Here is a 72,089-nt window from a genome sequence, read left to right on the forward strand (position 1 = left end):
TGCTATCTTATTTGTATACAACTGCAACTTAAATATATCTAAATTCTTAGACATATACTATCTCATAGAAAATCACCAACAAACTTTGAATTTATTAAAAGGCCATCTAAAAATGTCTATTCTATAGATATTTTATTATGTTGATAACGATCACCTATTCCGGATGGTATCGTACGATCTTTAGTATCGTCTTTTTCATCAATGTAATCCAAAAGTAAAATGTTTTAACTTATGTAAAAACGATCAAAATGTCTTTGAGTATTTTGAATTTGCTCGTTCTATGTTTATAGATGACTTATATTTTTATTTTCAGCTTGAAGGCTAATAGTATAGTATGTCTTTACTTTTTATTGTTATACCCATGTAAGTTTATCTATTTTAGAGTTAGCTGCAAATAGTTGGCTTGTATTTATTTATTTCAGTTCTGTTAGCTTCAATTTTGTTTATTGAGGTTACCAAAATAGTTTCACCATTATTTTTTTCTTGTTTTAGAACATTTTATAAAATTACCTTTGCACCTCAATCAAGTAACACATTACAAACATGCCTTGGTCCATTGTCGGTCGTCTGGATCGTTACACAGAAGGGCCTATACCCCCCCCCCTCCCCCTGGAAGGATGGCCCAATCATTGCCTCGATAAAAGCTATCGTAAATCTCTCAGCATTAGCCACGTCTGCCGCAGAAAACAATAAAATAAATACGACTTAGCTCACCCTGACTCATCCCTCCGGTCTAAAATCCGCACTTGGTCTAAGGGGTGTGTCATTGAGGACGGGGGTTCAAAGAACAGCAGGGTTCGGTACCAACCTTTTAAACTACTTTTATACATAAGTTTTGCTTTACAGATACATTGCTTATGAGAAAAGAGAAGACTTTTTAGGGTAGTTAAGAGAGTTTGGTGACTTTTGTGTTTTTCGATGACTTTTGCTTTTCTCAGGTCCATTACGGTCTCGTTACGATAGTACGTCCACTTCCACTAGGAGTACTGTTTAACTCTAACATACTTTTACACTTTTGTACGCGCTTCTAAGTATTTCTAATCAACCAAAGTGATGGTTTACGAACACACAAAGTCCAGTGATTACTGCACAACAAAGCTAGGCTAGATCAATAGGTGCAGCAAAGAGAGTAATGTATGCAGGTGCAGGCTTTCAACATAGACTCCTGTACAAGTTGTTAACTAATTAAAACTTTGGTTTGAATGACTTGTAGTTTGGTTGGGAGCGGAATTAAATTAAGTTATGTAAAATAATTTGTATTTCCCATTTAATTAGTTATAGCTTTGACTATTAATGCAACTAGACATTCCATCCCCATGTTAAATTTGTTGCTAGATTTCTCTTTCAAAATCGTCGAAGTTGGTGAGAGCTAATAGTCAATGTTTATAGTTAATTGTCCTTTTTTACTTATATATAATACAGCAATCATCTAGATAAACAAATTTGCAAACAATATAAATAAAGAGAACTAAAATTTAAAATACTTAATATAACCTAGGAAAACATTAACATAGGCTAGGTCTGTGCTTGACTCGAGTGGCGATATAACTTAATATGGAATGTCAAAAAGTGTAAGGTAAATAAATAAAAAAAATCTAATGTCGTACGCCAGTCAAGTTGTTTTGAATTAATTTTAAAGACTTTACAAGTTTCATGGACACACAGGATACAACCATAGATAAAACATACTCCCTTAGATACAACTAACTACAGTATGTTCTTATCAATACTAATCATTACAAGCTTGGAATGCATACCAATATGACATTCTATAAGGGAGAGGTAAAATACTTTCAACACTTTTTTTCTCGCAAAGATAGAACATTGATCTCAAAACAAAGACACCTGAATTATTAGATGTTCATCAATTATCAAGCCTAAAAACTTGGTTGATTTCCCTTTAATGGTTTGATATTTAGAGTAATTTTAGGGGGCCAGATATTTTTTCTATTTTATTTGTAAGAAAAGCAATTAGATTTTTCGGGCGCCATATGCAAAGTAGAAATTATACCGACTTTGGTTTTTAACTTTGGCAAGGACACCATGTCATCCATTGATTCATTATTTTTTAATAATCTGCATATGTTAAAAATATAGTATGCAAAAAACCATTTACAAAGGTTTTTTCTAGAACCTTCAAAACCTGCGAATATAAAACCCATAAAACAATTTAATTTTGAAAGAAAATTCGTAAGCAGTGAATTTTATCTTTATGTTTGTATTACTTAACTTTTATCTATCACTTTACAACATGGAAGGATCTGTTTATACCAAAAGAATTTAGCATCTTATTTTCCTGCAAAATCTCACAGGTTTCCCTAGTAACTAATTACTAGTGTTTAAAAAATCATAGAAAAAGTTGATAGCATTCTACCTTTTGGCCGTTTGAGGTAATTTTTGAAGAATTGTGTATTATGTATGAGACAACCATAGGAAAAGTATTCTGCTTCATGGTGAGTCCTCTCACATTGAATGCTTTCAAGATACCCATCTTGTTGACCTTGGCCATGCGTGGTTTGGCCTGGACATGTGGCAGAGATGCTTGGATACGTCAAATAGAAATGGTGATCTACAACGTCATCAACCTCGATGATTTCTGATTTTAAACCCATGTATGTTTATAAATTGAATATACGGTTTGTATCCGAAAATGTCTTAACTTTTGTTCATTTAGCCTACTATGCAAGTAGGCTACATGTAGTGAGGCTGTGTTATTGTCAGTAACTCCTTGTAGTAACTATAATGGGTTTAGACGTTTCTATTGTGTGGAAATCAGAATTTGTATTGCATTGATCAAATTGATTGCGATGGGCTTAGTCTGCTGCAAGATTGCCTGAAAATGCTGCGTCCGTAAGTAATTACCGTAGTTACTTTATCCTGAAAAGTTTTATCTGTACACATGGTTTGTAGCACACTGACTGAGGGGTGTAGTAATTTGTAAAAAGTTCTACAGTTTGGTGGTAGTTAACAGGATGGATATATTTGTTTTGAGTTGCGGCTTAAATCATGCATTTAACCTCACCTTTCCTGATTATGAGAGAGTCCACTTACTTATTGAGAAATTATTTGAATTTTTGTGTTACTAAGTACTTTAGTCTAATCAATAAATAATTCTTCTTCTCATTCTTATCCACAACATTCTTTTGTCGTATGCAATCAATAAGCGTGACTATAATCAAAAAGGTACATTTTTTATCTATTGGTAGTTTATCTCGTACCTTCTACGATTGAAATTCTATTATTCGTATTGCTAATTTAAGACAAGGGACCGTCCTTCCTCCAAAAAATGTTTGAAATCTCCAATGACAATAGAAATACAATTACTTCTTAAACTGTAAAGAGTTCAAACATTTTCATAACTTATTGTCAAGGTTTTGTTTATTCCGTATTGTTTTAATCCCTTACAAAGAGCGCTGGCTGCAATGATGATGGCGCTAGCAATGGTCGTTTAACAGTTCACCAACCTGGCGTGAGTTAACCGACCAGAATGTGGAGGGAACGGAGAGGATATTGGCGGGAACAATCGGTGAAACTGCGGTAATGACAGTGGAGAACGAACCTCAGTCAGCTGAGAATGCCTCCACCAGTCAATGACGTCATGATTACATCATCGTCCAATATTAACTCCATACTTTGATTATACAGACTAAGTATTTCTTTTTCTTTTGCAATGCACATATTAATAGACTATGAATATATTTTTTTATTGTTATTTTGTTATGAATGTTTAAGACAATTTTTTAGCACAAATGGTGTGTATAAGTATAATTGACGAAGATACAACGGTTAGGAAGTATCTTGGTCACCGTAAACGTTGTTTGATTTGTATGGCCTTAAGTACAAAACACATGTCTATGACCGCATCCTCCAAAGGTATTAAGCAACACGTATGCTTGTTTTGAACGCTTTGTTGTTATTTCCATTGTTCTGTTGAATACCTTCTTTACAATGCTCACACCTGTCATATTAATGCCTGCTCAATAGAGTTGAAGCCTTCTAGTGGTATTATAGAGTCTAAAAGTTAAACGTACAATACGTACGTTACAAAATAATATTTTTAAACATACTTGCGTTGTATAGCTGATCCTTGAATTAAGTTACAATGGAGGTTTACCTGCAGCAATATTGATGAGTCTATAATACCTGGAAAAGATTCTTATAAGGAGAACAATGTTATTGAAATAGAGAACCCTTAATGATTAAAAATGTATGTTTTTTAATAATGTATACTAGATGACCCGTGCTGCTCCGCAGCATTGAAATTAATAATAAAAAAATCAAATACTAAACTTAATAAGGGCGGTACAACTTTAATTAAACTCTTATAGGGCTGCTGGATTAATTTCGCCTTATGACCAAATTAAAGTATAACACATTCCATATAACACAGAGAAAATCGTCCCGATGTATTTTTTTCCGTTTTGAAAATCAATTAATCCAGAACAATATCCACACACTTCCTAAAAGCACCTACAGAGAAAGCACGTACATTTGTTAACTCATATGTAACACAGCGTGAATGAGGCTTTATTAAGAATGTTTTATTAACAACAATATTTCTTGTAAAATAGACATCTCTGTCGGTAGAATTGCATGTACGCATATTCTCAGGAGTAGTTCCCTCCATCTGGTAATCTTTATTAATATTACGACTTTTATAATACTTCCTTCCAAACAATGTTTGCTGTTCGTCCACCTTTTGATTTAGTTTCTACTTTTACAGTATCGAAAGATTTCCCTCTCAGTATCGAAGGCGACGTACAACTGACCGTGACTAAATACTGGTTCAGGCAAGTACACACCAACTCGATCAATCGTTTGGCCCTGCGCCTTGTTGATGGTCATGCAGAACGCAACCTTTATGGGGAATTGTCTTCGTTTGAAAGAAAATGGTACTGTAGGATCTGATGGAGAGAGATCAATGCGGGGTAATAGTGCACGTTGTCCAATATTTGTGCCAGTTATGATTTCTAAGTCTAAACTGTTTTCATACATTTTCTTGACAATAAGTCTTGTTCCGTTTAGAAGACCTGCTGTGTAGTTTATTTATTTTCATATAAGAACCTTCGGTAAAATTCCGGCATCATTTGTGTAATTAATTATGATTATTAAGATTGGCATAGTGCTGAATCACAAACAAACCAAATGGTTCCAAAATAGAATTACCTCAACAGTACCTGTTGATTTTGACGGGTTTAACCTTGTATTTTTTATTTTTTTTTGTATTTTGTATATTGTATCTTAAACCGATGCTTGTTGTGAAATCTGGACATGCATAACTTCAATTTGAAAATTCAACCATGAAAATTGGTCGAGTAGAAGAGCCAAACGAACTGGGAAATGAAAAACTAAATTTAACTACCAATAGAGCAAATTTATTTTACGTATAATCCGGGTTTGGACTGTAGCTACATATATTCCAATGCTTGATGGGACATCTGTGCGTACATACCCTCAATTTGAGACCTCAATCTTGAAAATCGGTCGGTTAGAAGAGCCAAACGAACTCGGAAAAGAGAAACAAAATTTAACTTCTATAAGAAATACATGGAGAGGAAATTTTTTGGTACTTACGTATTAAACGGAGGCCACATATTTTACAGCGCGCTGCAGCGGTTATGTTAGGTTGGGTTATCATAAATATATGTTTTTTTATCAAATTAAACTATCTTAACCTAACCTAACCAACCAAACTTGCTGATGGTGAAGGTTTACTAATCGAATCGAATCTGTAGGTTAGGTGGCCTCCGTTTAATACGTAAGTACCAAATTTTTTTACGTATAAACCAAGTGGTGTTATAGATAAATATTTGCCGATGCTTGATGGAAAATCTGTGCGTGCATTCCTTCAATTCGAGACCTCAATCATGAAAATCGGTCGGGTAGATGAGCCAAACGAACTCGGCAAAGAGAAACAAAATTTAACTCCCATAAGAAATACACGGGGAGCAAATTTCGTTTACGCAGAAATCGCGTGGAATTATAGATACATTGATGCCGATGCTTGATGGCAAATCTGTACGTGCATACCTTCAATTCGAGACCTCAATCATGAAAATCGGTCGGGTAGAAGAGCCAAACGAACTCGGCAAAGAAACCCCAAATTTAACTCCCATAAGAAATACATGGGGAGCAAATTTCGTTTACGTATAATCCGCGTGGGATTATAGATACATTTATGCCGATGCTTGATGGCAAATCTGTGCGTGCATAACTTCAATTTGAGACCTCAATCATGAAAATCGGTCGGGTAGAAGAGCCAATCGAACTCGGCAAAGATAAACCAAATTTAACTCCCATAAGAATAACATGGGGAGCAAATTTCTTTTACTTATAAGCCGAGTAGGATTATAGATAAATATATCCCGATGCTTGATGGCAAATCTGTGCGTGCATACCTTCAATTTGAGACCTCAATCATGAAAATCGGTCGGGTAGAAGAGCCAATCGAACTCGGCAAAGATAAACCAAATTTAACACTCATAAGAATAACATGGGGAGCAAATTTCTTTTACTTATAAGCCGAGTAGGATTATAGATAACGATATTCCGATGCTTGATGGCAAATCTGTGCGTGCATACCTTCAATTTGAGACCTCAATCATGAAAATCGGTCTGGTAGAAGAGCCAATCGAACTCGGCAAAGATAAACCAAATTTACCTCCCATAAGAATAACATGGGGAGCAAATTTCTTTTACGTATAAGCCGAGTAGGATTATAGATAAATATATGCCGATGCTTGATGGCAAATCTGAGCGTGCATACCTTCAATTTGAGACCTCAATCATGAAAATCGGTCGGGTAGAAGAGCCAAACGAACTCGGAAAAGAAAAACCAAATTTTTTTAATATATAAGATATTACGTAAATATATTGGTTGTGAATAGTTGAATACTTGACGATAAAAATTTGTTATACAAACAAAGTTATTTTGCTTCTTCCTCTTGAAAAACAGTTGCTGTAAGTATTAAAACCCCACTACGTAAAAAAATTTATGGAATCTCCTAAACAAAGTCTAATAAATTAACTAAGTTTCGAAAGTATTTAATTTTAGTATTTCGAATTTGCTATTTAAATTGCTATCTTAAACGTTTGAAAACGTAAAATAATACAATTTATTATTTATATGTTTTCAAACATAAAACAACAATATGTTTATATTTGTACATCAAATAAAAAAAAAACATATTCCTACAGTAGTCCCTATGCTTTGTAAAAGCTCGGAGTCAGAGAACTAGGTTGATATAAAATCAAATCAATTCAGAAATACATAGATTATATTCATAAAATAAATAGATATCGAAAATTAAATTAACTTAAAAGTAAACTAGAGCTAGTATATTATTTTTTTTTTTTACACCTTATTTTATTCTTAGTAAGTGATTGATGATGAGGTAAAAAACACACCAATATTAACTAATAATATAAATCAAAGGCACAAGTATTTGACTGACACATTCAATTAACAATGAAACATTTTCAGTAAATCTTACAGATACCAACAAACCAAAGACTGGACAGATAGCCCGAGCATAACCGGGTAACTGCAGTGACGGTTAATTAAACCATTAAATTTTCATGGTGGACTGAAACTAATTGAGGCTTGAGTCCAGTGCTACCCACAATCCTCCACTCTTAATATGTAAACACTCTTTTGACCACATATTCATTCAAACTCTCCACCATATAAAGCTGTGTCCTTCTGTCGGTTGATTTTCTATAAAAGATCTCTTAAAAATATTTGTTGTTAATGATATTATTTTAGTAACATTTTATTGTTAGTTATCTGATTGAGAAAAATAAGAAATTTGATACAGAAATGGTAAAAATAAAATTTTGATATTCCACATAAGACACTCGTCAAAGTGTGTTTCAGTACCAAGTGGTATCATTCTAAGGCTGTGTTTGGAGAACGTTCCAAAGTCCAATATTTATTCAAAATCTGGAGGCTATAAATGCCGTAACTGTGTGTTTAATTTTGAGTTCTAAGCGCATGACTAACAAATAGGATGCACTTAGAATAATACGAGTGTATTCAATTTTTAATAAAAAAATATTAAAATAGCATTTTAATCACGCTGCCACTCATACTGCGTATAATATTTTCACGTTATCATCTACAGAAAGGAACGTAAAGTGCGTATTTTTAGCTGAATATTATTTCCGATTTAGTGTAAAAGGGAAAGAGAAGATCTTATACAATTCGTTGAATATAAAACTACCTACCAGTTATAAGTATATTGACAGATAGAAGAGAGGTGAAATGTTTCTTTTGTGTGGGGATTTTCAAATATAAAGGTAGGGGATTGGTACAACTCCATGAGGGAGGAGAGAGGTCATCCACCATCCAACACTACCCGGGCGCTGTCAGTTCGAGGCGCGCTGTAGAGAAATTAATAAACTTTTCTCAGCCCCTCCATAAATCATTGCTGATCGGACAACTGTACTTTTCGAAAACTAATTCTCAGTTGCTAAGAATACATAAAACATCGGGGTTTTGAAATTGAATAGAACACTCTTCACTTATGCAATAAGAAAATTAATCTTGAATCTATATCAATGAATCTTGGCGTATAGTAAACAGTTTAAAGTTTACGATTAAAATGGCGATATAAATTTGCTCGAACTAATATTTGATAAAAAAATACGTCTTTCTACTGAACAAGTTTATTCTTTTATTGGGATTAAAGGTAAGATGTGTTATGTAAACATTTTCCAACTAATTAATTTACAATTTCTTTGACAAATAATTACTTTTAGAAAGACAATTGTTTAGAGTTATTCTGAATTACCACAACTTTCAAAATAATTGTTTTAAACTACAATGAATACTAAGTAAGAATTGGATTAACCCACATAAAAATTTAAAAATAATACCTTGCAAAGTTTAAATGTCGATTTAACTCTAGCAATTTTCATAGATTATTTAGTTCATAGTGCTGTTTAAATCGAACCCATGCATATTTTATAAACTACAAATGGAAAGAATAATTTGAAAACTAAGTTCATTGAATCTCTACTCCTTGCTCATAAACATCTTTATGAATAAAATCTGTAATTTGTCCCTCTTAGTTTTAAACGCATTCGTTTTGTATTTATTTTTTCAGGTGGGTGCTATTTAACAACAAATTAAAAGTAAGGTTAATGAACTGTGGTTTCATTACCAAGTGGCATTGATATAGCCATCATAAACGGGTCAAACAGCAGGATTCGTCAAATCAATTCGAAAATATGAAATATCCTTAAATATGAAATATTGTAGATTTTTCGAGGTCTTATACGTCATTTAAAGTAGTTTAGCTTCAATTGCATGCTTCACTCCATGTTTAGTCCCTTAATTTACACAACAAATTCACAAACCTAAGGCTTAGTTTAGGTGTTTGACATTTCTAATAGCCATTGGTGTTTTAACCGTTAGATCAGCTCGCTACATTATTCCCGACAAAAATCACAAACTGCAACTTAAGCGGATAGAAACACATTCTAAATTAATTATTTTGCTCCAAATGTCACATACAAATTCACAATTTACTTGGGAAATTTAAAACTAAATAGATACAGGTTGAGTGTGATAGAAATATGAAACTTCTGCTCCCTAGAGAAATAATCGAGCCAGAACTTGATAGGTCCCAAAAGTAGTTATGAATGTAGAGAAGATTGTGTAGTGCTGCAATATTGAACAGTGTTGGGACCTGGACAGGGAGAAATTAGTTTCTAGGTGCCATCAAAGGATAACGGTCCAATTAACCCAACAAACTATGTCCAAGTGATATTATACGCGTTGTACCCTACACTGATGAACATATATAAAGTAAAACTAAATTAAAAGCCAAGCTAGTATATAATCATAGATAAAACGGTTAGTCTATGATAAAACATACTCAGTTAGTAGATTTCCCATCATTTTGGAACAGCTAAAGCCAATGTTATCGTTAGTTCCGGTGCACTGTAGATGTCGTGTATTGTTTACAATTTGTTTCTTGTTATTTCAGTCATTTAAAACCCCGTTTAAACAAATTAAACGATATAATCATAAACAATAACCCATCCTCTAGTGATATAACAATACAGCAAAGCACAAATATCATTAAATTAACTCTAAAATAAAATAAACACAATTTCGTCGACACTAGCCACCAGTGTCACCGAACATGAACTAGACCGTAAAACGAGTTTCAAAATGTATAATGGGATGGTAAGTTTACTTGTGTTGGTTAGTCTATAATATAGGTTATGAATTCGTACCTTTAAATTCAACCACTATCCTGAAATGTAATGTGTAATAATATTTAGCTAAGTTTGAAACCGATTTGAGTTTAAATAAATGTCAAAGAAATCTGGCTAAAAGATTTTACTTCAGATGTGTCTACGATTGTACTGCATACTTGTAGCATTGAATCTATCGCAACGAGGTATAATCGAAGAATAAAAAGGCTAGCTTTTTAAAGTTTCTTCAGAAATTTACTATCGATAGTTATAACAGGCCTATCACCACTGATACAATTATACCTGTAGAATAAAGCTTAACGTCAATAATTGGAGGTTGGAAAAGTCTCAAATTGAACTCATTTTACTTCTTTAATTGCTGTGTAGAAAATATCATCGCTATTGCAAGTCTAAAACAATTGTAATTTTTCTTAAAATGGTCATGACCAAGAATAAATATTTTCCTAATCCTCCCATTCAGAACATTGAAAGCTTGGTGAACAGATGTATATGAGATCTTAAGATAAAGAATAAAGAAATCCCTTTCAAACATTAAGAACTATTTCAACAACTTTCACTGCGATCAAATGGACAAATCGGTTAAAGAAAACCCGATACACATTCAATTTTGATAAAATGTGTATGTTCAAAATATCAGTTGACAAAAGTTCTAATAGCAAATTTAATTACAAAAGCACGACCAAACCGTGGCTCTTTAGAGATAGTTACGAGTGAAGACTTACTGTAAACAACGAACAAAGTGAAACAGAACAAAAAAGGCTCAACAAAGAGTACAATGAGGTAGACACACGCACTTTCCATGAGTAGCTATATGGGGAGTATACAGACTAGTGGCATGATTAAACGGAGAGGCTTCATAGAAAACTATGTAGAGCTTTATGCGTTTATTGAATCTGTAAGCATTTTATTTTATTGTAATAAAGAATGCAAAACTCAGAAACTATGAAAAATAATACTGTATTAACAACACAAGTACCAATAGTTTAACTTCAAACAGTGTAAATTAAACAATGGCTATGGCAAGGGGTCGAAAATGCTATTAAACAGGATATGCAAGTTGTCAGTGTAAATTAACTTTAATCAGCGTAAATAAAAAATACCCCCGTCGCAGCAAACCTGCATACTAAGCGAATTTCCATTTACCCGGCTTGATTTCTACTAAAATATTCCCTATAAATTTTCAGATTTATTTCCTATTTAAATAACATTAATTTTAGTGAGTAGTTAGGTTTGCTGCTACGGGGAAGATGTTGAGGTGTGTTTTTTTGAATTGAAATATTGATAGCTTAGTATGAAATAAGCCAAATTGCCAAATTTGATTAAAATATATCCATAAACAAGCAAACTAGAACAGTTTATTTATTCTCCATAAGAATAACATGGGAATTTTAAATTTACAATTTTTTAAATTTTCTCCGTAGTCAATGAACATTAAAAAAAAACTTCAATATACTAAATTATTTGTTTTTTTAAGCTCTTCAAAATGGTTTAGAGAGAAATTTAGAAATTTAAAGTTTTATGGGGTAAAAAATGAGAAAAACCCATTTTTACCCCATAAAACCCCCCATAAACCCCTGATCCCATGGTCCGATTATGCTGGTTCGCGAACTCGTTCGAATAAATGTAGGTTTACACGTTTGTACCAAATTTCATCAAAATCGGATCAATTTTGCTCGAGTTATCGCGCTAACGGACACATATATAAATATCTATCTAATCTTCTAATATATAAAATTCTCGTGTCACAGTGTTTGTCTGCAAACTCCTCCGGAACGACTTCACCGATCGTTATGAAATTTGGTGTGTAAATTCTGTAGGTATGCGAATAGGAAGTAAACTATTTCCCGTTTCGAAATTCTTAAAAGGGCTCAGCCCCAGTGGCTCTGGAGTTTCCCATGTTAACCTTATGAGAAATGGAATTAATGAATCTTAACAGCTGTTTCAATTAAACAAGTTGGTTCTGTTCTATGATGTTCAATAGCATTAAAGTTACAAGGATTACCAACAGGGTGCAGCACTATTATTTCTTTTACAATTTATGACAACAGCTAATTTGCAACCAAAATGTGAGTGGGCGTAGCGAACGAACTTCAGCCTGGAGGCGAGTGAGCGTAGCGAACGAGCTAACCTGAAGGCAAGTGAGCGCAGCGAACGAGCTCCAACCTAAAGGTGAGTGAGCGTAGCGAACGAGCTCCAACCCAAAGGTGAGTGAGCGTAGCGAACGAACTTCAACCAGGACGTGATTGAGCGATGCGAACGAGATCATCTTGAAAATTAAACGTAACGGTACTTTCTTTCCATCGGTGTGTCTTAGGGGAAACCTATAACTTAGGCGATACGAAGTTCGCCGGGTCAGCTAGTATATATATATAAATATATATATATAAATATATATATATATATATGAATTTGAACGGATGGTGTTTTTGGCCTCTGGGGACTTCAAAACAAAAAAGTAAATCGGTCCCGGGTCTAGGTCTTACCATGAGACCTACGGTAATAGCTTATTCCCTATATGAGAAATTCGCTAAAAACATGTTTATTTCACTATAAACAAGACAAAAGTACAAAAAATATTTTTTTTATTATTATTCAAATAAGTACCGGTATAGCCGGAACAAAATACTAAAACTAAGAAAAAATACTGTAAATAATTAATAAAACCTAATGTTTTAGATAGCTAGAACAACAATAAATAGCCAATATAAATTAACCTACATAGACCTCAGTATTTGCGTAGTCTCGAGATTAAGTCAAGTAAACGTATCATGTTGATTATATGTAAATTTAGAAGAAACACTTTGAACTTATGACACTGGTTATTTTGTTTTTTGTGATAGATAATATAGTGTACATGTTAAAACATTCTAGAAATGTAAAAATGTATTTTATTTAAAATAAAATACGTGTCAGTGAAGTTAACAAAACACTTAATTATTAAAAAATAACATTTCGTCATTCGTTTGCCCTTCATATTATATTTCAAAGACAGTACACTCATTTGCTCCCGCTGAACTAATGAGAAACATACAATACATACAACAATGACCTCGCTTCTTTCCCTACGACTTCGTTTACCAAGGCAAGCGTAATTCTTTAACAAGGTCATTATTCAAGATTGAGGTTCATCCCCGCATATTGTATTGCTGGTTCGTTCCTTACACCTACTGTAGAAACAGTAATGAGGTACAACACACGTTATGAACATGACCATAACATGTGGAAGTTTGGAGTTAAAACTTCAATTTGAATATTGTAAGTTATAAATAAATCAGAGTTATAACTTGTTGGAATAATGAAACAATTTTGGTTTTTGTGTTTTCCCTCTATGCAATTTGATGGAATTTGGTGTATTGGTACTCAGTAACCACGGTGTGTTTAATCTTTTTAAAGTTGATTTTAGCTGTGATTTTTCCATAACAAAAAAAGTAACAAAATAGTCGGAGTTACAAAATACCCCCGCAACAGCAAACCTGCAGACTAAGCGAAATTCTATCTACCTGGCTGGAATTCCACTAAATTATTCCCTTAAAATTGTCATATTTATCTCCTATTTAAATATCATTAATTTTAATGAGTACTTAGGTTTGCTGCTAGAGGAATGAAAATAAGGGGGTTTCAATGAAATATTGATTGAGTATGAAGTAAACAACATTTCAAAATTTCATTAAAATATGTCCATAGACAAGCAAGCTACAACGGTTTATTTATTTTCCATAAGAATAACATGGAAATTTTAAATTTACACTTTTCCGTAAACATTAGGTGCATAATAACGCTTAAATATATTAAGTTATTTGTTTTTTAAGCTCTACAAAATGGTTTTGAAATAAATTATAAAATCTTGTGTTTACAGGGTGAAAAATGGGAAAACCCCATAGACTCCTGTTCCCATAGTCCGATCATGCTGAGTCGTGAACTCGTTCAACTAAATGTAAATCTACACATTTATACCAAATTTCATCAAAATCACTTTTTCTCGAATTATCATGCTAACGGACACATATAAATATATGAATTTGAATGTATTGTGTTTTTGGCCTCTAGGGGTATCACCACGAAAAAGTAAATCGGTCCCGGGTCCAGGTCTACCATGAGACCTACGGTAACAACTTATTCCCTATATGGGAAATTCGCTAAAACACAGATCCAGTTTTGATTTAAATTTAGTATGTCATTGCCCTTTCTATTCTAAACTAAACGGTAGTCTACAACCATTGCTGCAAAAATTGCGGTTCAACTGATAATGCAGCTTTTGTAATTTTCCCATTAAACCCCATAAAATGTTTTTTTTTTTAGAAAAGCGACCAGACTGATTTTGATGACAATATTTAATATTAGTCCTTTCGGCTCTAAATAAAATGACACAAACCCTATTGCTGTGAAAATTGCGGGTTTAAAAATAAATGCAGCTTGTGTGAGTTTCCCTATCGAACGACGTAGTTATTCCCACCGCTTACCCCAATTGCTATGAAAATTACGGTTCAAAAGTAAATGCAGCTCTTGTGCAACTCTTATTCCCCACAAAACACCATAGTTTCTCCCACCGCTTACCGATTTTAAGGGTTGTTGACAGGCTAATGGGAGAAAGTATGAGTCGGATTGCTGATTCCGTTGTTTTTATTTTAGTTGGATTGTCCTACTATTTGGTTTACAGCTACCGTAGTAGGTCTTTTATAGAAAACCACAGGTTCGAATTTTGTTATTTTTACCGGTTTCAAACCATTCTCTTTTACTCTTTACTTAGAATTAGTGAATTTACGATATTGAACCATGTCTAGCCTACGTTGGAAGATCTGTCAAACTTAACTAGTAAACTATCTATCTATATATTATCTATCTATCTATCTATATATTAATAGGCAAGCATGTTTCTTTAAAACCTTTTTTCTCAGCTCGTGTTCATCGTAGGGAAAATCTACGCATACCGTTAGAAAACTATTTTCCTGTAGGTGTGCAGAATCCTTTTATAAATTTAAATAGGCTCAAAGATAAGCACAAAAAATGAGTTTAAAAATTTGAAAAAATTAACATGGATCTTATGCGTTGCCATGGTGACGAAATAACAACGAAATATAAACAGAAAATCAAAACAAATGGAAGAAACTTAAATCACATGTTTTATTTACAGTGTGGGGTGAAAATAAATAAGTGAATACATTACGTATTTTTGGTCGAGTTTCGACCACTGGACGACCACTAGTCTATATATTAATAGGCAAGCATGTTTCTTTAAAACCTTTTTTCTCAGCTCGTGTGCATCGTAGGTAAAATCTACGCATACCGTTAGAAAGCTATTTTCCTCTAGGTGTGCAGAATCCCTTTATAAATTTAAATAGGCTCAAAGATAAGCACGAAAAATGAGTTAAAAAATTGAAAATATTAACATGGATCTTATGCGTTGCCATGCTGGTAACGAAATAACAACGAAATATAAACAGAAAACCAAAACAAATGGAAGAAACTTAAATCACATGTTTTATTTACAGTGTGGGGTGAAAATAAATAAGTGAATACATTACGTATTTTTGGTCGAGTTTCGACCACTGGACGACCACTAGTCTATATATTAATAGGCAAGCATGTTTCTTTAAAACCTTTTTTCTCAGCTCGTGTGCATCGTAGGTAAAATCTACGCATACCGTTAGAAAGCTATTTTCCTCTAGGTGTGCAGAATCCCTTTATAAATTTAAATAGGCTCAAAGATAAGCACGAAAAATGAGTTTAAAAATTTGAAAAAATTAACATGGATCTTATGCGTTGCCATGGTGACGAAATAACAACGAAATATAAACAGAAAATCAAAACAAATGGAAGAAACTCCAATCACATGTTTTATTTACAGTGTGGGGTGAAAATAGATAAGTGAGTACAGTACATTAGATATTTTTGGTCGAGTTTCGACCACTGGACGACCTCTCGTTTAAATAAATCGCTGTATTTTACTCACAGCTTATTTACATAAGAAGTATACCATTTTAAACACATACATAAGAAAATGCACACATCATCAATTTATGGTTTAAATAACGATGACAATAAATTCAGGGTAAGCTACGCCCCGCGCAATATGGGGGAAGTAGCAGCACATGTGCCTCATTGTCGCCAGGGAACGACTTAGCTCAGGTTTATGTCCTTGGAAATCAATATAACACTTGAGAAGTTGGATTGTACAAGTACAGTGCAACGTATAGCTCCACACCTGAATCGTAACTGGAAATTGCTCAGAGATGCTTTGTTTACCAATGATGTCTTCCCCTTATTTATGCCCATCTATTTACGTTGCGTTGCCGATGGACCCGACCACAATAATAGTTAGTAACCATGTGTGTGTAATATTATTTTTGTAAATATAGACTATAGTGTTACTGATAAGAGAATGAATTAACAAAATACCACTGAATACGCCACACAAGGTGGGGAAATGCATAGGTTGTTTAGTCACATTTTAACTCAATGTTAAAATAACTTAGGCCTATAGTTTTTCTGCTCGTGCTTAAAACGGGGCAAGAACACTTAAGGGAATAATGTGGGTCTTAAAGTTTGCTTTAAAAAAAGTTACACACACATACCATTCTAATTATACGGGCAAATATCAATTATATTTTATAGCTTATTTTAATGAAAATCTGTTACGTATTTGCATTAAACTGAGTTTTTTTTTAGGAAGAGGTGTGTAAATGCTTTTACGCACCCTGTAGTGTGAGACTCCTGAATTTATCAGACTACTCACTAAAGAAACCCCTCTTCTGTTGGACACAGACCTGGAATTGTTTGTTACATTACTTCAAGTCAGGCCAACATGTGACCTAAGCCCTCAGGGCTCTCGCCGTTTTTGGCATTTAGATTCTTTATGACATACACCGTATCCCGGTCAAGGTCAAGCTTATTGGCGCGGAGAATACCCTGGATGTAATGTGACACACAGGTCCAATCGTCCTCACCCTCCATCATCATCGGTATGACCGTGCCCACCAAAAGCAGTCCTACTAACTGTTGAACCTCTAGGCGGGGCCTTTCCCAACGCTGGCAGTGGAAAAAGGTATGTTCCACGTCATCGGGAATGCCTGGGCAGTATATGCAATCGGGGGACATGGCTTTGCCCATCCTGAACAGGTACGAGTGAAAAATCCATGACCCGTCAAACATTGGGTGAGGTAGAAGTCCACCTCCCCGCACCGCCGCGCGCCGGTTAACCCAAGGTTGGACTTGTCCAGCGTCCCCGTGTCTCCTGTTCCCAGCTCTCCTGCCACAGCTGGTAGGTGCGGGTGCGTTCCTCTGTTCGTGCCTGGTCCTCCCCACGGCGCTGATAAATTGCTTTCTCTGCACCGCCAAAAGTTTTACGGGGATGACTCCAGCAACCACCAGGACGGCGGGTTCGGACACTGTTCGGTAGGCGGATGCTACTCTTAGTGCTGCCTGAGGGTATCCGCATAGTAGTAGAGGTAGAGGTCGCGGTACCTCTATTTAACACAAATACATTGTTTGATATGGGCCCGCGCACCTCGCCCTCCGTAGTAGTATAATATAATACATAATTAATGAATAAAAACATTTAATTGAGCGGAGCGAAGTGAAGCTCTTTGGGATCGGCTTCAATGCTGCAAACTTTCTAACACTATCTATCACTCAATAAAGTTTGAACATATTTTAGCCAAACTTACCAAGGTTGTTTCGACAGTTGTTTGGAAGATTAAAGAAGAAACCATTTCTATTGACTATAATAATGGTACTATACCTGTCAAGTAATCCAAATGTTGTTTGAGGTTAACAACCTACATGTTTCGCCGTAAATACGGCATCGTCAGGGTTACAAAAACGAAGACTATATACAGCGAAACATGTACCGGTAGGTTGTTAACCTCAAACAACATTTGGATTACTTGACGAGGTATAGTACCATTATTATAGTCATATAAAGTAATCCAGGGGCCATCAACATGGAATTTAACCATTTCTATTTTTGATAATGCCTAAATAATTTAAAAGTTTTTTTTTAATGTTTACATTGGCCTTATGGGTTGTCATAATGACTACAAAATACCCGCCGCCACAGCCAACCTGCAGACAAAACGAATTTCAATTTTTGCCTGATTGGATTCACACTGAAATGTCTCCTAATATCAATAAAATATCACATTTATTCCCTATTTAAACAGAGTTTAACGAGTACTTAGGTGTGCTGCCACAGGGAGGGTAAAAAATGTTTTTGGAAATTTCCCTATAAGGCTATTACCATAGATAAAACATACTTAGTCTATGCTATTATCGTATAAGCTATTACCGTAGGTGGCACGGTAAGACCTAGGCCCGGGGCAAATTTACTTTTTCATTTTGATATCCCAAGAGGCAAAAAACACCAATCGTTCAAATTATATATATATCTATATATATCGCAATCTATTCTTTTATCGTTGTAAGGTTTCATCCTTGATAACTTTTTCCTTTCCCTCTCCCCCTCTCCATTATTCTTCTTACCCCTGTGACATTGTCTGATTGTCATAATTTTTTTGTGTTTTCCTTAGAGATATGAATAATCTAGTAGACCTTTTAGGTTATAATCAACTAATGATTAAAGGCTAAAAATTGGTCACAGCTTAATCCTAATTTTTTGTTAAACACATCTAGTAGTATGGCCAAAACTAAAGAATCATATTTGTCAGGTAAGTTTCAGTGGTTGCTTTAAGTGTTACAATGGTGTTACGTTCTACAATGCTTAGACCCTAGTCCCAGCCAAGGTCCTTCATGAACTTACAACAAACTGGACTAATCCGCCTAAATACTTAGCAGAATTCGTTGTGGTTTATGCGATTGCACAGTGGTTTATTTTATTTTCTTTAAGAAAAAGAGTTCAAGTTACTTAGGCTATATAGTGTGTCATAGGCTACAAGAACACCCCATTGAAGTGTTTGGCTTTAGTTCTGGTCATTCATTATCTTTTTAGACATTTACCAGAACAGCCCTAATAAGCATTTTAATTTTTTCTTGACCTAACTTAAAGTTAATCTTATTCCTGTTGTAATTATAATCAATCAAAACTTTGGCTGTAGACCTATAGGCTACTGTAATAGCCTTTATGCCACCTATAGCCTATTAGCCAACTCATGTTTTATAAATCAAAGAAAATAAACTTAATTAGTCTCCTCCTAATTTTTTGGTTTAAGAGGTTTTCAGTCTCTTTTAACCTTAAATTTGCCAGGTTAGGCTTAATAAGCCACGGGCCTGTGCGTGAAAGCAAAGCAGGGGGTGAGCCGGTAAGTTAAACTGTAGGTATGCCTAAAATACGGATGAAATGTAGTGGCATTCTTACGCCTAGCAGACTCCGATCATGACATCGCTGCTATGGATTGTAAGTCTGTCACGCTAATGTCTACTGAATTTCTGCCCCATGTTAGGCCTACTTTAGTTAGTTCCTTGAATCACCAAGAAGACCACAACTTGATTTACTGTTGTGTACCAATAAATTAAAAGATATTAGACTAATCTAACTTAGCCGTTGTAATGCCTCTAGAATTTAAGTTGAAACCTGAATAAATAGGTAAGTTATTTGAATACTCCCCCAGAAACTTGGACAATGACGAGCAAAAGCAAAGGTGTTTCAAGGAGCGCTAACTTATTAACCCTTAGATAAATTAAGTCTAAACTTAAAAATACAAATTTGACAAAAAATGTTTGTTAGAACCGGATATTTCCGGTAGGCCTATTTTAAACTGCCGCCTATTAAACGGGTTTGTGAGCTCGGAATGAGTTAGGCGCGCGCCTAATTTAGGGAGGGATAATCTCGCGCCTAAATATTGTTGGTATGGGAGTCTAGTAGACTTAGGCGCCAGCCTGAGAGATAATCTCAGTGGGTTTGGTTCGGGACTAAGAAATATATTTTCTTCATAAAAATTAGTGAGTTTAGGCTGCAACTTTAGTCCTGCCAGGGGGCAGGTTTAGGTGGACATCATCTCGGTATTAGGCCTACCTCATTAGCATGTTTATTGTTTACATATTAACTAAAAAAGAATGTTATATTGGTACTGGTATTCGTTATTAAATTCCGAACAATTTCATTAAGTAGGGGCCTACTCTCAAAGTTTTTTTGAGGTTTCTGATGTTCAAAGTAAAACAAAGATTGCCTAAAGTACCGGTAAGCTAAATTTAAGCTAAGTATATCCAAAATCTATTTTGTTTTTGTTTTTAATGTTTGCTGCAATGGGCTTTACTGGAATTTTTTAAGCTGACAGTTTGGTTATAAACATCCATACCGTACCTTAATTATAAATATTTTATTAGCTACGAAAAAATGAGCCAATGAATACATACCCCCACATCCACCCCTCCTCTCCATCAAAGAGTGAAGGGGTTAGTTAGTACCTAATAAAAACATTTAAAAAAACTGCACAGAAGCTGTAGGTACACAGTCATTATCGATCGTTTCAGTTTTTACTCTAGTTGCATTGTGAATAGCTGAGTGTATTGCGGTGGCTAGTAACATCAACATGGAGCACCTCAATTATTTGGAGTAGGCTACAAGAAAAATATATAGGTACCGGTATATATATAAAATATAGATAAAAAATGAGTTTGATACTGCGACTTTTATGGAATCTAAATTATTCATTTTTTAACTCCCACATCAGAACTTTGAAAGCCCAGGGGCAGAGACAATATCGAAGCGGGAATAGTTCCATATTATATATTATCGTAGCTGTAGCTTTATTATTGTCCAATTTGAGCCCAGTCGGTTCAGAAGTTTTTGTGTTTTAAGCTCGTGCAAACACACAGACAGACAGACAGACACCGCCTCTTCTTTATAATAGTATACGGTTCTTCAGTCATCAAGATGTAAAACCAGTGTTACATAGTCAATGGTAAAACACACTACATTTTTACATTGGTACAATGCAGAAACTTACTCCATATAATAGGCTAAGCTACTAATTAGCCATCATTGAAATACCAAGATAGAATTGTGTAATCATCATCAATAATTGTTCATCTTTTGTTGTTGTCGACGGTACTGCAGTGTTGCGAGCCCCAAAACCTAAATTCCCCGCAATTCCCTGACCATCTAGCCGAGCTGCGACTTAATCCTTTATACTTGCTCTACGGCCATTACAACTTAGACGTGAGCTCCCAAGCCTGGTTTTTGATCTGCGTACTAAAGTTAGGCACGTCTAACACTGGGCGCGTACTAGCTGGACTCGAGCTCCCAAACTGCCCCTTATAGTTATACAATGGTTATACAGTACCTTTAAACTAAATTCGCCAATAGTACAGCTTAGTTTTCTCATAAATTTATTGAACATGTTCGATAAGCTATCCTAAATGTAGGCTGATCATAAATTTTGTGACATAATGTTCTCTGATATATTTAAAAACATTTTGTCTTGATCTTACAAAGATAAATAGATAGAACAAATTGTTTCGACAGGAGCAATCATTTAAACATGATATCTGATTAGCTGTCGTGATTTTATCTCTTTCTCGATCAAAATGTGTTGGGAATCAGGAGAGTAGCAGGTTTCCTTTGATTATTTTTTTAATGAAAACTATCACATTTACTTTAGGTTGGCTAGTGGTAGCCTATCAGCTAGAACTAATGATAAAGGTTAAGAATAGGAAATTTGCAATGTTTTGTATGAAATTACGGGCATCGATGTAGCTTATAAAACTAACATACATTACTAGTTACTTTTACTTTAGTTACTTTTATACATCGATGGTACGAGTTTTATTTGGTCTATCTGCTGTAGGCCTACCCATGCTTTGCAACAGGGAGAACAAAAAAATAAAGTGCTGCACTCTCTTGTTAAACCTTGTAACCTTTTTAATGCTATTGAACATCATAGAAGCCAACTTACAGTATTAGTTTATTATTTGAAACCGCTGTCAAAATTCAATTCCAGAGCCACTGGGGCAGAACTACAAGGAAGTTCAAGAACGGGTATGGGACAGAAACCTTCTCGGGAGTGTAAGGAACATCTTCTCAAAGTTTCATCAAAGTTTCACAAGCAGTTTGTTCTTACAGAGTATTTCATCAAAATTTCAAATGCTTTACTTGTCCAACATTCAATCGGGTAAAAAAAATGTAATTCTTTTTTATAGAATATTTGGCTAATCTCAGTAAATGTTTATTTCTAAGCTGTTTTCATTATCTTCAACTTAGGCCTAATTGGTTTTCTAGCAAATGTAAGTTAGGATACATAATTCAAACTATATTTAAAAAAAATGTTGCCAAAAACCAAACAATTGAATCTAACTTAAGTTACTTTGATATAGGCTAACTTAATGTGATACAAAAGTTTTTTTCAATTCCAGAATAACTTAAGTAGCCTATTTGTTTTCTTTATCTTTCATATTCTGTTAAACCTTTGAACTCTATTCTTATTTGTTAACTTATTGATAAGGCACCAAATGCAACATAATGAAGTTTTTTTATCACTAAATGGACTAAGCTTGTAATTTTTTATATCACAGCAAGGTTTTGAATCGACATGACAAAGTGTACTTTCAAATGTTACTTTTGAAGATTTTATAATCTCAAGCTCTTGTATATAGAATCTAGTCCAGCTAGGTTAGATCTCCAGGACCATTAAAACTTAATTTAAAAGCAGCAAAGTAAGTTAATATATTTCATGTAATTTTTTTAGCATTTCACTTCACAATACAATTTCAATACTTTTACCATGATGCACTGTTTTTTAGCGAATTTCCCATATAGGGAATAAGCTATTACCGTAGTACTCATGGTAAGACCTGGACCCGGGACCGATTTTTTTTTTCGTTTTGAGGTCCCTAGAGGCCAAAAACACCATCCGTTCAAATTCATATACCTATATATATATTTATATATATATTTAAATATATATATATATATATGTGTCCGTTAGCGCGATAACTCGAGCAAAAATGATCCGATTTTGATGAAATTTGGTACAAACGTGTAAATCTACGTTTATTCGAACGAGTTCGCGAACCAGCATGATCGGACCATGAGAACGGGGGTTTATTGGGGCTTTTATGGGGTAAAAATGGGTTTTTCCCATTTTTGACCCAAAAAACATAAAATTTTGGAATTTCTTTCCAAACAATTTTGTAGAGCTTAAAAAAACAAATAATTTAGTATATTGAAGCGTTATAATGCGCCTAATAGTTACGGAGAAAATTCCAAAAAATTGTAAATTTAAAATTCTTATGTTATTCTTATGGAGAATAAGTAAACTGTTGTAGTTTGCTTGTTTATTAACATGTTTTGCCCAAATTTGGAAAATGTTTTTATTTCTTACTAACTATTAACATTTTACATAAAAAAACACTTTTACCCTCCCTGTTGCAGCAAACCTAAGTATGTGTTAAACTGATTCTCTATTTAAATAGAGAATAAATGTGATATTTTTAAGGAGATATTTTAGTGTAAATCCAATCAGGCAAATGGAAATTCGCTTAGTCTGCAGGTTTGCTGCGGCGGGGGTATTATTATTTTTTACTGCCCGTCAGTGATTTTATTTTAAAAAGGCCCTTTTTGGTACACCATCCAATAGGTGTTTATTGGAGTTATCCAGTATGTCCATCAGATATTAGGGGGTTTGGTTTACTGTAAATTAGATCAATGTCCAGATCTAGTCTCAAAGTTTTTTTTTTATGCCAAAATGCTTAATAACTTGTATTTGAGTGCCCAGGTTTATATATCTGTTTGATGGTTAGTACAAACCCTAATTTAAACTAAATATGTTGACACTCAAATAAGGTCCAAGGAACACTGGATATTCTTTATTATCTGAAATATCAGTAACTACAGTTTTTGGTATAGTTCCATAGAAAGCCTGTGATTTAATATCTTATGAAATATGTTAATTCCGTATAAATTGTATTGTGTCCAAGTTTCATGATGTAAATATTGGGTTTACCTATGTATTGAATATGAATTCATTGGGTTTTTTCCAGGAGACTCTTACACCGTGCTGCGAGGGTTAGGTTATGGTAGTTTAGTTAAGTTTAATTTAGTTGATGATCATAATATTGTCTAAAAACAAGGTACGCCTAAGTCAGGGGTCTAACTTAGCATTTATAAAAACAAAATACATTAACTAGGTTATTTTTTTTAAAGATGCATAAACTTATTAAAATTAAAAAGTTTGAATTCCAGGTATCCTCTTTTATAATGGGTTCAGAAAAATGTAAATTTTGTAAGTAATGCACCACCTTGTTTGTCATTATCAGAAACTGAACTGAACACACCATGCAAAAGAGTGGTAGGCAGCCGTCTTCTTGTAAAGATCTAGAACAGAAAATCAATATTTAACTTGTATTATAATAATGTAACATTTTAATAAATATCTGTAGTAAACATAAATTTATCTTAATCTCTAAATATCTCTGTACTCTGCACAACTACCAAGAGGCCTTCTCAAGCATATCAATTTATTATTCTCCATAAAAAAACCAACAAGTTACAGTGCCTCTTCCTTGCTCAAAACATTGGAAAAAATCAATTTGTTTGAAAAAGCGTTCAACTGATTCGAAGTACGTTTAGACCAACTCATACGCTTCAAATCAAATGAAGAACTTCTTCAATGATCTAACTCTAACTTTTTTCAGATGACTCCAGTGACGATGATGATTCCGAAGACTTTCAGGGTGGTTTTTCTTTAGACGCAAACAACCGAACGAGTTTTAGCGATTACGAGACAAACAGGGCCAGTTTTAGTCTCAGTGATTTTGAAAGTAACCGGTTGAGCTTGAGTGAACATGAAAATCCTCTCAGTGACTCAGAAAGTAACAAGGATTTCTCGGAACACAATGACAACAATCAAGTTCAGTCCGAATCCAACAGGTAGTTTTAGAGTTTAATTAATCAAGAATCATTTCTATTATTTTACCTTGTATGCCTACCCTACTTAAAAAAAAGATAGTGGTCACACTCTCATTCAAGCAAATTATTCCTAACTGTGATTTTAATGCTTCAATAATACAGTTATTGACAATTAACATTGAAGTAGGTAGTGCATGCACTTATAATAATTGTTACATCAGTGGGTTTCTTGATGAGTGTCTCTTTTCACTTCATGTTCAAACTATTAAGACATGACTGCCTAAGTATACATCCATGTCTATTTCTTTGAGTATGGAATATTTTCCTGTAGTGTGTAATTCCTTGACTGTTTTTATTGTTACATTTCTTTTTGATCTTAAAGAAAAAAACATGATAGATATGATATTGTATTAGTTATTCTTTTTAAACTTCCATTTCAAGACATTCACTTAAAAATTGTTCATCGGTATTGCCTTTGGCCTACGTTAATAGTTTTAGTTTGCCAACAACCGTGTTGACTTTAAGGCTTCTTCTCTTGATAACTCAACATGAAAACACATTATATTGACATGAGATTGTTTCACCACATAGGCTACATAAATTTGGAATCGTCTCAAAAATGACCCATAACACTGTTCTTAATTCATAAAGCATACAACTCCAAAAATGTAAAATTCCCACTTTTGTAAAAAACTGTTCAAACTTACAAAACTATCCATAATATTTTTGCAGTGAAGAAGAAAGCAAGCCGTATTACCAACCCAGCGCACCACCAGATTATCCTACAGAAAAAGTCACATTTTACAAATACGGAGAGCCGACAAAGGTCATTCACAAAGCGACGTCAAAGCACAAACATGGCTCTAAAAGATCTTCAGACAGCAACCACCATGAGAAAAACCATGAAAGCAAGAGGTCAAAGTTTGATGACCTGGCTAAACCAGTCCAAGTGCAAAGCCAGGGTTATGACAAAGCAAAAGCCATGATGGTATGTATTTTTTTATAATATATCTTACAATTAAAATATTAAATGTACAGTATCTGGTACAGTACTTAAGCTCTTGAATTTCTGCTGGGTTGAATATGGCACAGAGAGAGAGAAGAAACTTACAGAAGAGACATACAATGGTACACTTAAGTTTTATCTAGCCCTATTGCTGGTGTCTAGGGCAAAGTTCACACCACCCCCTCACCATTACTACAACGCAGAATGGTACACTTAAGTGGTATCCAGACCTAGTGCTGGTGTCTAGGGTAAAGTTCGCACCACCTCCCTCACCATTATGTACTACAACGCTGGAAGAAGAGTGTGTGCAATAGGAATTTCTGCACAGAGCTAAATACTAGAGCTGAAAGCGCACAGACGAAGCCTGGTTCGTTTCCTCTGTACCTTCTCTGTGAATTTGGCTAAGCCTGTTGTTATTTGCTTGTTTACAGTAGGCCTATGTATTTCAAAATTATGTTTTTCTATAGCTATATAGGCTATTATTAATTGTGGCCCTTGGTTTTGTTAACGGTTTTTAGGCCTAAAATATAGTTGAACTTATAAAATCCAGACTTGCCCAATCCAAACAGTTCTACAGGATCAAATAATTAAAAACTAGTCAGGTAGCGCCTGTCATGTAAACAAAATTTCCAATCCAAGTGCAATTTTAGGGATCTAGAAAAGATGTTCTTACCTGTATCAAAGTTATAGTTAAGGCCTACTACAACTTTGCTTGATAAGCATCCTCTAAAGTCAATAGAATCTCTATGATGAAACTGCGAGTATACTTCTTTAATTGGGCAGTATTTAACACATGTTGTCTTGTTGAGCACAGGAGAAGATGGGGTACAAGGAGGGCAGAGGACTGGGTAAGCATGCTCAAGGACGAGTAGATCCAGTAGAGTTGTCTAGACAACGTGGTCGGCGAGGTCTTGGCCTCACGCTGCCTGGCCTGGAGCCTGCCAACCTGGACTGGGACTCATCTATGGAGGTAACTTGTCACTAGATATGTAGGATGGGTCACTTTGGGTATGTAAGATAGGCTGAAGTAGGGCTGTAAATGTTTTATCCCAAATAAGGTATAAAGAGTAAAGACTAAAACATTTTAGTATGCTTTTTCCAATAGGCTTTTACTACTGGAAAATCGTGGTTGTAAACCTGGTTAATAACAGAGTTCTAAACTGTCACTACCATAAAATGATTAAACAACTTTGTAAACCAAATTGTACAGCTATGTCTTTATTACCAGCAAAATGCAACTTAGATTTCCAAAAAGTAAGTTACATATTTTTTAAGTTTCGTTTCATGCAGGCCTAACACAAAGATTCAATATGCGCACCTCGATTTGTATAGTATAAGTCAATCTTACATTTGAGTTCCAACCAAAGTCAAAAAAGTGAGCTGATCAATATTCTCTACTAGGTTGAAAATATTTTTTCTTAGCTGCAATAGATTTGATGGGACAGGGAGTTCAAATACTTTGTCTTTCACTTAGGCCTACCCTTAGAGCCATCGTGTACTAGCCCGACCACGACTCTGACCGGTGGGATACAGCCAGTTTTACAATAGTAGTTATTGGAACAGCGCCCAGTGGCCCAATGTTTTGACGACCAAACTCCGAGGACTTTGGTCAGGCCTGACTCACCAGCTGTTGCATCAAAAATTGAACACATTGTAATGGCAGGACACGCACTGCCTTCTAATTTTCTCCGACCTGACCAGTAGGCAGTCCTAGTTCAAGGGAACGGTTAGCACTTTTTTTGTCTGGTGTGTGAAATAACTTCTTTTATAATGTCGTTATTAGATTTTGAGACTGAGTGTTACTTTATACAGGGTGTATACCAACCGGGAAAACCGGGAGAACCGGGAAATAACCTTGAATTTGAAGGGACCTGGAAAAAACCGGGAAAAAGCCGGGATTTTTGGACCGAATCCGGGATTTTTATTTTAGCCCCGGTAGAAGATTGTAGTCGTAAAATGCGTCTTGCCGCGATTGCGGGCGACGACGATGACGTTTTCGTGACCGCGGGAGACGACGATGACGTTTCCGTGACCGCGGGAGACGACGATGACGTTTCCGTGACCGCGGGAGACGACGATGACGTTTCCGTGACCGCGGGAGACGACGATGACGTTTCCGTGACCGCGGGAGACGACGATGACGTTTACGTGACCGCAGGATCAACGATGATGTTTACACTGCCGCGGGAAACATTCATGATTTTGCCGAGATTTCGCACGACAACGATGACGTTCCCGTGACCGCGGGAGTCAATGATGGTGTCTACACGGCCTCGGAACATTTTTGTTATTTTGCCGTGATCGCGGTCGATGACGATGACGTTTACGTGACCGTGGGAGTCAATGATGATGTCCACACGGCCGCGGAAGATTTTCGTGATTTTGCCGCGATCGTGGATGACGATGATTACGTTTCCGTGATCGCGAGAGACGGCGATCATGTATACATACCGCGGAAGATGTCCAGGATTTTTCTATGGTAACGTAAGACTGTGATGATGTTTACGTCACCGTGGGAAGCGACCACACGACCGAAGGAAATATTCAGGATTTAGCCGCCGTTGATAATGTGTTCATAAAAAGTGAAGATAATATTCATGATTTTGCTGCTATCGAGAGAGACGATGTTTCCGTGGACTTAAGTACGGTAATGATGATAATGAAAATTATTATTATAATAAGGATTATTACTTTTTCAACACTAGCTCACTGGACTTTGAAACAAATTTAATGCAAGTTTATATTGTATACTTAGGCTGCAAGTCTTAAATTGATTATAGTTTAAGTGGAACCAAAAAAATACGTGGGAACCTGGAAAAACTTCGAAAAACCAGGAAAAACCTGGAAAAAACCTGGAATTTCACTCTAATAAAATAGTATACACCCTGTTATAGCTACTAAAAAAATGCATTATATTGTCAGAAGAGTTTATAATTATGATGGAGAGCAGTTGTTGGTGCGGCCAAATCCTGCATTGGGCATAAATGGCCATGGGAGTGAGTGAGTATTGTCAGAAGATTGTGCCAAAAGAGGGATTAAGAAGGCAGCTTGGAGAACAATTCGTTGTTGTGATCTGGTCGTGGTCGTGTTGTTCTCTGGCCGCATAGGACCACACAATTCTCTAGTACTCCATGTGATATCTTACAAGATGGATTATTATTTCACTTATTTTGTCTGTACAATCATGTGACTACTATGCTATGCCTGTGCAGGTAGTCAAGGTGGAAGAGGAACCGTCATGGCTGGAGGGGAGGGACCTACCCCCTCTGTCAGCCTCCACCCTACACAGCTGGAAGGAGAACGGCCCTCGCAACCTTAACATTGAGGAGTTCACTGACTTCTGTGATCCTAACATTCTCACCAACATACTTAGTAAAAAGGTTGGCTTAATGTAATATCTTTAGGAAAGTCTTACATACAGGGTAGTGTCCATTGGTTACTTTACTAGCGTTAAAAAAGTCACTGAAAAGTTGAATTTTATTATTAAAAAAAAAACTGATTGGCACCATGTTTAATGTGAAGTAAACAAAGGTAACAGTTAAAAGGCTTTGATGTTGAACTGTGTTAAATATTGGAATACTTTAAGTTATATACTAACTCAAAACAATTGTTTGTTGATATTGTTTAGACTCTTACAGTTTGCTTCAATGGTAGTGTTCTCTGTTTTAATACATGTTAAGGTACTTAGTTATATAGATGTAAGGCAATCTATTTTAATTGTATTCATCACAGGACAATGCCCATTTCATTTCCCATTTCATTTATATCATCAACGGCAAATAAATAATAATTTAATTTAATTTTCAAAATTATAAAAATCAGTGTTGTGTGACTTTTTGGCATTTTTACAGATTTGGTTCTATTTATACTGGATAGGCGAAGTATAAGAATGTAATTCCTGATAATTTGGTATTTTCTTTTAATATACAGTTGTTACAGATATTTTTTTTACAAAAATAAACATCTTTACACAAATCTAAAACAATTAAATTTGTGTAATAGCTAGCAAAAATTAATTACGGAAAGTAAATAAAATTAATAACACGTACAATGCTGATCAAGAAGTTATTTAAAATTAATTATAATCCTTAAAACCTTACAGTGTTGACAATGAGTTCAACAATTTTATGGCTACTACGTAGAACAGTTTTAATCATCAGTATTGACTTTCGCTTATGATAATTGGTCTATATTGGATTTGTTTACTTTTTTTATATGTGTCAGTTTTGTTTTTTTATTTTCAGAGTATATTTGACACTCTGGATGGGGAAGAGATGAGACGAGCAAGGACAAGAAGTAATCCGTTCGAGACAATCGGCAAAGGAATGTTTTTAAATAGAGCGGCCATGAAAATGGCAAATATGGACAAAGTGTTTGACTTCATGTTTACATCACCCAAGACACAAACTGGGGTGAGTTCAAAGTCATGTTAGCGAATTTCCCATATAGGGAATAAGCTATTACCGTAGTACTCATGGTAAGACCTGGACGCGGGACCGATTTTTTTTTTCGTTTTGAGGTCCCTAGAGGCCAAAAACACCATCCGTTCAAATTCATATATATATATATATTTATATTTATTAGGGATGGTCAAGTCTCAAAATTTCGGGAAATTTTCGGGAAATTTTAAATCTCGTTACACGAGACGAGATTTCTTTTTGGCCGAGATTTTTATCGAGACGAGAATAAAAAATAAAAAAAAAAAAAATTAAAAACGCCTGCAGAAAGTCAATGCAATACCCGGAATACAGGAGCGTGTTGTAGTTGTGTTTCCTTTGCGAAGGCGTTCTTATTTAATTAATTCCTTAAATGTAAATATTACTTTAATTATTTTAATAATATTACTTTAATAACATTTGAGAAGTTTTGTTAAGTGTAAGCAGTGTGAGGAATGTTTTATTACTATAAAAAGTCAAAACAAGTAACTATTTTATAAAAACTAATAATATTAGTTTTTATAAAATAGTTACTTGTTTTGACTTTTATTGCTATTATATTGATATTATTGCTTTTATTTTAGGATTTATTTTATTTTAGGATAAGTTGAACTCTATCCTAACTGATATCACTATGTTTCCTAATCGTAGGCATTTTAATAAGTTAAGCGTGATTAATAAAAAAAATGTTATGCTGATGTTTTTTAATAAAAGATTCTAAATATTCTTGCCTATTATCATTATTTTTGTATTTAAACAGTCATCTAACAATGTTACAAAATCAGGTAAAAATTTTGAACGTGCATTTCCCGTTGTGTATGAGAAGGGAAATCCCGTCTCGATCTCGTCTCGAAATTTTATGAGAAATAAAAAATCTCGTCTCGTCTCGAACTAAAAATCCAATCTCGTCCATCCCTAATATTTATATATATATATATATATATATGTGTCCGTCAGCACGATAACTCGAGCAAAAATGATCCGATTTTGATGAAATTTGGTACAAACGTGTAAACCTACGTTTATTCGAACGAGTTCGCGATCCAGCATGATCGGACCATGGGAACGGGTGTTTACGGGGGGTTTTATGGGGTAAAAATAGGTTTTTCCCATTTTTGACCCAAAAAACATAAAATTTAGCAATTTATTTCCAAACCATTTTGTAGAGCTTAAAAAAAACAAATAATTTAGTATATTGAAGCGTTATTATGCGCCTAATGGTTACGGAGAAAATTCCAAAAAATTGTAAATTTAAAATTCCCATGTTATTCTTATGGAGAATGAGTAAACTGTTGTAGTTTGCTTGTTTATGAACATATTTTGATCAAATTTGGAAAATGTTTTTATTTCTTACCAACTATTAACATTTTACAAAAAAAACAGTTTTACCCTCCCTGATGCAGCAAACCTAAGTACTTGTTAAACTAATTCTATTTAAATCGGGAATAAATGCTATATTTTTAAGTAGACATTTCAGTGTAAATCCAATCAGTCGAATGGAAATTCGCTTAGTCTGCAGGTTTGCTGCGGCGGGGGTATTTTTCTCCTATAGCCTACTAGAAGCAAAAATATTTGTTGAAGCTATGATTCAATGCCTGAAATGTTTATTCGGCTTGGAACACAGTAGGAATCGATACATTTGCGTGAAATAGAATGGGCTTTTGGTATTCTCATGTCTATTACATCAAGATATAATAAACAAATAAACCTCAAATAACTAGTGAGTAGTTGATAACACATTAGGGGTAAAATAAGTTCTAGGTTCTAGTGGATTTGAAAATTAGACTTGTTAAATCAAGTGTGGCTTGTTATTGAGGGTCTTGTTATCGAGGTTCCTTAAGATGTATTTATTCTTGAGATTTTATCTAATTTCAGGCACCAATGGTGAAGGATGACGAACTGCTGTATTTTGCTGACGTTTGCGCCGGACCCGGTGGATTTTCAGAGTATGTCTTATGGCGGAAAAAATGGAAATCTAAAGGATTTGGATTTACATTAAAAGGAGAGAACGACTTCAAACTTTCAGACTTTTTCTCTGGGCCTTGTGAAAGTTTTGAGCCTTTTTACGGTTAGTAGGGTTTAACAAACATAGCACAATTTGTCATAAATCGTCTTTTAAAATTTTGTTTCCTTACTTGAATAACAGTTTTAACAGACTCCCTTATATATTGATTCGTCATCCAAGTGCATCAGCAATTCAAAGACTATTTAAAGATGTCTGATCATCAAGTTATAAACTGCATGTTCATGTTTAATTGTTATTTATTTCCTTTCCTTGGTGTCTAAGACCCATTATGTTTCCATTTTTACTTGAAGACTTACAGGATAAAGTACTTAAATGCTTTTATGGAAAACTGTTATGTTACCAAATTTAACTATTTTAGCCAATTGCAATAATTGAATTGCAAACTATACATTGTACTCTGTCGTAATAATCAGAGATTAAAGACACTCTGTAAAATGCTGAAAACAAAAGAAAAATTAAACTTGACAAAGTATTACAACTTAAAAATATTCCAAACAAGCAACCCTGTCAAATTCCAAATAAACTATTCACCAACTCTGCAAAACTCCAACTAAACTCTCTACCAACTCTGCCAAATTCCAACTAAACTCTTCACCATCTCTGCCAAACTCCAACTAAACTCTCCACCAACTCTGCCAAATTCCAACTAAACACTCCACCAACTCTGCCAAACTCCAACTAAACTCTCCACCAACTCTGCCAAACTCCAACTAAACTCTCCCAACTCTGCCAAACTCCAACTAAACTCTCAACCAACTCTCTCAAATTCCAACTAAACTCTCCACCAACTCTGCCAAACTCCAACTAAACTCTCCACCAACTCTGCCAAACTCCAACTAAACTCTCTACCAACTCTGCCAAACTCCAACTAAACTCTCAACCAACTCTGTCAAATTCCAACTAAACTCTCCACTAACTCTGCCAAACTCCAACTATAAACTCTCCACCGTTCTGCCAAACATACTTGAAAGGCTTAATAATTTGAAAAAAAACCAACAGTATGTTTAGTGAAGTTTTACTTTTTCTTCCTTATGGATCGAGTGTTGCTCTTTAATTTTAAAACGTCTCTTGTCTGCAGGAAAGAAGGATGATGGAAATATTTTTGACCCTGAGAACATTAACAGTTTGATGCATTATGTGATGGACCACACAAACCAGTTGGGTGTACATTTTATGATGGCAGATGGTGTAAGTTGTAGAATACTTATCTTATTGTTAAATACCACATTGAGCACTAGAATAAAAACATATCAAACAGCAGGAGGAAATATTTGGAGACATCTATGTCTATATATATAATTCCGTAAGTCAAATTTTTGTAAAGAAATTGTGAGCGACTGGATGGCCGTAGAAGGATGGGAGGGGTCTTATTTTAAAGGTCTTGACACGTGAATTTTGAGGGAAAACTATTCATTTTTCTTATTTTTTTACCATAAATTCGCAACAGAATAAAACTTTTCCCATTAAAACAACATGGGGTTTAATTTGAAATTAAAACAGCTGTGCCACAGATTTGAAAACAGTGATCAATACACGCATTTGGTTTACTTTTAGTATTTAATTCTTTTTGTCTATGCTTTTAGCCAGTCAACTATGAAATGTATACTATAATAAAACTGAAATATTGAAGATTAGTCGGAAAAACGTCTGCATTCTTTGTTTATATTTAAATCATATACTAAAGTTTCATTTTTTCATGCTTTTACGTTATTGTCGTGTTAAAGGAATAAACGACATAGAATAAATATTCTGTATAAATAATCAAAGAGTCTAAATTAAATCTAACTTCTGTTTTGTTTTTATTTTTAAATCATATGTTCAAGTTTATTTTAAATGATGTTGTTTTCTTTATATTTCTACACATTTTAAGGTTAAGGTTGTGTGAATATATACAACTAAAATAACCTATAAATGTTATTGGTTCTAAAATGGTGCATTTGCATTCCTTCGTAAGTAAATTTTTTTAGTGCAGTGAATATACAACGTAGAGTAGTCATATTCGATCATACTTTTATAAAATCACCAGGGATTCAAGATGTTTTGGTATGTAGGCTGCTGGATATATATTCTTTTCATTATAAGTACTGTAATTAATATGAACGCCAGGGGAATACCACAAAGGCGGGGAACTGTTCATAGGAATGACAGTGCGCGTAGGAGAGCAAGAGTAGATAATGACGAACTTAATCAAGATATGTTACAACCCCTTTTTAGGAGACCCATGGTAGACGAGAGAAATGTAAATATTCATGATGCAGGATTACTGGACCAAGAGTGCATTCAATGTAGTGCTCTTCATTTTAGAGAAGAACTAACGAATAATCATTTTATGACATGTTGCCATAACGGACTTATTAACCTTCCTCAGTCAAAAACTAATGTAGAACTTAAAAGTTTGTTTGAAGAGAGCCCACAACTGTATAAATTCATTCGACAATGCAACAGTGCGATGGCTTTTGCTTATTTTTCAGCCAGTAAGAAAGATATTCCAGGAAAAGGACCATACTGTTTCAAAATTCAAGGACAGATTTATCGTTCAATCTCAGATTTGCTGCCTCAACATGATGAAGACCCCGTGTATGGCCAATTGTACATTATTGACACATCAACAGCAACAGAAATTCGTCAAAGGCCTTTAGAAAATAGTGACTTAAAACCTGAAATATTGTCAAAACTAGCTGAAATTCTATTAGAAAATCCATTTGCCCAAATTTACAAAAGAGCTTCGGAAGAAATGGTTGTACAAGGTGACAGTGAATTAGAACTTAGGTTTGTAGACAGGATAAATATGGATCGTCGTAGGTATAATAAGCCTACTGCAGATGAAATTGCAGGCGTCTTCAATTCATCTGAAGGCGAACCTCCAATGAATTTTTAAAATTCCAAACAGAGAAGCTTTTATTTATCCTCATTAACCACAAGACCAAAGCTACCTTAGTAAACCAGTATTTATTCACAAACAATGATATGTTTGCTACCTTTTCATGTTAAACCACTGGAGTGATTCAAATTATTTATTGAAAATGACATCAACAAAAGCAAACAAAGAAGAACAACAAACTGGTTTTTACACAAAAGATATGGTGTAGGGATGCCTATTCTGACACATAGATAATGTTATTCTGAGTTTGTTTAAATACCGGTATTGCAAAAAGTTGTTTTACATTTGAGCTTTTTAGGGACTTATGTCCCTACAAGCCACTAGTATATATTAATTACGTAAGCCGATTCTTTGCTTCAAAATTGTGGGCGACTGGGAGGTCGTAGAACGACGGGAGAGGGCTCAAATTAAAGGTCTCGACCCCGTGACGGTGGAAAAAATAGTGAAATTCCCCAAATTTTAACACAAAATTAGATATAAGGTAAAATGTTCTCCATAAGAATAGCATTAGAAGCCATTAACTGCTGATTTTTGTTTACTTCAATACAGCTGATCGTGATTTATCACTAAGCAAATAAGCAATTAATATTACATTTGGTCTACTTGATCATTTGCCAGTCAATTCTGCAACGTACTGTATACTATATAAAACCATGGATAACGTTTCCACAATAATTAAGACTTTTTAGTTACGTCTTAGAATGTTGAAATCAATTATTTTACTGTGCAATTTGCAAATTTGTGTATTTTTAAGTAAATTAGTTAAATCATAGGAGAAGTAATTGAGCTTAGAATGGCTGAAAAAATAAAGGTTATTGTTGTGTTGAAGGAATGTTTAACATTAAATAACAACATTGACTAAATAATAAATGATTCAAGATTAAATGGAAAAATTCTGATATGTTTTCATTTCAAAACATATGTTAAAGATTTATTTTACATTTTTTTTATTTACTACCATTTTTAATTTGGGATTTATTGTTCAATCAAAATGTTGAATGAAGTGGAATAACCTCAATTGACATGTACATAGGGATACATATCCTGACACATAGATAATGTTATTCTGAGATTGTTTAAATACCGGAATTGCAATAAGTTGTTTTACATTTAAGCTTTTTAGGGACTTAGGTCCCTACAAGCCACTAGTATTTTTTATTGTTGTAAGAAGTAGGCTAATATGACTTTTTTCTGGAGTAGGTTTCCTGCTATCTACTAGTAACTGTATTCTGTATTTTTGTGTGTCTCGGTTGCAGGGGTTCTCCGTGGACGGACAAGAGAACATTCAGGAGTTGTTGTCCAAACAGTTGTACCTGTGTCAGTTCCTGGTCGCCCTGTGTATTGTCAGGACCGGCGGCCATTTTGTTTGCAAACTCTTTGACCTGTTCTCCCCCTTCAGCGTGGGTCTGGTGTACCTCATGTATCATGCCTTCGAGAGGATCAGCATCCACAAACCCAACACAAGCCGACCCGCCAACTCTGAGAGGTGAGGCTGGACATGAGCAAGCTACTTGCTTGGATGAGACCTCCAAGTCTCGGGTCAAAATTTGGTTGCTTTGCAAAGAATTTATTTAAAAAAATATTAATTGTTAAAATGCTAGTAACGAATAAAATGGAATTTTAAAATACTGTATACATACAACAATATTTGCGCTTATTGGGTGATGTTATCCAATGACCGCTGATATTGTTTGATACTTGTTCACTTGAAATGAGTCTTCTCCCTTATTTATGAATCAATATTTTTACATTTGTTATTGATGGAATTTTAATAAAAGTTTCTTACCTAAACATTAAGGCTACCACAATAGTTTTGATTACCCATTAATTTTTAATGTTGTTAAAGTTTATAAATTTTAAATTACGGCCATTTTGGAAGTAAACATTATTTTAAAAAATTTCTCAAAATAGATCTTAGCATTATGTAGTATGTACCAACTTAGTTCAAAAGCCGTTAACAAATAAATATTTTTGCGTTGAAGGCAAAGTGGTGGTTAAATGGGTAGTTTTTGAGTTTTGGAATTTAAAAAAAATTTAGTTTGTCTTGGGTCCTGGAATGATAGGTACCTTAAAAGGTCCCTTCAGAGTTTGAGGACACCCTGTAAAAGGTTAAGGTTAGATTATATTACATTATGTTTTTAACAACTCACTCACTCCCATGGCCATTTATTCCCAAGGCGGGATTTGGCCGCTTAACAACAGTGAATGTTTTTTGTACCCTATGTAGTTTGCATTTTCTGTTCAAGGTATATTATATGCCAGTGGAAGAGGGACGACTGTGAACCTACGAGAGAGTATTTGTTTGAACTCAACAAAGAACTTTGTCGGCTTGGCTGTGTAAGCAAAGAAGACATCAACTTTTGTGTGTCCATGGACGAACTAACACAAGACAATGCCTTCTTTGACTATATTGTCACATCAAACAATGTGTAAGTTTAAAAATCTTATGTCTGAAAGTGTAAAGATTTATTGTTTTTTATTATTTGTTTTCCTGTGGTATGTAAAAATTAAAATAACTTACGTTGTCCAGGACATCCAACGTTTTTTTACCTAATAACTATTCATCAATAGTTTAGATTTCCTGGACATGAAATTATATCTTTGTAAACAATTGTTTCCATCATCAAACTGAATCAAAATTTTTACACATTTTGTAGGACAAATGTCAAAATGGACAAATGGTCTAAATAGATGTTCAAGTTAACTATGGTTTTTTTCTTCATTTACAAAGGTCAATATAAATATTCTTTCATCGTGTTCCTTGGTCATTCTGTTAACCAGTCTTACAAAATTATTTTTTGTTTCTCTCAAAGCAACAGAGTAGTTTTAGACTGATAAATTTGGTATTTTTTTGTCTGCTATGTATTCCTTGTAGTTTGTAGGTCTCTATCCTCTCATTTGATCAATTTGAACCAATTGAAAGTTTCAGTATAAATCTTGCAAATGTTTTTATTTGTTTGCACCAAAATATATCTTTATTTGTGAAATCATTATAAAATAGGTGCTTAAGAATATGATTCTGCAAGTAAAGATTATGAAATAGGCAAGTAAAGCAGCTCACTGACATTTCCAGCAATACAGGTTCTTCTAATATATGATCGAAAATAAATAAATATTTTTTTCACCTAAAATTCATATTATATGTATGACTAGGCCTAATACCACATTAACAAAAATGTGCATTACAGAAATGTGATAAATTTGAATTAGGCTATTGTTAGGCCTACTTCACTCCATTGACAAGTATGAATAGAAAAATGCTGTATTGCTTTGAATCGAGTTGCATCAATTTGAATCAAAAACCTTTTGAATTGAATCGTTGCTTGGAATCAAAAATTGTTTACTGCTTCTCACATCCCTACTTAAATTAAGGGATTTATTTTGAAAATAAATTAGTAGCTGAGGCAAAAAATCTATCCTGATAAATAGATTATATTGAAATGTTTTACAGACTAGGAGAGAGACAGATCGTCAATCTGATAAAAATCGCAGCTTTCTGTAGAGACACATCCCTAGTTGAGACGAGACAAGCAGAAATCCGACGGGCTTGTCTGGCGTACTGGCAGATACCTGATGTTGCAAGAAGAGTGGACAAAACCACAGCTGAGGAAATGGTGAACCGCTGTGTCGGAGAGAGTAATCAACGTAAGTATGAGCTTGTTGGAAGTTGTAAAAAAAATTACGAGTCTTAACGCTAATTTACAGTTTTTATAACACAATACATTTTCCCACATAAAATTAGGCCTAGGTTTTGATTTTCGTTAATCTAGTCTTTGATGGACACACACATGGTACACCCAGTAATATACACAGTAACAAGTTGCAAAATACCAGTTTAGAGGTACAGTAAACCTTCAATAGTTCGACACTCATTGTAGTTCGACACGGGCTGAGGCTACCCGTCTAAACATTAGCGATCGATATTTTGTTTTCACACGTACACCGGTCAATGTCCAGGACCAGTTCTTTCCAGTTATCAGAGTGAAAAACAATCGAAGATCACAAAATATTTTGTCAAGTGATATTTAATGACTATTGTGATGTAAGATGACTTGAATATTAATTTGTCATTTATTTTTGACTTGAGACCAATGAACAGTAAAATTGTTAAGCTTTTTAGTATTTAATAAATGTGGGCGATTTCTATATCAAACTTGTAATTTACTTTCCTGTATATTAAACCCCATTTACTCCCTATAGTTCGACATTTCGATAGTTCGACACCCCTTAGGTCCAGAAAGTGTCGAACTATCGAGGTTCTACTGTACAATCCCAAAGAATACTCTCAAAATTAACTTCCAATCGAGCTGTCTACCCTTTATTACTATATGTACTATAATTACTAAAACTATACAGGGTGAATTTTAAATGAGTTCCCCCCCTACTTTTTTCTACATTTCTAAAGATATCATCTCCGGACCACGTCAGATCATTGTTGAGTAGTAAGAACTTCATTTTGACTGGGTATACATTTTTGGCCGCCATCTTGGATACGCCATATTGGATACAACATTTTTTTTTCAAATGTAAAGGTAGGGTTGTGACCCTTTATTTCAAACTAAAATTTTACGCTGATTACAATGCCGCAATTAGATTTTAAAAATCTTGATCCGTTCTAAAGTTATGAGGACTTTTTATAACTTTATTTTTAGCGCATTTTAACATTGTGCATTTACAAACTAAGACCATAATCTCAAAATAGTGCTAGATAAAGATAAGTATACACCACCATTCATTGTCGACATAATTTCACTTGGTTATGACGGATGTAGTTTTTTCAGCCGCCATCTTGGATCCACCATTTTGAAATGAGATCAATTAATTGAAATATGAAGGTGGTGTTGCGACCTATCATTTTGAACTACTTTTTTATACTGGACTCAATGCCGCAATCCGTTTTTTGTTATCAAGCTGTCTTGATGAAATATTAAAATACTCTTATTTAAAATTTCAATATTTCAAAAACCAAAGATGCAAATGAAAAACGGATTGCGGCATTGAGTTCAGCATAAAAAAGTAGCTCAAAATGATGGGTCACAACACCACCTTCATATTTAAATAAATTGATCTCATTTCAAAATGGCGGATCCAAGATGGCGGCTGAAAAAACTACATCCGTCATAACCAAGTGAAAATATGTTGACAATGAATGGTGGTGTATACTTATCTTTATCTAGCACTATTTTGAGATTATGGTCTTAGTTTGTAAATGCACAATGTTAAAATGCGCTAAAAATAAAGTTAGAAAAAGTCCTCATAACTTTAGAACGGAATAAGATTTTTAAAAACTAATTGCGGCATTGTAATCAGCGTAAAATTCTAGTTTGAAATAAAGGGTCACAACCCTACCTTTACATTTGAAAAAAAAACTTTGTATCCTATATGGCAGATCCAAGATGGCGGCCAAAAATTTATACCCAGTCAAAATGAAGTACTTACTACTCAACAATGATCTGACGTGTTCCGGAGATGATATCATGAGAAATGTAGAAAAAGGTAGGGGGGGAACTCATTTAAAATTCACCCTGTATGTGTATTATATTATCAACACTTTAGTCCGAATTAATATCATTTTGAGTGTGATAGAGGAGAACCTATGATGGTCAATATAAATTGTGAGGGAATGGTCCCATCTTGGTTAGTCCTAATTTTCGGGTATCCTGCTTACCTCTATCAATGAATGAACACTAATACATTTTCTAATAGTGTATTTCCTCAAAACTAACTTTATTCTACTAATTTTTATCTAATTTCTACTAAGTTTTCTCTTTGTTGTTTTTGCAGAGTTTTTACAATCACAAGAAACGCCAATTAAGACTGAAGAGAGTTTGAGTGTATTTAAGTCCATCTACGACTGGCATTGTATACCAATTGCCTGTCCAAAAGAACTATACTTCTTTGTTGGTAGGTTTGTATGTGTAATTTTAACTGTTTTAGCATTGATCCTTTTGGGTTTCCAACCAGCAACTTTTGGATTTTAAAGGCAACACTAACCACTATTTTGTCTTCTGAATTGAAAAGCAAACACACTTCATAAAATTGGTGAGAGGTTAAATCATAAGTTTAAATTTTCTATGGGGAATAATAAAAAAAACTTGTTATGTTTCTAGTTATGAACATTTTTCTATTTTATTCAGAATATTTAAAAAAAGGATGGAGTGGAATTGAAATTTGGGGGGGGGGTATTTATTCTTGTCCTTTGAGTAAGATTACACTTGAGTTAGGTTTTTCTCAAGATTGTCCAAGCTGTTAGTGATTTACCTATAGCTGCCTGAGATTTTCAAAATTTTGTTGGTATGGTGACAGTGATGATGTCTCCACGACCACAAGAAACTATCACAGTTTCGTCACTATTGTGTTGGCTCAAGCAAGATTAGTTATCTTTTAGGGACTTTCTTACTGTAGAAGTGGACCAGAATCCAGACCCCAATGAATTGTGAATACTTCATTACAATTAAAATGTAATTTGAAAATATCTGCAATAATCACTTGAATTACTCTTATAAGAATTTAAAATAGTTAAACAAAACAGAACGTTAGTGTTGCAACTGTGGCAGGCCTGGGTCGCAACAGAGTGTACAGGTCGACTGTTGGAGGCAAGTACTGGAAGAAGGTGGAGCAGTCTGGACTGGAGCTGAGTCCAGGAACACTGGTGCTAGGGGAGATGGTACAGGAGGTCCTAGGGGAGTCCAAGTCTCAGGTAGGCATATTTCCAAGTCATTTGTTGTCTAAGTTAAAATTTAGAAAAGAAAAATGTAAAGATAGAAGACTGAAACAGAGTCTTTGAATTCCGCTCTTAAACTGATGATATTATCACTACAGTAGGCTCCCTCTTATCCAGACGCCTTTACCGCACATCGGTTTAAACGGACTACACTCGGCGGAAATGACATCTCTTTAACCGGACAATTTTTATCAGCACATTGGTTTAACTGGACTAGATCGGCAGGAAGTGGGCAGTACTGAAACGTCTGTTCTCGTGGGAAAGATTTGAGACCAGTGATCACGTGTCTTAATACAATGGTCTCCTAAAGTCGAATATCACAGTAAACAGTCCGTTTTAACGAGTTTTTGGGGACGTCGGTTTAACCGGAAAACCCGTTATCTGGACTGGCCTCAGTCCCGAGGAGTCTGGATAAGAGAGAGAGTCTACTGTATTGATCACTTAAAGAAAACTTACTTGTACCTGTTATATTTTATTATATATTTTTTTACTCAATTCGCTCTGGTAATTTTATGAATTTGGCAGAAATATTGTTGTTGATAAGATAATTTTCCATTCCAGGTGAAGAAAACAGCATTTCACATTGTGGACGCTGTCAGTCTTGGGGGAGAGGACGTTAGTCGAAAGCACTACACTGACAGGTAGTTTTGTACTGGCTATAGCCTACATTTAAGAGAAGCCATTAGGTAAATTAAGAAGTTTCTTTTAAGAGATAAAGTCTGGCTGGTATATCTCATCTGAGGAAATAACACAATTCACATGACATAGTATTGGTAGTTTAACCTAATTTAAGACTTATGAGTTTACGAAATTACATTGATGAGATCCCATTCAATGTAGGTATAAATTTCAGATTTTTTTATTGATTACCATTAAGTTGGGATTTTTTCAGGATGGGATTTATTCTAATTTAAATTTACTGTAATTTTGCGATGACTCCCTGATCACGGGAGATGATCAAAATTCTTTGATGATTTGATTTGGTTCTATGTATTTTACATACAACTTGTTTGCGCTTTACAGAATCAAAATGTGTCATTTGTACTGTGAAGCCCTCAAGAAAGACACAAGAATGGACCTCTGCCGAATTAGAACCAAGATGGTCCACTACCTTGAAGACTTAAACCTTCTGTTCGAAGAGTAAGATGCAAAATATGTCGTAATAGTTCTTGCTTTTAGTTGTTACCAACTTGAGTTTTCTCATTGAAGTGAGTAATTTGTTTTAATATGGCTTTTAAATATAACTTTTATTTACATGGACTAATTTTAATTTTTTATGTTATTGGTTTTGTATTACTTTTTAATCTATAGAAATAAAATAGTAGACATAGCCTAAACAATTTAAATATGTTGTTGATAACTAAGACAAGTGGAGAAATGTGAGAAGCAATCTTTATGAAACAGTTATTTTTTTCCAATCATTGATCAGGAACCATTTACAGTTTAGCCTTCATAGTACGAGACACTCGATACACTCGGTGCCTAATTACCAAAAACAAAAAAGTTGGGTTTTCCTAAAAAAGTTGAAGTTGATCAGGTTTTTATCATTCAAACTCTTACGTACTGCTGTAAAATGTAGCCATGAATTAAATTTATAGGCCTTATACACAATTTGACTCACGGCTTAATATTTTTGGTGTATTATCAGGGTGTCCACATTCTGGAAAGTCAGGGATAGTCATGGAAAGTCATGGAAAAAAATTATGGTCATTGAAAGTCATGGAAATAGGCAAAAGGTCATGGAAAGTCATGGAAATCCCCAATGATGGATGGATTTCAGGGGACCTTTCAATGCTCTAGTCGGCCGTAACCGCGACTATTGTAGCATTTTTCCGAATTTTTCACAAATGTACGACAATTTCAATTTATACAGTTGTCTTAGTTTATGGGTTTTGAGTTTGTATTAGTTCATTGTTGTACCTATTGTACTCCATTGTTATCTGTTAATACATATTTCAATATTTTCTGTGAAATAACTTGTCTAGGCAGTATTATTCGTGTGTGTACGGTACATTATAATTTTTGAGTTAAGTTAGTGAGTCATGGAAATCAATGGTTAATGGTCATGGATAGTCATGGAAAGTCAGGGGAATTGATGACAACATTTCTGTGGACACCCTGATTATCAAGTGTCAGATTTTGGAGTGCCAACAGTGTTGTGAAATAGTTTTTGAGACAGTAAACCGCGAATTAGCTTAACTCTTCAGTGATATAGTTCATGCACCCAGAGAAGGACAGTGCTTAACACTCTTGACTAAATTAGACAAGAGTGAAACATTGTAGTAAGTTAAAAATTGTGAGGATCAGAATAATTTTTAAAAACATATTTCAGCTTAACCGTATTCCTAATGAAGAATGGAACTCATGAACTTTTGCTTAAGACTGATGACTTTGCATACCAGCCTAAGGGTGTTATGTTCTACAGAGCTACAAAAGGTATGTGCTCATATTAAATTTGGCTGGTAATAAGTGTTCAAGTAGCTCAATATCTAGCTGTGTTTAACCCTAAGAGTGGCGAATCGACAAAAAATGTCAATCAAATTGTGGCCTCGTTTTCTAATGACAGTGCCACATTATCAGAGGATTCATCGCCCCTCTTAGTAAAAAGCAAATGTCTTTGAATAAGGCTGTTTCCGACATTATTTGTAAGGACTGAATATTAAAAAAGTGTGTTCTTGTAGTCCCGTCTACACAACTCCCCCCCCCCCCCCCCCCCCTAAGGCCATGCCCTTAACACGTTCGCTACTGAGCGTCGCATGACGCCGCGGTCATTGCCACAGACCGAAGTATACATTTGAATCTTACAAATAGTCCGGCTGTCAATTGGTTAACTGTACACACAGACCACAGGTGAAAACCTGTAAAACAGTGATAGTTTGTAAACTTTGTAATACTCTGCAATCGTGTTTGTAAATAATTTATTCTAGTTTTTTTTGTATTTTTTATAACCTTTTGTAATGTCGCATATTTGCGACGCCCGGTCTACAGCGAAGACAATAGGTAGTGAAAATAATCATAGTTTTCTTGAAATATACCAAACGTTGCATATATGCGACGGTTCATTTTGTTGTGTTTTGATGTGAAAGTAAGTAAAATAAAAACAGATTATTCAAGAACAGTTTACAACTAAACAAATAGGATAATGCAGCATACATACTGCATACATACATACAGTGATGCAGAAAAGTAAAGACCAGTTTTTCCAACTATCATATGACGTCACCAATCATCATATCCACAGACTAAGCGACGCAATTGTGCGTCAGACATCTCTGTAGACCACTGCCTTCAAATAGACCGTTACAAAGATATAAGCATTTTAATAACACTAGAACCCCGACGCAAATATGCGATGGCAGTCTATTTTAATGTGACTAGCCGACGCATATATGCGACGGCAGTCTATCGGTAGAAACCGGCCGTTGCATATGTGCGTCGCTAGTCCATGTGAATGAAAAATTTTGTACTATTGCAGTAGCGAACGTGTTAAAACGAAATTACTAATTAGCCTGTAGTTGATAAAGACTTAATCTCATGGGTTTTTCAATGTTTTAAATTATTTAGTCCCAGCAATGCAACAAATTGTAGTTTCCATGAATTACTTGCACTTTTCATAACTCTGATAATACAAATTTTAACAAAGTTTATGGTTTAGATCCCTGGATGAGATGCCTTAGCAAGTCAACCCAACTCTGCTACTTCTACAAACCTGGGATAAAAACATCTCTTTATGACAAAGACCGACCCACAGAAGCCTGCACATCAGCCATGTAAGTGGACTAATAGTCTGTTAAGTTATTGGTAAATTCTTCTACAGGTCTGCCAAACTAACCACCCATGCACACAGGCAAATTAGATGTTGATTTTAACCGTCTTCTCATCTTGATCTATTGGCAGACATGAGTATCATCGTTCCCGTTGTCCCTCAGCTGCACAGTTATTGTTGATGATTACGCAATAATTGCAATCTTAGCAAGTTATTGAAATACTAGAACGTTGTTTTCCTTTTGTCCTCAAACTAAAGCAAATTATAGTTCGCAATCTGATTAACAAATTATGATAAGCCTAAAATAAAAATAGTAAAAAAGTAACTAAAAGAAATAATGATGACATAATTGACAAAATGCGTGACTTAGGTGACCTGTAGACACCCTTTATAAACAACTAATTAGTGGTATTTTTTAACTAAACAAGGGCCTTGGGCTCCAGTTCCCCCAGCAGGACCCCTTCCTCTGGTGCACCACACAAACCACTCCACACCAAACTGACCCCTTGATCAAGTGCACTGGCCTACTTAAAGCAACAGCCTTCAGTAGGTCAGCACAACAAGTTATTGTTTAACAACACTACCAGCCTACTCACACAACATTGCCAAACACTTCCTCTTTACAATATTTGACCCTCCTATTACATCCCCCCATTTCCTCCAGACGATGTCCCCAGCGTCTCAACTACATAGATATATCCACTCAGAGAGAAAAAAAATTAATAACAAAAACTGATTAAAATCTTTTAAAATTGTACCTAAACAAAATTAAAATAAGGTTTAGGAGGGGAAGAACTGACCAACTGTTTGCTGACTTCCTCAGCAGTTGCGTCGATAAAGCCTCCTCGAACAGTCGTTGGTCTTCAGATGTTTGACTTCAGCCATGTCTTCTGCGATATCTCTCACTTCGGTGTCTATAGTCTGTAGTCCATCCAGCGTTCCTTGACAGCATTGATGATGAATCGACTTTGGTTGACGATGACGTTGGACTGCTTTTTCCATTGATTGAGTGTACTGCAGCCTGAAGTTCTCCTCTTCTTAAAAGCCCTTGCCCCCAGCTGCGTTTCCCCAGTTTTCATTGAGTTTGACAAAGTCTCTTCCTCCGATCACAATGTTGAAGATAACACGGCAAATCATGAAGTTCTTGTAGCCTTGTCTACAGTTGGTCAGTGGGGATGGGTAAATAGGAAGCCTACACAAACATATAACTCACAAATACAACATATAATAAAAAAAACCCCTAGACTTTTAAAGAAATTCTCAAACTCACATTAAGAACAAAACAAAACAACCAACATTAAAACAAAAACTATTGAAACTAAGAGAAGTGTTTGGAATGTGTTACCTTAACAAATCAGATACGATTAAATAACAAAACCTTATATAATTTCAGATGGATTTACTTTAAATTTTTCAAATATAACCTTTTTTAAAGCATTTAAAACAATAAATGATTGAACAGTCTTTCATTTTTAGTATATTTTAATTTAATTCTGAATAAACAAAAATATTCAATTTGCCTCCCAATAAAGTCCCTGATAATTAAAAATCTAAACAACAAAATATATCTCAATAACATATTCTTTTAATACATAATCCGTCTTTGTCTTTAAATTTTGTGAGACTATTAAATTCACTAAAGGACACTATTGCAACATTTAAAACATTAACATATTATTTCCCAATACAGTTATTTTCGTGAAGTCATGTAATTTATCTCTAAAGTAATATGTAGAAAGAAAAAAAAGATTAAATCTCGAATCAAATTTGACCATACTATCTTTAAAAACACAACCAAAATTTATTATACTATAAAAAATTAAAGCTAAACAAAAATTTAAAATCACTCCCTACTTTGCTTCCGTATTAAAATAAGGGTAACATTTTACTTCAGTAGGCTACTTTTACATCACATACTTTTCAACATCTTAAAAGAAGTTATTTCAAAAATTCACTTGAACAATTTCATGTATTATTCTCTAAAAAAAAATCGAAAACAAGATTGCTGGAAAAAATATGATTTGGGCCCAAATCCTTACAATCTAACCCGTAAGCAAAACCAAATTCCCTTTAAAATTTCTCCAACAATCTATCGACCTGTAAAAACAAAAATTTGTTCCCAAAATAAAACATTCATGCATTGCTGATTTCCCAAAGCAAACTCTAGAGCATCAGTATTAAAAGGTAAACATTGTAACAAAACACGGTCAGCACTCAGCAAGGTCAGGTCACAGAGAGGCCATTTACACCACGCTCAGCATTCCTCAGCCTACAAACATGCTGACTACTGTCACCTCAACTTTGCTCATGCAATATTCTGAAATATCAACATATAAACACCTACTCTAGTCATTAACAGTATTAACCATTCGTAAAAATCCCCATCTGAAAAAAATATATTACTATCAAATTAAAGTTCAAGCTCAAATATATTTCTAAAACAGTACACCATAATACACTATGAATAATTATCCCTCAAACTACTTCTACAAAATATAATATATTGATCCACCATTCACTGCATCTACTGCGCATAAAGAGCTGAAACAGAATAGTTTGACAACATGTGTCCGCCACATTATTCGCACAATATACACTCTATATAGAAATAGCAGGTCTGCAACCACAGAATCACATCTTCGAGAAACCTGGGAACTACAAGATCCCAGATTCAACACAAATTTAACCAGGCAAATACACACACTTGTGCACAGCAAACAACAAATGAAACACACATTACACATGTGCATCCAGCACAGGACAAATAAAAACCTTGTGCAACTAGCACTTAGCATACAGCACAAAAATACATTATGCACTCAGCACATAACACAAAAATTCACCTTGTGCTCCCAGGACGTAACAAATGAAAACCCTGTGCATTCAGCACATAACACAAATTCAGCTTGTGCTCCCAGCACGTAACAAATGAAAACCCTGTGCATCCAGCACAACACATAATACCTCGTGCATCCAGGACGCAATGCTTAACAACCATGTGCACTCAGCACATAACACAAAAACTCTCGTGCTTCCAAACACGATACACAATAAACTCAACTAACACATATCGAACTCACGTGCAACCCGCACATGACGCATAGAACACTCGTGTAACCGAACACGAACACATATCGAACTCACGTGCAACCCGCACATGACGCAAAGAACACTCGTGTAACCAAACACGAACACATATCAAACTCACGTGTAACCCGCACATGACGCATAGAACACTCGTGTAACCGAACACGATCACATATCGAACTCACGTGCAACCCACACATGACGCATAGAACACTCGTGTAACCAAACACGAACACATAACGAACTCACGTGCAACCCGCACATGACGCATAGAACACTCGTGTAACCAAACACCCGCACATGACACATAGAACACTCGTGTAACCAAACACGAACACATAACAAACTCACGTGCAACCCGCACATGACGCATGGACTCACACAAAATAACACTGAAAACTTCACATTTACGGCATTCCAGCCCTTCACTGCTGTCCCAAAAAACACTGAACCCCCAAATAGAACTGATTAAAAACTGCACCAAAGTGGTGATTACAAATAATTAAAAAAAATATATATTAAAAAACCAAACTTTTCTTCACTAAATGAACCCCAAAAATTAAAGCCAATTATTTAGCCCAAGAGGTACCAAGATCGAAGTTTTGTAAAAAATTACAAAACTCCCGGCGCTTCCATCACCTTGTAACGGTCGTGTTCCCCTTGGAATACCTACCGCTACTTTGGGTGATGTAGCTCAGGAATGAAACTCAGCACTCGCTTACAAAACCCAACTTTATTAAATACTCAAAAACAACACAAAGATAAACTCACAATCATAAAAGGTAGAGTAGACTGGAACTGTATAAATCATTTAGTTAGAAACTGAAACCCCAATTTGGAAAAGACTCTAAACCCCTATTTTGAAAACCCTTTACATTTTCTTACCTGGACCCAAGGCCAAGGGCCTTGGGCTCCAGTTCCCCCAGCAGGACCCCTTCCTCTGGTGCACCACACAAACCACTCCACACCAAACTGACCCCTTGATCAAGTGCACTGGCCTACTTAAAGCAACAGCCTTCAGTAGGTCAGCACAACAAGTTATTGTTTAACAACACTACCAGCCTACTCACACAACATTGCCAAACACTTCCTCTTTACAATATTTGACCCTCCTATTACAAAATGTAAATCTCAAACTGAATCAACTGGATTTGAGAACCGAATCTTTTTATGTAGTTACATCCCCTTTAAGAATAGTTTTAATGAATTTTAATTCTCTAATAAGAACTTTTTTTTATTGGTTAGGAAAATAATAGGTAGTGTATTTCATTACTAGTACTGAAAGTTGCATTCTCCCATATGTGCTCAAGTTTCTTGTGTGAAGCAAAGTCGAACTCAGGAAAACCAAGTTTCACACATGAGACAAAGCCTAGCCAAATATGGAAATAATTAAGGTGTAACAATTTTATGTTGGAAAATAATTCTTTTGCAGCAATATATCAGGGAGATAAAATGAGATAATTTGGCAGTCACCCTGTACTTGTACTAATGATAAATATTTGGTTGCAGGGAGTGCTATGAGAACAGAGTGGTGTGGTGGTGGGAGCAGGGGGTGGGTATGTATAGGGAAGCTCCAAGAGAAGGAGTCCTCCACAAAGACACCCTACAAAGCGTCATCCTGAAGAAGGCTGGCAGATAGCATAAAATAAAAGACTGTTTCATTGTACAATTTCTTATATAATGTGAATAAAGTTCATTCCATTTCATTAAACAGTGTGTGGTTTTTATGTTTTTTGTAAGAACGACTAGGTTTATAATTGATTTCACTTGGAGGAATGAAACAGCGAGTTTAACACGTTCGCTGTGGGCCATCAAATGGCAGGCGTAGCCCCAGTGCGGCGCAGCCCGCAGCGTTGAACAAATCCGATTGCCGGGTGATTGACACGAATAGCAAATAACGTGCGGTGATGTCCTGCTTTATAACAAGAGTCGACGTAGTTCGCTAAACACTCACAGACAGCAGTACTGCTCGGAACGTAGCCGGTCCCATTGTATTGGGGAGGGAGAAAGACGGGACAACAAGTTGATTTTTAAGTTTGCCAGACGGGGATTTTATGGGGGAATTTTACTACCAACCTACAACACAACAAAAAGCAAGTCACCCACTACACGCTAAAGTGGTATAGGTCCGCCTTCGACCGACGCTAGAGCAAAAACGAGGATATATGAAAGGCATTGCCGAGCGTATCTGAACGGTTACGGCAGCACCTGAACAGCGCTCGGCCCGTATCCGATCGGATACGCCCACAGTGAACGTGTTAAGACTTGAAGGTCAGAAGTATCCAGACATTAAGGATGAGGTAACGTAAAGTGCTTGCTGCTGAAAGGAGGATGCGTATGGATTGAGCAAGGTCTATTTGCGTCAGCCACGGCCATTCTTAGGAGTTTGGCCATTATAAGAGAGCCACTACTAGTAATGACCGGGAATCGAATCTTAGACCTTCCGGGATTCGAATCTTAGACCTTCCGGAACTCGAATCTTAGACCTTCCGGGAATTAGACCTTCAGCAACTCTCATTTTATAAACATTTATTTAAGAAAGTTACAATGTGTGCCCAAGGTCTAATCCCGCAAGGTCTAAAACAGTATCAGTGGATGAGTTTTTGGCATTGACTGTACTCTTAGACCTTCCAGGACTTAGACCTTCGACATACTACCAGATTAGACCCTCAGCAACAAGTACAAACTGCAAAATGTGTGTCGAAGGTCTAATTAGACCTTCCGGGAATTAGACCTTCAGCAACTGATCCAATGTAATGACTGGAATGATATTTCTTTAATTGTGCTTTCTGCTTTTGTACTTAGTGAAACATTTAGATCTCCTTGCACATTAATTATTGATGTATGATTTTTGTACTGTCTGTCGTTTTGGACATTTCTGGTTCTCTGTAGTGGGAATTGTGATACATCTCCGAATTTTCAACAGACGTAATAATTAGGCCTAGAACTTTTTAACCTAGTAAGCTCTTAAATTAAATTTTTTTACTTAGCAAATTGAAATCATCATGAAAGAATATGAGATAGAAACTATAATAATTTTGTAAACTGGTTCATGACAAGAATAAAGTAATTGAATTGAATTGTAACTGCTTAAAACACTGAAACTAAAAAAATAATGCAGATTTAATCTAATAGACAGGGGTTTTTATGAGGACTTAAAGTGCAATAGCTCTTCCTAACCAAGCTAACCACTTGTGAACTAATACGAATGAAATTCTATTGGAAGGTAAATAGTCAACTAAACAATTATTTAATAAACAAATTTTATTATTGTTCAACTAATATTATGTTATAAAATTATATACTGTTGCAAACATTTCAAAGCTTTTAACACACAATAAATCAGTAACAAATGTTGTAACATAAAAACTAAAACTAATTTGGTATTAACATTACAGCTAATATGCAAACTTAACTCAAAATAAAAGTATAAAATGTATCATTAAATCTAAAACACACCTGTAGCAGCAAACCTAGCCTAATTTTAATCATAAAGCACCTACTTAAATTTTTCTTTAATTGCTGACTTAATACTTTACAATTTTTGTTGATTATATTTCAAAAACATCCAGGAATTCTTAACTAATTTATTTTCAAAATATAACATACGAATAAAATATCACCCAGGTCTGCTGCACATTTGATTGTACAAGTGTTACTTTTAATTAATATCAACAAGTTTCAAAGAAATGAAGCTATTTACCAAATATGTCCATATATTTTTACATAAGGCTTTAAGTGAACTCCTTGGTCCTTGCATGAAAAAATTGAGGAATCATAAATTGTTAAGTTTGTATAGTGTTGTAATTTCTAAAATTAAAAAATATCTTTTTAGTTTTCATTACAAATTGGGACTCAAGAAGTACCGAACCCCCATCAATAGTGATAGTAATAGCTTCTTTTCTTTATGGAATCTTCCATTAAAAATGAATAAAAGACCATATTAATAATTAGAGAGAAAAATTTAATTTAACAGGCACGATTCACAATATAAAAATATTTCTTCATTCAAAGTCATGCCAATGCTCTAGGACCCAAGAGAATACAATAGAAACGGAAGACGAGAATTTAAAATATTTCAACGAACACATAGACATATTTTATATGCCATAGGCTACTTGTAAAAAAATGCATCAGTAAAGATTTTAAATATCAATAATAATATTAGTACATTAATATATTTCAAGGTTTCCAATTAGTTGAATCAAGTTTTTAAAAGTACAGAAATGTTACATAGGAATAACTTGTAAAAGTAAACAGGATATTATGTTAATTGGGCTTTATTTAAACCAACATTATGTTAGGGTAAAATCTAAAAAAGTGAAATTACAAAACAAATTTGATTCATCTTAAAATGTTTATGCAAATATCTTGAATTTTAAATACAAAACTATGATGTATTACCCAGCAAGTATATTGAAATGGTTTTGCGTACCATATTTTGACTAATACTGCTTCAATATTTACAACCTACTTATAAGAGGGAGAAAGTTCAAGCATATCAATTAACTTGCAAGTACAATACAATTTGTTTCTATGATTCTTCAAATGCAGTTTTTATCAACATTCACATTTAATAAAACATCAAGATAACGGATCAAAATAATGTTACTCGTTATTTGTTAAGGTCATTCATTACGTTATGCAGGGTGTCCACAGAAATGTTGTCATCAATTCCCCTGACTTTCCATGACTATCCATGACCATTAACCATTGATTTCCATGACTCACTAACTTAACTCAAAAATTATAATGTACCGTACACACACGAATAATACTGCCTAGACAAGTTATTTCACAGAAAATATTGAAATATGTATTAACAGATAACAATGGAGTACAATAGGTACAACAATGAACTAATACAAACTCAAAACCCATAAACTAAGACAACTGTATAAATTGAAATTGTCGTACATTTGTGAAAAATTCGGAAAAATGCTACAATAGTCGCGGTTACGGCCGACTAGAGCATTGAAAGGTCCCCTGAAATCCATCCATCATTGGGGATTTCCATGACTTTCCATGACCTTTTGCCTATTTCCATGACTTTCAATGACCATAATTTTTTTCCATGACTTTCCATGACTATCCCTGACTTTCCAGAATGTGGACACCCTGTTATGTTACTTAAGAATCAAAATTGTTTTATTAGCCATTTCCAGCTTCAAATCTAAGCACAAAGTTTAAAAACGATCTTAAAGTATGAAAGACACTGTGATTCGAGATCAGTTACATATCTGGACTTTGTACTACACTATTCCAGGCTAATCACAAAACACTGTGGCTGTGATAAAGACATCTCATCATACAAATCATCAACTCAAGTCAAAGGTAACATACTGTCATTATTTCAGGTCAAGTGCTGGAGTTTCATACCCACAACACATGTTTATTCAATACTGGAGAGCCAAGATTGTAACATCATTAGAGTTAAAAGTTGTTGCTAAATAAGTGTTTGTTATTGTAAAGCAAAAACTAAATTTGATACTAAATAAGACTTTGATTTTATGTCAGGCTTATGTCGCTCTAATCCAAACCTTAATCAGACTACCTGTAGTTCAAAAAGTCAAAAACAACATATCCACGTCTAAAATGTAGACACTGCTAAGATAAGGGAGATTCTTTGTACCTATCTCACCATTTTGTAAAAGATAAATTAAACATGATAAATATTTCACACATATCTAACCATTGGGAAATCTACAGTAGATTTGGATGGGTAGCTTCCTAAAGTCTTGTGGCAACGTCACACCGGCCGGCCTACTGCCACTGGTAATAACAGCAATAACAAACATGCAAACATACAAATTGCGCAGACGCAATTAATCAGCTGTTTCAGTTTGCTGGGACAGTGGTAATGCACTTTTGCCTCGCCACAGCCTTGTATTAGAGGAAGCTAAGATAGCTTTGATACTGGTCTTTTTAACTAAGACCATTTATTAGAACCCAGATAAAGGGTAACTGGTTCAGTTGTTTAGGATAAAGCCGTATGGGTCGTACCATTGACTTTAGGATTCTGAAGAAGTCTTGCTATATCGACAAACTGTAGCCTAATCTATCTTTGTATAAAAAAATACAGTTGAATGAGTCACTCACACAATGTAAAGTCTAAAATTATATTTTCTCAATGATTTTTTTTTTGAGTTAGTTGATGTTACATAAAGATGCTTCAGCTAACGACAAGTAATCCAATCACTTTGAATTGGGATATTAATTGTCATATTTGACCGAAATCACTGAAATCAGTAATGTATGTCAGGCCACTCTGCCAATGGATCAATTTAACTTAATTTTTTTTTCTAAATCCTTCAACAACTTTACATGGGAATAAAATGTCTTGTTTTATCTGTAGTCAATGATTTAACATTGACATTAACGAATTTTTGGCATGATACTCCAGTTCTTTTAGTCTTCGGGTTCGTAATAGTGACTATTATGTTTCTGACAGAACTTGGGATTTATTTATCACATGAACTTGGGATTTATGTTTATTTATCACATGAGAAAATATTTCTTTAGGCACACTATAATCATGTTTTGTCAACAAAGAGACTTAAATTTGTAGTGGATTTTATACTTTGTACAAAAAGTATAAAATTTAAGACACAATTTTTCATGTTTAATTTGTTCTAAAAATCTATCATTACAACCTAGGCACACAACTAACTGTGCTCTTTCTTTGATCAAAATCATTATTTTTATTCAATATTTTTTATCCAAAGCTATTTTTTTAAATGCAAACTCACTCAGAAATGTTAAGTATCCAATTAGTCTAAATGGGACAACCTTATAGGCACAACATCTCTATAACATGTGTATGTTTGTTACAAGATTTCTTGAAACGAATACCCTTTTTTCTAGAAGAAAAACACTCTTTCATACAAAGATAATTTCAATTTCCTGTTAAATATATAAGTAGTTAGACTAATAATACAAAATGCATCCTAATTCGGTCCAGAAAAGACCCAAGTTTTCGCAATCAATTGTCATTTTGAATTATTTTTTAGACATAATTTTATTAAAAACTTAAAAAGATATTTAATGGAATTAAAAACACATTGAGGGATTTAAAATGTAATGTTTTTTATCTCCTCAGCCTCAGACGACTCTTCAGTCAATAAAATACCATTCATGTACCTGAAAGTACTTAAGTGAATACCAATATAAAAATAAACTAAAACAAAATTTACACCAGAGTTTGCGACATTTTAAAGAACTTATTTTGTATCAGCTGTTGTCAAAAACAATTTTTAAATTTTAACAACCATTTTTATATTTTGTATGCAGTTTTACCATGTTTTTCAAGGCTTAAGCCCCTTCCTGTCACACGGAGCTGGTTTTTTCACCACTAGTAACTAGCAGCTAGAACCAGCATAAAATCAGCATCGTATGACTGAATCTTCAGCTGCTAGAAACACTCGCATGAGCTGGTATTTCTAGCTATTTAACAGTTTAATATTACAAGTGCTTGAAGAGTCACTAGCAGGTCATGTGACCCATTTTGGTTTCTAGTGCCATTCCAGCTCAGTATGACAGTATAGTGCATCATGCTATAGTCCTCGCCACCCTAAATTGAGGCAGCCCAAGGCTGCACTAGATATATGGCGTGCGGCCTTGGGCTGCCTCAAGTTAGGGTGGCGAGGACTATAGTTCTCGCAGTGAGAAAAAATGTATTTTTAATTTAAATGAATTTAATACATTGAAACTAATCAAGAACAAATTTAAAACTTCATGTTTGGAAATTTTGTTATGCATTACCATAATTTTCTTGTTATGATTGCTACATCTCACCTATATTAACTAAATGAATGTGTTTTTGTGTTGATAAAAGATAAAGAACTTTTGTTGTAGGCCAACCACAACTTATTGAATCAATTTGTAATTTGCATGCCTGTATAGATAAAAAATAATAGTGTTAAACATTAACATTGCATTTTTTTCCACTTGCACTCTTTTACTTTTATGATGGCAGATCATAGACAAAACATAACTTCTAATACCAACAGACAACATTATTTTTGTTAACTACACCCACCGTCCCAATTACATCACTAGACTTGTAAGTTGTAACGCTCCAGCTAGCGCTCTGAAGAAATAGCAACTAAAGCTGCTGGATCTGGCAGCGAGAACTAGCTGCTAAAACAAGCTCCGTGTGACAGTGCTTTAAGTTATGTTTATAGGACAAAAGCGTTTAACCCTTAGAGTGCCAGGCGAGAAATAAAAGTAATGCTCAAAAAATGCCGATGATTTTTCCCGAAGGTCGCGCTAAAAATGCCGAGCGCGATCTGGCGATTTTTAGGTTAAAATTTCGTAAAAATCGAATTTTTCGATATTTTGACCAACGAAAATCGATGTATCGCATCTAGTAACTTTCGACTCAATGTTAATATATGGGTTAAAAGAATCCGAGTATCCATTCGGTTGTTATGACAACTGTTCGATCATTACGAAACGTCCGGTCAGCCGGACGTTGGCACTTTTGGCTCGTTCTAAAAACGTCCGGTCGGCCGGACGTCGGCACTTTTGGCTCGTTTTAAAAACGTCCGGTTCCCCGGACGTTGGCACTCAAAGGGTTAAGTGTGTATGTGTGCCATAATTTCTCATATGACAGTTGTAATACTTGGTATCAGTACATGAATAACTTCAATCACAGACATAAACACTTGCAACAAATTAAATCATGTGCCGTACAACTTTGTCATTGACAATCACATTCTTCACAAGGTTATAACATACAAAACATGAATTTTACCATTCACTAATTATTTCAAGTAAGCCTAAATTCTACCTACTACTTAGCGTTAAAACTGAAAATATAAAATATATAAAATCTGTACAATAATATCAATAACTAACATATTATTTACCTTGTCTAGATTTTTCAGGCAATCAGGAATGTTTTCAGTTAAGTTTTTGACTGTAAAACATCAGCAGGCTTTCCCAAACATTAACTTTACCTATCAATTATTTTACTCTTATAAAACACCTTACTTATTTGAAAACTCTTAGTAAAATGATGATACTGGTAGTATATTTATAATGCTTTTTTATTAAATAATTTTAAAATAAGTAAAACATTTTAAAAGACAAAAATGTATAGAATAGAAAGAAAAATTAATGTTAAATTAAAAATTTTAAAGCATTCAGTATAAAAACTTCTCAACTTTGGCACAAAATTAAATGCTAATTATCTGTGATACTGTGATGGCTTGAATATTTGAACCAAGCGAGTTTATACACTGAAAATACACTACGATTCTTCTGATAAGCAGTGGTGTAGTGGAGCGGGACAGGGCTGTAAACGATCTGTTTTTCTTCGACAATGGTGGGCCCCGCAACGGAAAATGTACTAATACACCACTGCAGTGATACATAACATTTATTATTTTAATGTTAAACCTTTGCTAGGTGTTTCAATTAAGCAAATTTGTGTTTTGACTACATAAATTAACATTTTAATGAGATCTTTCACCTATGTTCTGGTTGCTGTACCACTTTGTGAATTTAAAAACACACTTCAAGTGACAAAAACTGGCAGTCGTAATAAATCTAAACTATATTTTTGGTCTATTAGACCATGAGAACATTAGAAAGGTCATTGAGATCATTTAAAAACAAGAATCAATTGATCTTTGCTTACCATAAAAAAGTATACCATCTCAAATACCACGATTAAGACGACTATTTTGACTTAAGTCAATCAATATGCTACGGTTAAAATAGTGATTAGTAATTTAATATTTAATGCGAACAGCTTTGAGCTTGTAAAGATGAAGTAAAGATGGGTAAAATATTTTATGGTAGGTTTCTTTCACTTTAAAAAAGTCAACCACGATCAAATTAAAACACTCTACTCAGTTGCAATTCAACGTTTTGAAAATTTAGCGAGCGAAACAATATTTACCAATATTAACCACATTGCACAACAATCAATGTTAACGCTTAAAACTAGGTAATTATCAAAATATAAGCATCACTTCCTATTATATATAGCCGTGCAAAAGCGACGAGGAAAAATAATGCGAGATAAAGCGTGAACCTGAACAACAGTTGAACTCTTTACATTGGTGGATTAACTGGTGGAATGGGAGCGTTTCCTCTTCCAACAATCCGGATGGAGCAGTTTCTGCTCTTCTGAGAGATCCTTAGCACCTTGAATATACTTGTCTCTCTCCTCTTGAGGAAGCATCCTCCACGCCTCGCCCAATATTACACTGATGGCCCTGTAAAAACGGTGAATTTAGCTCCTCGTTTATAATAATAACTTATCATCTTGTGTCTTGGCCTGAGAAACTCAAGTTTGGAGCCTAGCCTAAAGGCTTGAGATATCAAGCAAAAGTCAGGAAATTGAACCGAGCCGAGCTGTTATCCTCTGGATATTGCAACTGCAAGTGTCTCCAAAAATTTCAATCACATTGTCTCTGAGGATGCGGGAAAAGATATCTCAGCCATCTCAGCTAAAGCCCGTTTGGGTGCATTATTTCAATTCATAAATTTAATTTGATTAAGTTCAGGCATTTATTATCACTAGGCCTACATTAAGTATTCATTCCATGATCATACTAATCTCAGAAACTGTTTGGCTTGAGGAAGATAAAATTAAGTGACATCAATATTATAAGTTTAGGTGGTGCCTGTCTGTCTGTCCGTCTATTTGTCTGTGCAGCTGTTACGACCAAATTACTAAGGCAATATAGCCGAAATTACACACAAAGATGGTCCATATATCTAGGAATGTCTTAGGCCGGTGACACACTATCCGGTTTAGCAGGATGGGTTTTTATTGAATTGACATAACCCCTGTCACACTTGTCCCGTTCTACAGCAACATATTTCGAGTAAAGAGCGCGAGCATCACATGCAGTGCACTGTTGATAGCGACAACATTACGATGTTGTCCAAAGTGAAATTTGTCTGTGCTCTTGAAGCAAGTGGTTTGTTGCAAAAACCTTACGTAGGCGTTATTGGGTACACCATTTTCATTGCACAACCGCATCAATGTGACAGCTCCCATTAAAACCCATGAGTTTGAATCATCCCGCCAAACAGGTCCCTTTTAAACCAGACCGGCGAAACCGGATAGTGTGTCACCGGCCTTAAGCCTATTCACCCTGAGTTCCCCCGGGCTTCGACCCATGGATGTCCAAAGTTTTGAGGTGAGGTTTTCAAAAGTAAATATTGATTGGTCTCCATGGCAGGATGTAAAAACTCACAATGTTTATCTTTGGTTTGACATTTCAATTTAAACAAGCATAACTGACAAATTTTTAACTTGATCATGTTTAACTTTATGGCATTCAAAAATGAAATGTATAACTCAACTAAATGTAAATGTTCAACAAGGCCAATATGTATTGATTTATTTTATTCACCAGCGCTTTTGGAAAATATATCCAAAGTTCAAAAGATTTATTTTTTCCAAACTTATTATTTATATATTTTTCCAATACGGTATCCTATACCTCATCGGTTTTAACATTATTTAAAATTGATTTATTATTAAGGCTACATATTGGCCTTGTTGAACATTTAAATTTTGTTATACATTTCATAATTGATCATGTTTGTGAGAAAAAGGCATAATAGGGAGATAAGGAATAAGTCATGTATAATGATTATGATGTAGTAGCACACGTGAAAGCAAGGAGAATAAGGTGGACAGGACATGCACTACGGAGAGAACAAGGTTCACTATTAAAAGAAGCAAGCATAGGAAAGCCATAAGGGAAACGAGGACCACTAGGAAGGCCCAAGAAGAGATGGTGGGATAGTGTCTCCAAAGACGTGGGGCAGCAGTGGAAGAGGCAGGAGATAGAGAAAGATGGAGAGCAGTTGTTGATGCAGCCAAATCCTAAATGGCCATGGGAGTGAGTGAGTGAGTTCCTATATACTCCAACAGTTATGGGCAAATTCAAACCATTTACATGTTTGTGCATAGGATCAAACTCTATTCACAAGACAGACCAACTAGAAACACAAAAATAACTATGTCTTACCTATTATCTTTTCCTGGGTTAGTTTGAATGAGCTCCAACCGGTAACGTTTTGCAAACAGCATGAAGGCATTCATCGGCCGCTTGGGTTTGTCCGACTCCTGAGTTTTACGTGTTGGAGTCGTCGGAGGTGAGAGTAGAAACGCCGGAGACTGAGGTTGAGGCTCTTCCATGGTTGGAAAACTGAATCTGAACCGATTAAAGTCTTAGAACGTTGAAATTGTAATAGGCTAAGTAAAAGAAGAAATGTTAAAACCTCTCTGGGGCTTGGCTGGATAGAGATGAAAGAGTAAGACACAATTTTCTTAGACATTTAGGCCTAATTGTAGGTAAAACAAGTTATTTCATTATTTGATTAAACTTATCTATATTTAAATGAAAATATATAGACGTTACACATAATCACTTTGTCACTGTAAAATATGTAGCCTATGTTATTGTAAATAAAATATGTTGTGGACATATTTTAATATGGACATAAAAGCAGCGTTGTTTTTCAGCATTCACTCTCTATCAGTTTAAAGGCCAGCACTATAACCACTCAGCTACATAAAACTAAAAAAAATCACAGGTAGGCCATACGGTAGGCCTACATAAAGACTCTGAAAACCAAAATACATTTTTTTTTCTCTGAAAGACTTTTTAAAGTGTATGCACAAAGAGCTTCACTTGACCAAGCGCCCCAGAAGACAAAAGATTATAATGTGTTTTCTGTATCATATCTATGCACTTTGGACTACCTGGTATTTTTCTAATGTACACAGGCTGCTATCCCTTTGTTCTAAGGGATCACAACCCTGGCCTAGTGCCTTTCCTTAAACACAACTGATCAAATGGGTTGTTTACATTATTTATTCAGGGAACACTGTGCCTTTTGAAACTGACTAGGCGAAAGTGAGTATGTGCAAAAGTGTAAAAATTTACTTGGGCTATTTTTAACTGTATCAGCCTATTTGACAAGACAATCTCATACATGTCAAAAAAGGTATACTAGGTTAGATTGGTATATTGTTGACAGTAGGTAATCAATACGTGAAAATCATATGTTATCAAAAGCCGGAGCTTATTATCAATCTAACCTCTTTATCCTCTCGCAGATGTCAGGCGAGGGGAGTGGTAATGGGAGAGACGATGGGAGGAGAGGATGCAGTATTACATCACCCGGCTGCAGCGGCAGGCACTTGAGTCCGTAGCGCTTCTGGAAACTGTCTGGGCAGACGGCAACCCAGCCACGATCCTTGACAAGGAAGGGGTGGCAAGGGGTGACTTCTGCAATGACCTCGCCGTAGGAGGAGAGGGAGCAACAGACCACCTGGGGAGTAGGGGAGGGAGTGACTCGCTCCACTAGCAGCTCTCCCGACCAGTCGTTGGGAAAGGATGGCATCTGTTCCACGAGTCGCCAGCAGCCTCCCACTTTAACTCTTACACCTGCCAAACATGATTAACATGCTGGAAATGAAATTCTACTGAGTCATGAGTGTTTTACTGAGCTTCACAAAAATATGTTTAACAAAAGATATTTAAAACGCTTCAGAGTCAAATGACAATGGCAAAATCCCTCTCATTTGAATTTTCGCTACTCTGAGCACAGTTTGGTCCGTATTAGCAAAACTTGACTTTGAATTGAACAAATAACATAGTTATTTTAGAGTAGGCAAAGTGTTTCCTCTGTGTGCAGGTATTGCTTCAATTGTAGCTTGTTTAATTTTTGTTACCTCATTGGCCTACCTAGTTTAATTTTTCACTCAACTTCCCAAAGTATTTTAAACATTTAACCTTATAAATGTGTGCTACTAAATAAAACCAATGGCTGACAACAGCCTGATTTATACCTGTTTATGGAAAGAGATTAAAACAGTAGCCTAGGTTGTACAATAATCTCACCTGACTGGAAACAATGCCAAACGGGCGACGGCCACGGACACTTCCAAGAGCCAAACCTGTGAACCAGTCTGGAGTCTGCCAACTCTTCTCTGCTGCTACCGAGCGAGGAAGGCGCAGGACTTAGCAACACCGAGCCGTTTGTAGAGAGATCAAGGACGAAGCTGTCTGTGAGATCATGTGAGATCGGTTCTAAATGAGATCGTAGGCCAGAGACGGCTGGAGAGACGACACTTGTTGTTTGTTCAGAGCAGTATTTTATACTAGGTGACGAAGGAACAGTGCTTTCCGAGGTAGAGACAGTGTTTTCCTCTGCTATCGGAGGAATAATCGTCACTTCAGCGTCTGCTTTGGCCAGGTTAACAGGTATGCTGTGCGCTCTGAGACAATATTTATTTAAAGTCTAATACCAAAACAACTGGCTGATGGAAATTATAGGCTAAATAAGGCATTAAAAGCTTATCTAAAAAAACTGACAAAAAACAGAACAGTGGACTGTATAGGTACATATTTCGGACTAGGTCCCCTGTTCAACTGCAAATCATTCTTAAGCTTTAGTGATACTGTTCCACAAAGTAGAACTTAAAACTACAAGAACTAAAGTGGACATTTGTAAGAATAGTAATGATTCTCAATTGATGTTTACATATTTAGTTTGTAAAAAAACATTCATTAAGAGTAAATATTGTGTGAAGACTTTAAATTCGTTTCATTGCTGTAGGTAACCTAATATAATTGAATACTGAATTTTCATGGAGTAGGGCTATAGCCTAGGCCTATTCTTAATGTTTTAATAGGCTACAGGTACCTTTTCCTAAATGGCAGATGTTTCTGCATCAGTGGGCTCTTTGGACTTGTAGCGATGATAGCAAACTCTTTGAGCATGGATAATGGCATTTTCTCCCTCTCTTCGGCAGAAAGGTTCAATGGAGGAGGGATAGGTTTCATTTTTTTGGCAGTCTTAACAGTGAGATCTCTGGGTTGGTCTTCTGAACAACTTAGGTAACTTTCTGCCATTTTAACCTCTTGAGGCTGAGTTGTGTGCTTAAAAATCTAAAAAAAAAATAAACAAAATATATAACTCTTTCATTGATATAGGAAAAAAACATTTTTTGGATTGAATACCTTACAGTAACTGGTCCCAGATCTTGGGTTAGCAATTATCTTATTTTTTATTTTTTGTGAGCGTTTCTGAGCAAATGGCGTTTTTTACAATTTGAAAGGTATCGGTCCAAACTTTGGTCTTGAAAGATACTAAGTTATCTAACGTGGACCTTCAAGCGAAATCTCCATAAGTTACTGGGAATAAGCTATAGTCATGTGACGTAATTTTCCTGAAGAAGAAACGTGGGAAATTACGCCACCTGTACGATAAACGAAGTCCCAGGAATCGCACGGGTCGGGTTGCCGGGATTTTCTCAAGGGTCGATAGTGATTAGGATAGCCTCAATTTGATAGCCTTGGTTATCGGGTTTTTGGACGAACTTAGCGGGTTACCAGACACCACACTTTTAATCACCACTCTAGTCAGAGGAGTTTGTGGGGGAATCAATAATTTTGACGTGACTCTGTGGGCAATAACTACTTGACACTCTACTTTGCTACTTAACTAGACAACTGGTAAACTACCCGCTTACCTACGGAGTTAATGTACAGAAGTTGAACTGAAGCAGACAAAGGTTAGCTTAAGATAGGCCTAGCCCAAGTCCCACAGAGTCTGAATTCACGAAAAAACACAAGCTGGCTTAAGTTGTCCTGGTGAGAAACGAGAAAAATAGAAACGAAAAATAAAACTGCTCCTCGAGCATAAAACGAAAACTAAAACTTGTACTTACTCACGTGGTCAACTTAAGCAAAACTAGTCTAGCAGAAACCTGTCTGCTGGGACAAACTTAGGGACTTTGACAAACTTTAAGAAGATTTAAAAACTTAAAAAAGAAAGTCCCAATAGCCTACAGGCTATGAAACGTTAATTCGGAAAGTAAGTAAACAACCGCAATATTTTACTAAATTGGTTGGTTAAAACGTATGGCTAGTTCTGGGAGTCAGGCCAAGCCTGCAAACTTCAGCAAAGTTATACCAACTAAAAACTGCTAAAGTAACTTAACCCATTGGCGCCGACTTACGAGCGTTACTCGTACGGCCGCTGCAGGCCCGGCGGCCGACTTACGAGAGCCACTCGTGTCACCGCTAGGCAGCGCCATTTTTATTTAGTTATTATTATTTTTCGCCCTTTTTGTTTCTTCTTACTATTATAATGTTTATAAATATCTTGCTTCTTGATTTGTGTATTTACTCATTTATTTTAGCGAATAACAAACAATTTTGTGTTGCCATGGGAACCACATATCACCAAAAATCAGCTGTGGTAAGGTAAACAAACAATTTTTTTTAAATGTTATTACTTATAAAAGTACACAACTTTTGATTTTTCTACGTAGGGAATCGATTGAACTTTATAATAGTAGTGTTATTTGGTGTCTGGATTAATCTTGGAATTTGTATATCAAGTTTACTTTCAAAATATTGTTTTTAAAAATTTTATTCTTATAATCTTTCCCTATATATATATTTTTTTTAGTTTAGAACTTTGACTATCCAATTACCACTTTTCTGTAGACAATTTTACTGTGAACAAAATGGTGAAAGAATTAACAATTTATTATCCAAGGTTTTCTTTCTATAGCAGTTAGAGTAAAAGTCTACAAACTCGGTAAAATTAATTGCCGCCAGAGGGTGCTGCAGGTAGCGCATTAATTCCTTCCCCAATGGGTTAATGTACGAAAACCTAAATGGTTTATTTCACAACTTACCAAACGACAAAAAAGAATAATCCTCTAAAACGATTTTACGCGCACACGATGCACAAAACTAGAAATTCAAACCTTCAGAGCTTACGGCGTTACGAGACGAATTAATTATCGAAACGACGACGAACTTGAAAAAGCGTTCACTTCAAATTTCAGCCAGGACAAGAAAGAGAATCACAGTGAACACTTCACCTATATGTCACAAATCGAGACAAAGGTTAAATCACCCGCTGATTGGTCCACGAGTTACAGAAACAGAAAAAAAAAACTGGCAGCGAAGGCACGCACAAACCGTTGATTCAAGCGCCGAAATCACAAAAAGGCGGCTTGCCCACCTTTTTTTCTCCCGGAGCTTTTCACAAGCTCGTCAAACAACCAACTGACACTGACGTCGTCTGCGGTCCTGGAATTAGAGGTTAGGTAGGCCTATGATGTCAGTTTAGAGTCTTGACTAGGGCTCCACAACAGCTTTCATCTAGCTGTTTAAGTTTTGTGGTTTAACTGTATTTTACCCCCTACACATATGGCCCGTTACACCTATAAGGTTAAAGTTATAAGTTACAGTTATGAATAAGCTGCAGGAAATAAGCTTAAAGGGGTATAACTTACCGTAGGTAGGTCTAAAGGTAATTTACCTGGACTGAGAACCAATTTTTTTTTAGGTCCCATGAAGCCAAAACACCATTTCATTCAAATTCATATTTAAAAATGTGTGTCATTAGCGTGATACTTGAGCAAAATTATCATCACTAAGTTAACCCTTCATGGACGGGTGACGGATATATCCGCCTAAGTCTTTGGCGATAAAGGACGGGTGGCGGATATATCCGCTTATGGTTTTTGATGTTCCGGACGGGAAGTGGATATATCCGCCTTCTCTTCAGACAGACTGGCAGGTGCTTGAGCAGTAACCAGATGTTCCGCAGTTCCAATGCTACTTTCCTGCTCTCTCCAGCAATGGCTGTGCTCTACTCTTCCACACTCCCCCCTCTCTACCACGCCTACCCCTCTCCCGCACACCAGCTACCTCTCCTTCGCTCCCACCTTGACGATTCGCGCTCAACACTACGTTGTCTTTATTTATTGCCTAACGTTGTGATGGTCATCCTCATCCGCAGATATATAGGCCTATCGTATAACTTAGTTAAAAACAAGTAAAAAATTAAGTTATTTTGACAGTATGAAGTGTTCCATTGTGTTTATTTTAAGTATAGGCCTAGGCCCTACCTACTTGTATAACAAAACACAAGGAAAATTAATTTTTATTTTTTTCCTGTAATTTTTTCCTGTTCCATGTCACGATTTCGCCAGTCCGGGAAGGGTTAAGTTAACTTATGACCAAATCCCCACCTTTGACAGAAGGGAAGTACCACTAAGTAACTTCAATTAAATTACCAGTAGGCTTAAAGTCAAAACTTTGAGAATGAAGAATTAAAAACCATTAGCCTATAAATATAGGACTAGGCCTACGTGACTACCATAAGTACAGTAGCATGGGCCTAGTCATAAATTGATAAGCCTACTTTAAATAGGGTAGGCCTAGACCCTAAATTACTGATAGGCCTAGTTTTTGGTTAGAAATTTGTAAAAGGCTAAATCGATGGAGTTGTAGCCTAGGACCTATACCTATCAAAGTTGCATTGGCCCAAGCTTCACCAACTTAAGGCTGCACTGTAGTTTACGTCCCTACTACATTCATTAGGCCTATATTGATATCGAATAGGCCAAGGCCTATATAAACTTAAGTTAGTCCTAAATATTATTCGATATTCATTTGAATGAGTGTAGAACGTAAACTAAAGTGCAGCCTAACTTAATGTAATGACTGATCTGATGACTGCAAAGAGTAAACGAAAGAGACTAGCCTAGGTTTAACTTATGCTCGTTTACCCGAGAAATCCAAACCATTACAACAGGCAGATAAATAGAGCCTATTATCATAGTCACAATTAAAATTCCAAAACATTAAAACAGTATGTTATTAAATGGTTAAATAATTCTAAATTGCATTACAGTACAAGACAAACAGAACTAAGCTATAAATAGCCTAACTTGGATCTGAGAAGACTGGTAGGCTACAAAGGCATAAAGTAAAGCAGGCCTAACCTTCGCGAGGTAAAAAACGGAATATTTATAAAGTAAAATTACTACCTTAAGATGTATATGATTTCTTTAAACTTATAACATGACTTACAGAACAGTAAAACAAACCAAAACTAAATAAATCACCAAATGTTTACATATTTCTGACAACAATCAACAAGTAGCAAAATGAAAGCAAGTAGAAAAGAAGAATAGCCCAAAGCCCAATGCCCAACAGATAGAAGACTGTTCTGTTTCATTTCCATAACCTTCATGCAATGCATTTCATTTCCTAAAGGCGGTTTCCATTTACTCCCACTAAGCGCTGATTAAAGTCAATAACGTTGCTGATACTATAATTAAAATACTTTTCAATATCAATCATTTTAACGTTGATTAAATAAGTAGTAGTAATTTTATAAATTATTTTTTGACTTGTAATCAAACGCCATACTTATTTAAAATCAAACTTCTTTAAAAACGGGTTTCTGTGACCACTGACGGAAAGAGTTTTGTTGGATAAAAATAAGATGAAAACAAATCAGGATGGCCCATAGGGGATAGTCCTATCTACACAGATATGGCAATAATTTACTCAATGGTAATGTACGCTGGATGCAATACTTTACCTAACCCGCCATGTTAAACTTCCCTATCCCAAGCGTGATGTATACAACTTCCTTACTTCTCGAGTGATGTAAAGTATCAAAAAACTCACTCGGTGATGTAATGAAACCCATTTAAATAACATTGAGTGGATAACTTAAAAAATATAACTCTATGGAGCCAACGACGTTTAACGCTAGAAATCAGCTGTGTGCTTGAATTTTATTGTTATTGTTATGTTTTGGAGAATTTTCCTAACCTAGCTTTTGTTTGTAAATGAACCTTACTGTGATAAGCGAAACGGCACACGGAAGATTTCTCAGGTGCCGTTTGACGTCACCAACAGCTGACGTCACTTTGAGGGAACACCAATACAGCAACGATGCGGTTAGAGCCATCGGCCTCGGTGGTGCAGTGGATAGCGTTGCGGGCTGAAAATCCGAATTTTCCGGGTTCGAATCCCGCCGGCGGCACTAACTTTTTATCAACATTTTTTTCATATCAGCAAATTTGGTTGGTTTGGTTAGGTTATGACAGTTTAATTTTATAATAAAAAAATTATAAAATTGAATTTTAGGCAATTATAATTTTATTTTATGAACAAAACTATTTTTTAGATTAGTAAACCTTTATTCGATTTTTCCATTATCAGCACGTTTGGTTAGTTTGGTTAGGTTATGACAGTTTAATTTAATAATAGAAAATTATAAAATTGTCTGTTTCTTCAGACGCAGCAGTTAGTGACGTCAGCAGTTAGTGACGTCATACGGCACCTGAGAAATCTTCCGTGTGCCCCACCGCTGTTATAAGATGAGTGAAATGGGTAATGAAAAATATTGTTCGTAACCTCCTGTATATTGTCGGGTCAGGTAAAATCTTGTACGTTACACGTTACGCAAGAGCGTGTTTACATCACTTAGGTAAATTATGCAACTTTCACCTGCGTGATGTAAAAACGCTCTTACTACACTTGTAATGTAAATAGCTATTACGTGAACTCATTTTATTTTACCATGTGATTTATCTTTGTTCCAAAGTTGTTCAAATAAACAGCTGAAATATTACAAAAGTCACCAACAGTGTCAAACTTAAAATTTCTTACTCAACGCCACATTTCAATTTTTTAAGTTTTAAGTAAATTAACATTTTTATCTGATGGTTACCTTTATTTTTGTCAAAATCTGAACAGAAACTGTAAACAAACTAAATCAAATGTTTAACTAAAGAAAACATTGATTTTCCACATCCCTATGCCTGGAATTCTTTTATTAGTGGGTAGAATAGTTTAACAGCAATCTCGTCAAAAAGAACCAATCGCAAGAGGAAATATTGTATTTTCTAAATTTACATAAATTGGTTAGTGAATAACACAACAACTATCTAAGATGACAGAACGCATACCTTTTATAAATGTTATAAGCCTTCATTTTGTGCTGGAGCGGACAGTCATTTCGCTAGGAAGCATGGTTTCCGAGATCTAAGAAAAAAAACAGAAATGGTACCTTCAAGCCCCCCCCCCCTCACCATTCAGATTCCGGGATCGTGTGGATCTTGGTTGTCCCCAGAATGCAGGATATGGCATGTTGTTGACTCTGAAAAAATAGACCTTTTTAGTTGCGAAGAGGGAAGATAATAAGAGCGTTCCACCCCCCCCCCCCCCCGGCTGTTTCCGTGATCCTACAAAAAAGAATCTCCTGGCATTTTTATAATTTGTGTATTATTCCAGCTTCAAGAACGAATAATTAATAAGTTGGTTTACCTTATGGTTGCCAGATTCTTGAAAAAATTTAAAAAACATTTTTATTTCTTGCTCTATGATTATTTCGCCACAGGTGTGGCATCTTCATGAGCACAGTTACATAACACCAGCAGTATTTACACATATTTACATTTTCGCACGGATGACTGTTCGAAAAAGTTAACCATATCGGTCCTGGGTCTAGGTCTTACCATAATATGAGACCTGCAATACTATATTCCCTAAAAGGGAAATTCGCTAAAAGCAAATATAAAACAGATAATTATTATTGTTATTTTTAAATTGAATTTTGAAATGCCAGTCCAAAAAATTAATTGTAGTATAATAACTGTTTTTCAATTTCATCATTACTGTACTGCAGGATTTCTTTTGAATCTACAAAATATGATTGATCAGATACTTGAGGAGTACCGTCTATTTTTGTCTATGTTATAAGCTACCTAGGTATGCCGCATTTTCAAGATTGTAAGCCATTGTAAGTGTTTATTGTAAGCTATGGAACAAATTCCCGATTATAAGCTATGTATAGCAGGGTGGCTGAAAATAAATTACACCCCCCTTAACTTTTCAACCATTTGAGATATTTGAAATCTGTTTGTGGCAACCTTCTTAGATATATATGAGGGGCTACAATAATTATGGCCAATTTTGAAAATATTGCCCTTAGGAGTAGTGAGGGTAGGGGGTAGCTCAGCATTTTCGAACGACAAGTATAGTCGATTTGGTATAATTTTACAGGGCTTGACGAAAACATAAAATTGACATAAAAAAACCCAAAATCGGCCGACTAATAACAAAATGGCTCCATAAAACGTTCAAATCCAACCATGAGGGTGGCAAAAATTAACTTGCACCCCCTTTAACTTTTTAACTATTTGAGATATTTGAAACCGGTTTGCGACTACTTGTTTGGATATGAAGGGCTACAATAGTTACCTTTACCTTTACCTTTACCTAGATCCTCTTCACCGTAGTCGTTGAGACCAGGGAATCGTCATTCTTCTTTTGTTATGTGTATATATGTATTTGTGTATTAGTGTAGGTTGTGAGCAGTTTAATGGTTTAGTCTATTGTAGATGCTGTGATCTACGTAAAATTCATTTAGGTTGTAATATGGTTTGTTTAGCAAATATTGTTTTAGTTTTTTCAAGAAAGTTTTGTCATTGTGGATTAGTTTTAAATTCTCTGGTAACATATTAAATAGCTTTGACCCTATTATTTGAGGATTTTTACTAGTTTTGGTAAGTCTGTGTTGTTGAACATTATAGTTAAGTTTCGAGTTTCTTAAATTAAGTTTGTGGCAATCATTTCTGACTTTTGGGGGGTTGAGTTTCAAAAATTTTATGGTTTCCAGGATGTAGAGGGATGGTAGGGTAAGGATTTCATTGGATATGAAGAATGGTTTGCAATGTTCGTCATATTGAAGCTGTTCTATTGTTCTTATGGCCCTCTTTTGTATTGTAAGCAGTTGTTGTATGAGATGGTCTGCAGCAGATCCCCAAGCTATGATGCAGAATCTTAAATGGCTTTCAAATAATGCAAAATATGCGATTTTTGCAGTTTTTTTGTTTGTTATAGAGCATATTCTTCTTATTGCGAATGTTGCTGACAACAGCTTATTTTCTAGATGTTCAATATGCTTTTGCCAGGATAAGTTTTCATCCAAAAAGACTCCTAAGAATTTTGTTTCTGATACAGTTGTGATTGATGTTGAGCTTGTAGTCTGAGGGTTAGTCTGTTTTTTTGTTGAGAAGTTTATATTGACTGTTTTAGTTTTATTTATCTTGAGGTTCAGTGAGGAACATACTTCTGAAGCTAGTTGTAAGGTTTCTTCTGTTTCATTATTAGGTATTGTAGATACTGGGTAGAGAATAGTCGTATCATCCGCAAACATAATACAAGTTTTATCTGTTGACATATAGTCTGGGAAGTTGTTGATATAGATGATGAAATACAAAGGTCCCAGGACAGAGCCCTGTGGGATTCCTCGTTCGGTGAGTTT

General features: G+C 35.2%; 2 protein-coding genes across 4 annotated transcripts; one reads left to right on the forward strand and one right to left on the reverse strand.

Moving 5' to 3' along the window:
- The first annotated feature begins 18,764 nt into the window (after nucleotides 1-18,764).
- LOC128986579 (cap-specific mRNA (nucleoside-2'-O-)-methyltransferase 1-like) lies at nucleotides 18,765-50,664 on the forward strand. Of its 2 annotated transcripts, none has more exons than XM_054407014.1 (18): nucleotides 18,765-18,890; nucleotides 24,814-25,048; nucleotides 25,760-26,015; nucleotides 26,848-27,003; nucleotides 29,246-29,413; nucleotides 30,278-30,445; nucleotides 32,345-32,537; nucleotides 33,574-33,683; nucleotides 36,633-36,862; nucleotides 37,623-37,805; nucleotides 38,828-39,021; nucleotides 41,161-41,280; nucleotides 41,934-42,076; nucleotides 42,662-42,741; nucleotides 43,124-43,240; nucleotides 44,433-44,536; nucleotides 45,756-45,870; nucleotides 50,463-50,664. In XM_054407014.1, exons 1-18 carry the CDS (start codon nucleotides 18,860-18,862, stop codon nucleotides 50,590-50,592), a joined length of 2,733 nt encoding a protein of 910 aa, XP_054262989.1. In that variant the 5' UTR covers nucleotides 18,765-18,859; the 3' UTR covers nucleotides 50,593-50,664. The 2 variants fall into 2 exon arrangements, with proteins under 2 accessions (XP_054262989.1, XP_054262991.1); XM_054407016.1 differs by lacking the exon at nucleotides 18,765-18,890 and adding an exon at nucleotides 22,180-22,292.
- A 5,974-nt stretch (nucleotides 50,665-56,638) lies between these two features.
- Nucleotides 56,639-67,941, reverse strand: LOC128986426 (HMG box-containing protein 1-like). Of its 2 annotated transcripts, none has more exons than XM_054406794.1 (6): nucleotides 67,835-67,941; nucleotides 63,639-63,883; nucleotides 62,834-63,210; nucleotides 62,029-62,377; nucleotides 60,953-61,138; nucleotides 56,639-59,179 (listed from the first exon to the last, which is right to left on the reverse strand). In XM_054406794.1, the coding sequence occupies exons 2-6, from the start codon at nucleotides 63,845-63,847 to the stop codon at nucleotides 59,029-59,031; spliced, it is 1,272 nt and encodes a 423-aa protein (XP_054262769.1). In that variant the 5' UTR covers nucleotides 63,848-63,883; nucleotides 67,835-67,941; the 3' UTR covers nucleotides 56,639-59,028. The 2 variants fall into 2 exon arrangements, with proteins under 2 accessions (XP_054262769.1, XP_054262768.1); XM_054406793.1 differs by having other exon boundaries at nucleotides 67,792-67,920.
- Nucleotides 67,942-72,089: the final 4,148 nt, after the last annotated feature.

The sequence above is a fragment of the Macrosteles quadrilineatus genome, unplaced genomic scaffold (genome assembly GCF_028750875.1).
Source record: "Macrosteles quadrilineatus isolate MER2022 unplaced genomic scaffold, UCM_ALF_1.0 Scaffold_2__2_contigs__length_208266976, whole genome shotgun sequence".
Taxonomy (NCBI): Eukaryota; Metazoa; Arthropoda; class Insecta; order Hemiptera; family Cicadellidae; genus Macrosteles; species Macrosteles quadrilineatus.

Coding starts and splice junctions, on each gene's coding strand:
- LOC128986579 (XM_054407014.1), top strand. CDS start 18,860: ATGGCCAAAACTAAAGAATCATATTTGTCAG. Junction 26,016..26,847: donor ACAAAGCAAAAGCCATGATG/GTATGTATTTTT, acceptor TGTTGAGCACAG/GAGAAGATGGGGTACAAGGA. Junction 30,446..32,344: donor CACCCAAGACACAAACTGGG/GTGAGTTCAAAG, acceptor ATCTAATTTCAG/GCACCAATGGTGAAGGATGA.
- LOC128986426 (XM_054406794.1), bottom strand. CDS start 63,847: ATGGCAGAAAGTTACCTAAGTTGTTCAGAAGACCAACCCAGAGATCTC. Junction 62,378..62,833: donor TTGGCATTGTTTCCAGTCAG/GTGAGATTATTG, acceptor CATGTTTGGCAG/GTGTAAGAGTTAAAGTGGGA. Junction 61,139..62,028: donor ATCTGCGAGAGGATAAAGAG/GTTAGATTGATA, acceptor TAATCGGTTCAG/ATTCAGTTTTCCAACCATGG.